Raw genomic sequence first — 71705 nt, forward strand, 5'->3', positions numbered from 1 at the left:
ATATATATATATATATATATATAATGATGAGTTTATATACTATATTGTTTATTAATAAAATATTAACTATAAAATAAAGTTCAATTAACTTAATGTGAGATAAAAAATAAATTTTTTAAGTAATATCAATCAATTGAATAAAGTGGGATAACAAAATTACATACTATTTATCTTTTAATTTAAAATTTTATATTTTTAAATGAGAAAATGATAAATTGATTTCTGATTTTTTGGTTCGCGGATATTTAAGTCATTGACGATTTTAAAATATATTTAAGTCTCTGACCTTTTTAAAATCTAGACATATTGATTCCTGAGTCTAATTTGACCAATTTTAAAAACTCTCTCACGTGTGCGTCCGTATCAACGAGGTCAGTACAACGGAAGTCACGTTTGATTTTTCCGTTGAGTCTGGCAGACCCAAGTGAAGATGAGAGATCAATATGTCTAAGTTTTAAAAAGATTAGAAACTTAAATGTATTTTCAAATCATCGAGTATTTAAATGTCTATGGATCAAATGGTCAATGACCTATTTATTCTTTTCTCTTTTTAAAATTTAAAAATATTTTTTCTAATATTTAGATTTTAATATTTGAAATTATTTTCTTAATTTAGGTTTGTATTTAAATCTGGATAAAAAATTTAAATATTTTCGTAAGATTTACGTGTGAAAGTTATTTTTTTATAGACTGCTACAACCTATCAAGGATCTTCTCCTTCACATAAACCGCTACATACATGACTAGTTTACGTGATCATGATCTTTCGGTAGAGTTATATTTTGTACTATTTTAAAATTCTTTTTAAAAATATTTTTTTTATCCTTACTTCAAATATTTACACTTCACGAGTCTTTAAAATTAACACTAAATACGAGAAAGTATAGGAAAATAATGCTAATTGTGAACAATATAAATAATGAAGTAAAAAAGAAAGGTAAATTAAAATTAAAAATTAAATCATTAATTAATTATTTAATTTCAAATTTTAAAATTTGAAAAATTAGGATTAGTATTTAAACTCATTCACATTACGTACGATTATTCATAATCTCACCATAACCTTCAATATACGTCTAAAACTCGTCGTCATCTTCTCTGGTCCTCACATTGTGCCGCTGCACTCCCCGTCGACCATACCGACACTGCCGCAACCTCTCACCGACACTGCCTCCACCTCCGCCGGTCAGCCCGACGTGCCTTACCCTCCAGTGCTTAGCCCAATGCTGCTACCGCTGTTTTTGTGCCACTCTCCCGACAGCCATCATCGCGGACGACAAGTCCTTCCCATCACGCGTCCGTTGTGCTAGGCTCGTCTCTCTCTCCTGCGCCGGAAGCCAATCTCGGAGTCATTTTCAACCACCGCCGTCTCTCTCTTTTCTTACAGTCGTACTCCTCGCCGCTGAATTCATCGGCCCTCACACTGCTACGCCATGCCACCTATCTGTCGTCGTTGACAAAGGCGTGAAAATTTTTTTGAGAAATGTAGGACCCTTTAACTAAACTCTTTCGTGTATATATATATTTACGGTAGAGGTTCAATTTGCATGCTTCCTTCATTATCATTGCATGGAGGATATTTGGACTTTGGGATACTCAAAAGGCCACAGTCACAACTGAGCATATTATAGAATGGTCATTTCAGTAGGTATGCGGATGGTTATTTTAATTGTTATGTGGATGATTATTTTGATTGGATTGGGTTTAGTTATATATAATTAAAATATGTTGGATGTTCAATTTAGTAGGTATGCGAATGATTATTTTTATCCTTAAGTAGATGGTTATTTTCACTATGGGTGAACAATGCCAACGACAGCATGTGGCAAGCCAAGCAGCGACGGTGAAGCGGGATGATTATTGATAAAGGTGGGGATGGTAGCCGATTGGGAGAGAAGAGGGTATTAGAGTGAAATGTTTTGATAAATTAAGATTTGAGATTGTTATTTTTTTTAGAATAATTGAGCGAGTTTTTTTATTTAGGTAATTTGTGGAGTATTTTTTATTTTTTATATGTATTTGGGCTAAATTTGCATCCTATTGTTTATAGTGTTTAGATTCTGACGCGAGGATAAATGTTGGTATAGAATTTACTAAAAGAATTTCATTGTAAGCATAGTCTAAACCAACAATCTATCCTCTAATCAAAGTTAGAAAGTGTGTCACAACAATAAAATCAATAACCGGGAGTGGAATCCCAGATCATTTTTTCTAGGAGTTGTCATAGTATGCACATCATTGGTTAGGGTTCCTTGGGATGTTTCGAGTTGAAGGCAAGAGAAGTAAACAACTAGAAATCAAAGTAATTAACAATTAACAATCAAACAATGTAAAAACCTTGGCTAGGAGTGAGAATTGGAATTTTTATTCTCATTATCATCATCAATTGTGACAAGAATTGTCCATTACTCCCACTTAGTTAACCTCTAACAATGAAGGAAAGTCAAGTGGTATAATTCATAGTTGTCAGAACCGAACTGGTGATCGAACCGGTCAAGCTACTGGGTTATTGAGTCATTGGTTCAACCGGTGGGTCACTGGTTGAATCGATTAACCCGATCCTATGTAAATAAAAAATAAAAAATAGTCAAAATTTAAAATTAAAATTTAAAATACATATTTTTACTAACATTTTAAGAATATCCAGTTATTCTAAAATAATATGAAACAGGAATAATAAGTATTTTGTTAATTTTACTCTATCATAAATATTTTATTTTATTTTATTTTTATATTAAAATAATAATTATTTTCAAATTTTAATAATTTATTAATAAATTTATATCTATTATACTATTATATACTACAAGTATTTATTAAAAAATAATATTAATAGATATTATATAATTATAAAAAAATAAATGAATTTATAATTATTGTTAAATAAAATTATAATTAATTTAAAAATAAGTGAGTTTATAATTAAAATTAAAATAAATTAAATAAAAATAAATTATTTGATTATTTGATAAGATATATATATATATATATATATATATATATATATATATATATATATATATATATTGTGACAGCCTGGTGGTTAGGACTTGTTACTTCCTCACTAAGGACAGGGTTCAAAACCCACCCCACACATTTTGACAAATTTTAACTTTTAGCAGTTCGATTGAACCGATTTTATCGAATTTGACCGATTTTTACCGGTTCACTCCGGGTTTGACCGATTCACACCGGTTCTCTACCTTGTTCGGTTCAATTAGCAGACTGGACCGTTTTAGGGTTCGGTTCACCGATTTTTCGATCGAGCCGGTCGATTCGGTCCGGTTTTAACAACACTGGTATAATTGACTCTAATCCACACATCTTAGTCAAATCCTAGTGAAAGACTAGCTTTGGTGGAACTCAAGTCAACTAGCAACTTCTAATTATCAACTAACAAAAGACTTTGACAATTCAAGAGTCTCCAATTGCTCAACCTCCAAGCCAAGAGTGGAAATCCACTCCATAGCCATAAGTGACATTTCCTCAAACACTTGGTGAGCAAGAATAAAAGACATTATAAAATTGAGAAAGCAATTCAAATTAAAGCTATCCACTACAAACAACTAACAATAACAAAGCAATTAACAACAATGAATATGAAATTCCTTAATGCATTAATAGAAGTCAATCTCAACAAGATCCAAATTCAAGATCCAAAATAACTAGAATAACAAGAACACTAAATGAAATTAGAGGATGGAAACTACAAATGAAAGCAATCTAAAATTGGAATTAACACAGATCTAACTAAAGGATCCAAGTAAAATTGAATTGAGAACACTAAAATCTAGAGAGTAGTGAGAGTTTCTCTCTCTAGAATTCAAACTAAAACTAAAACTAAAGTGTGTGGTGATTCATGCCATTCTCTTTCACTTCCAGCCTCTTATCCTCAAATTGGGCTTGAAAGTGGGCCAAAAATCAGCTCAGAAATCGCCCCCAGCGTTTTCTCTTTAATGAGGCACGTGACACTTGTCACACGTACGTGTCGCTTGGATAATGCACTGGCCACGAGTACGCATCAGTCATGTGTACGCGTCGGGTGGACGCTGCACTTAGTCACGCGCACGCGTTAGCCACGCATACGCGTCGTCACCAGCTTCTCAAATCTTTAATTCTTTGTGTTTCTTCCACTTTTGCACGCTTCCTTTCCATCCTCTAAGTCATTCCTGCCCTATAAATCTGAGATCACTCAACAAACACATCACGGCATCGAATGATAATAAGAGAGGATTAAGAATTAACATTTTTAAGGCCTAGGAAACATGTTTTCATTCTTAAGAACAAATTAGGAAGGAATCTCAAAACATGCAATTTACATGAATAAGTGTAAGAATAGTTGACAAAATCCACTCAATTCAATTCAAAATATACCATAAGATAGTGGTTTTTCAAGAGTTGTAATGGGGTTAGGGTTAATGTAGGATTGTATTTGGTCAAGTGGACTAAAGTTTGAATCCTTGATTAACCTAAACTTCCCATCTAACCTAAGACAATCCATGTAATCAAAATACAAAACCTAACTACCCATTGACTATTGACGTTGGGATTTTTGCTAGTAAAGAATATCATAAAAATAGTCGTGTTGTAGATATAGTCTCTAAACCAACAAAAATCCCTTCGTACAAACGTTTTGGGTGTCACAAGTAACAAACCCCTTTAGAAATTGTTAACCGAGTATTCAAACCTCGGGTCGTCTTCTCAAGGAACTGCGAGGAAGTGTGTTCTTATTATTGGCTATAAAGGTTGTAATCGGGGTTTAGAAGATGAGAAGCAAGTAATTTAAATGACAAGTAAAGTAAATGGCAATTAAAATAAATAAATACTATAAAGTAAACTTTTGGCAAGGTAAGAGAAGTCGGAGGTCCAACGTAGTTATCTCTCTCAACTATAATGAAAGTTGAATCTAAACTCCACTTGGTCAACCTTTACTAGGGCAAAGGAAAGTCAGGGGACTAATTAAATTGACCTTTGAATCCTATTTATTTCCTTAAGAAAAGGTTGGGATTGCTTAAGTTCAGCTCAATTAGCAAGATAACGATTATCAATTATGTTGAGTTTAATAACTGTTGAGTTACTAAATTCTTAACCAGAACCAAAAGGAGAAAAAGTAAAATTGCTGGAATAATAAAAATATCCTTAGATAGGAAGCAATGGTGACTTAAATAAAAGAGAACAATCATAAACTGAAAATACCTCAATTATCATTAATTCAAATAACTGTCTGTAACATGGAATAATTCGTAAATCAAATTATAATAATCAATTCAAATGTTGGAATAAATAAATAAAAGTAAAACTAAATTAAAAGAACATTAAACCTGAGATCCAGAGTTACTCTTAAAACAAGAAGAAATCCTAAATCCTAAAAGAGAGAGAGAAGATCTCCCTCTCAACTAAATCTAAATCATTGAAAGGTAAAATATGCGAGCTCTCCCTGAATGGATGCATTCCCACACTTTATAACCTCTGGTCTATGCTGTCTGTACTTGGATCTGGGCCAAAAAGGGCTTCAGAATTCGCTGGGGGCGTATTCTGTAATTTCTGGTGCGTGGCCTCTGTCACGCGTCCGCGTGGGTCACGCGTCCGCGTGGGTCACGCGGTCGCGTCATTTAGAGCTTTTCCTTTCCACGCGGTCGCGTCAGTCATGCGACCGCATCATGTGCGTTCTGCTTAAGGCGCGCGGTCGCGTCAGTCATGCGGTCGCGTCACTGCTGATTCGTGCTTGACACGCGATCGCGTCATCCATGCGATCGCGTGAATACCAGTTTCCTTCAAAGCTCCGTTTTGCTTTCTCCTTCCATTTTTGTATGTTTCCTTTTCCATCCTTTAAGTCATTCTGCCTTAGAAAATCTGAAACTACTCAACACACTAATCACGGCATTGAATGGAAACAAAAGTAATTAAAATAATTAATTTTTAAAGCTTAGGAAACATGTTTTTCACAATATGACATAATAAGGAAGGGAAGGTAAAACCATGCAATTAATGTGAATAAGTAGGTGAAGAGTTGAATAAATCACTTTAATTAAGCACAAAAGAACTCATGAAATATGGGTTTATCAACCTCCCCACACTTAAACACTAGCATGTCCTCATGCTAAATCCAAGGTAAATAATTAAGGTTAAAGTGATGGAATGTTATGAAATGCAACCTATGCTAAATGCATATACCTAATGAGTCATGCAATTCTAATTCATCCACTCATATATAAAGCCTATATGTAGTCAAATTATTTCACATTCTCAAGGAGATATATATACATATATAGCTAACCCTCAAATAATAAAGCACTTTTTGCAAATGAGATGAGAGAAAAAAACTTGCAAGACAATCAGAGATAAATGTTAATGAGCTTTTGAACCCTCACTGGATTTTGTGTTTTCTCTCTAATCACTCAGTGTTTATTGGGTTAATCACTCTATTCTTATTTTTATTCTTCCTTTCTATAACCTTGTTTTTCGTCTAACCAATCAACAATTATAGAACATAGTCATATCAAAACTCATGAGGTCTTTAATTAAGGTTGTAATGGGGTCAAGGCAAAGGGTAAGGATATATGTATAAGGCTAAGTGAGCTAATAAGTGAATCCTTAATTAGACTAAGATCTCACCTAACATACATACTTAGTAAAACAATGCTTCTTTACCTATTCTCCTTATTTTCTCGCTTTTGATGTCACATGCTCATGTTTCAATTCTTGTTTTTATCCCATGTGCATTGCTTTTTATTTTGCATTGGGGAGTTCTTTTTTTTTTTTTTTTGTATCCCTTTATTTACATGCTTGAAAACTAACTTTTTTTTAACTGAATACACATGGTAATTTTAATTAATTTGAATTTTCATGAGCCTGTTTCCCAAAATTTTGAGTTGCTTTATTCTTTTTAATTTTTCTACATTTTGTCTTTATCAACTATGTTCCCAATAAGTTTCCCACATTTTACTCTATTTATAATTTTCTATCTTAAGCTAACCAAGGATTCACTTGGGATTTTCTTTTGTTTTTCTGCTTAAGGCTAGTAATTTGGTTAAAATAGAATAAGGGGGTTTTAAAAAGCTCAAAGGGGGCTAAAAAGGTGATGTAAAAGGTAGGCTAATTTGGGATAAGTGAGCTAAAATCAAATGATGGCCTCAATCATTATTTTGAGATGTACCTATATTCTATAATCGGACATATAGACTAAAACAAAGTAAAGAATACCAGAATAAGAAAGAAGGTTGGAACACACAAGGATAAAATTATGGTTTGAATGTAGCCATACAGTTAAACTCAAAACTCACAGGCTATGTGTTCTCTAGCTGAAAAATCATTTATTACTTATGTATGTCATGCAGGTTTAGTTAAAAATTCTCATTATTCTCTTAAAAAGTAATTTAGGGTAGCCTTTGAAGTTTTAATGTTTCTCCTTGATAAAATGTTGTCAGTTTAACTACATCATGTAATGCTATATATACAAGGTTTTATGGATCTAAATCTATTATGTTCAAGTTCCTAGCTTACTCTTTTTATATTTGTCAATTTAAACTAAGCTATAATTAAGCTATCTTATGTAAAAAGGGTAAACTATACTAATTGATCCACTAATAAGTTAGAATTGCAAACTAAACTAAATAACTAAAATGAACTAAATAACTAAAATATGAACAAAAAATGAAAAATGCAGAAAATAGAGTAAAATACACAAGTAGCAATGTATAAGTACTCAGAAAATAACAATAAAAGAAAAAGAAAAAAATACAGAAAAATATCCAAAATAAAAGAAAAAGTATGTACTAGTTCACCAAAATAAACGCCAGAGATGGCGACCTCCCCACACTTAAAATGAAGCATCGTCCCCGATGCTCAATCAAGCCGGGTGTGAAGGAGTGTCATCACTGGTAGGGATGGTAGCTGGGGTCTCTGTGGCGGTAGTGGGCTGAGAGTCTGGCTGTTGTAGAGGGGGGACTGACTGGAGCGGGATCTCCGGATCTACAGCCTCAAGCTGATGTGGGGCCTCCTGCTGTGGTGTAGCGTGCTCTGTGCCTGCCTGCTGATGAGGCTCCTTCTCGTGCTCATCCTCCTCCTCCTCTGATGGCTCTGATGGTGTGTCGGGCTCGGAGGGGATGTCGGCGCCCTGTCTGATCATCAGCTTCAGATGGGAATAGCGTCGCCTGCTGCGGCGCTCCAATCTCTCATACCGGCGCCTGTTACGGTGCTCCATCTGATCAAGCTGGCGGAATAGACGGTGCACGAGGCGATAAACCGGCTCAGAGGCGGGTGGAGGTGCAGTGGTGGTAGCAGGGGCCGCTGGGGCAGCTGTGGATGAAGAGGGTCCAGCAGACGGAGGGGCTGTCTCATCAGTAGCAGTGACAGGTGGTGGTCTGTAGCCCAAAGCAAGGAAGTTCCTGCTGTGAGGGATGATCTTCCTGCAGTCCGCTGCTGGTGGTCGCTCATCGGCATCCTCCCAAGGCACATCAGCCTGATGGCCTAGCCGTGTAACCAGGTAAGGAAAGGGGAGGGTGCCTCGGACGTGGACCCTGGCCATATAATGCCGGATAAAACGAGGCAAGTACAGGTCCTTACCCTCCAGCACACACCAGAGGAGGGTGATCATGGCAACCGGGATCTCAGTCTCATGAGTACTCGGCATCACATAGTTGCTCAAGATCTGATGCCATAGCCGAGCCTCATCATTCAAGTGTACTCTCTTGATCCCTCTAGGCATAGTGGTGTCCTGACCCATCTCCCAAGGAACAGCAGGGTCGAGAGCTATCCGTGCCTTCACAGCATCCCAATCAAACCGCATCTGGCCCATGTCCTCCTCAGCCTGTGCATAACCATATGGCTGATCGGGCTTGGCTGGGAGCTGGAGAATGGTCTCTATGGCCTCCTCAGTGACCAGAATTTGCTTTCCCCTCAGGTTCACTGCATCTAGGGTAGTAAGGTAGTAGTTGCAATAGAATTCCTGGACCCAAGATGCATTGACCTCTGTCAGTGGTCTCTCCAGAAAGAACCAGCCCCTTTGCTTGATTTGCTCAGTGGTGTATTGCTGGAGGGCTTCTGGAATCTTCAAGGTACGTTCCAGGTATAGATTTCTGGAGTTTGCAAAAGTCGGGTACTTCAGCTCACAATACCGATTTGCAAATTTTATAGGATCAGTCGAAGGGAGCAGCTGGTCAGCTTTTTCCTGCTGTGTGAAGTTCTTCTCCCGCCATGAGGAATCGTGCATTAGAGCAATGATGGACTGGGAGGAATCTCTTCGCTTGCGCTTGCCAGTAGCCTTGCCTTTGCCTTTTCTTTGTGAGGCAGACATCCTGAAAAATAGAAAATCAGGAAATGGAAAAAATAGGAAAGCAAATAGGCAATTTAAATAAAGGAAACTCAAAACGGTAAGGGAGAAATAGAATAAGGAAAATGAGTAATTGAAATGTGATTGAATGAATATTAAATGGAAAGAAAAAAATCAATATGCCATAGTGAGAAAGTTAGAGGAAGTGAAAGTGATAAAAAAAAGATCAAGATGGTTAGTATGGTAAAAAGAAATTAGTAAATTAAAATTAGTGAGTTAGGAAAGTAAGTGGCATAGAAAAAATTCCATATAACAAGGATTCACAGGTAAGAATAGAAGTACTCATAATTGAATAAAGAAAACAGGGTGATGTTAATTTGAATAGAAATAAAGAAATCAGAAATTGGAATCAGTGAATCACAAATGCAGGTTATGAACCAGGAAATCAAAGAGGATAAGAAAGTGGCCCTAGCATTCATGAAATGGTTTGGAAAAAGCAGAGTAAAATAGAGTTGCCAAACCAAAACAAGAATGAAAACAATTTTCAAAAAAAAAAAAAAATTTGGGCAGCATTCCGGCTAAAATTGGATTGTCCCGGGAAATAAACAGCAATCATATCAGTTCATATGAATTAAAAAAATCAAGCTGCATGTACATAGATATAAAATAAACATACAAACTCAATGTAAACAGCAGCAACATACAAGAAAGCAGCATATGAATCATGATTATAGCAGCAACAGATTTGCACATAGGATAAAACAGAAGTAAGAACAGTGCAAGTAAACAGACCTAGATCCACTAACCACAGCCTAAGCTACCTAACAACCTAAAAATCCACTACAGCATGCATATCTATCTATCCTAATGATGAACAGAAATGGAAAAAAAAAGAGTACAGAAAAAAACGACGAACGGATAAAAGGGGGTTGCGTTTTGCGGAACCTGGTAGGCGGAAGGGGTGGAACGGGGAAGAAGGTGGCTGCGGCGGTGTCCGGCGCGGTGGCGGGGCACGGTGTCGCGGTGGCTGCTGATGGGGGCAGTGGCGGCGAGGATTTTGGGTTGGTGATAGAAGAAGGGGGGTGCGGTTGGGTGGCGGAAAGAGAGGGGGGCGCGGCTGGGTGGCCGGCGGTGGTCGCGGAGGCAGTGGTGGAGAGGGGAGGAGAGAGGAGGAAGGGAGAAGAAGGGAGGGGAGGGGGTTGGGGCGGCGGCGTACGGGGTGGCGGCGGCGTCTGGGTGGCCGGCGGTGGCGGCTGGGTGGTGCTGGGTGGTGGTTGGAGGGAGAGGGAGCAGAGAGGGAGAAGAGGGTTGGGGGTGGGAGGGCTCGCGACTGATAGGGTTCGCGGGCTGGGGGGTTATATTTTCGAATCCACGCGGCCGCGTGGGGCACGCGGTCCCGTGGTTGGGACGAAAATGGGACTGACACGATCGCGTGGGTCGCGCGATCGTGTCGCTGAAATTTGTGCTAAACGCACGACTCCAACGCCGTTTTAGCGCAACTCTCTGTCTCCTTTTGGGGTGATGTGCAATCCATGCAACGCGATCGCGTCGCTCACGCGGTCGCGTGGGATTGGTATTGTGCAAGTGACGCGGTCGCATGGGGCATGCGATCGCGTGGGCCAATTTGTGCGAAATGCACAGGGGCCGCACGATTCCAGCTTAACTTTCTGTTTGTTGGATCCTTACGCCGATATATATATATCACGCGGCCGCGTGGGTCACGCGGTCGCGCGGGTGGTGTTTTCCGCGATATGACGCGATCGCATGGGGCATGCAGTCGCGTCGTGCATCCCTTTTTTTTTGTGCATGAAAAATGCAGAATGCAATGATTAATAAGAATGTTATGCATGATTCCAGGTTTAATAAATTAAAATGAAAAAGGAAAAATGAAAGCAATTAACAAGAAATAAATTGAAAAAGAAGCGACCATACCCTGGTGGGTTGTCTCCCACCTAGCACTTTTAGTTAAAGTCCTTAAGTTGGACATTGGAGGAGTATCCTGTTATGGTGGCTTATGTTTAAATTTGTCCAAAAATCTCCACCAGTGCTTGGAATGCCAATGGCCTCCGGGGTCCCAAACTAAGCACGCAAAGCTTCCGAACAACTTTAAATATATTGTTAGGCTCCTGGGATGACAAATGTCAGAATAAACTCCAGGATTCCAAGCCTTGCTTTTAAATCCGCCTCCGTCTTGATCTACATGTCTCCATTCGGGCGGGTTAAAAAGTAGAATCTCACCTTGGTGACCAAACGTTTTCCGTGATCCATGTGATTGAGCATGATACCAATCCGTGTACTTTGAAGTGAAGCGTGGAACCTTATTGAACCTTGTGCACCAGCTCTGAGTACGAGCCATTTCCCTTTTACTCTTAAAGCCGCAGAGAGCTCTAAGCTGGCCATCTGTTTCAAGTAAACCATATTCAAGTGAATAAGTAAAGTTATAAGTTAAGGATTGTACCCACTTGAAGCTTGTATTAGGTGGTAATAGCCTTGGGACAGGTGTTTTTGGTGGTTCTACAAGTTCCGTTTCCTTGTGCTCTTCTGTGAATTCTCCCACTTCCTTGCAAAGATCTTCAATTGTATCTGTATCCTGGTCAAAATCTTCTATGTCTTCCTCATCACTCGAGTCATAGATTGGAGGTTGAGAGAAATCTACCTCCGCATCATCTTCATATTCACTTGGGAAAAATTCTTCGATCTCAGAGAATTCACTTGCGGACGCAAGTTCATCACTAGGAGAACTAGACTTGTGACTATCATCATCAAGGAAATTTGCTTCTTGGATTATTCCGTCTGATTCTTTGTAAACGACTTGCCTTGGAGATTGTACGGTATCCTCCTTAGCATCAACTGTAGCATCTTGGACGGAGTTTTCCTCAATTCTGGATTCCCAAGGAAGTTCAGAATCTCCTAGATCTTCAACCAAACTCTTCTTCTTGAACAATGACAGCTTCTTCCACTTGTTCTAGTACGAATTCATTCTCTATCTTGTCCACTGGAGTCTCTAGTATTTCTTTCATGCTACGCTCTTCATCGGGCTGTCCACATGGAGCTGTGGTTGATCCTTGTATATTTGAGCGCCTAGTGGCCCATTGAATTAGTGCTTGCTCCAGTTGTTGAATGATTGTTTGAAATTTAATTACTGTTTCTTTTAGGCGATCCTCTGCTTCGCGGTTTGCCAGACTTGGACATGATACAAAGGAAAGTGGTGATGATTGGGAACGATTGGATTGGTATTGGGGTAAGGAAGGATCATATGATGGCGAATGGTGAAGAGAAGCTTGTGAGTGTGGTGGTTCGAGGTTATGTTGAAAGGATGGTTCATATGCACGGGGTGGGGCTTGTTGGTAGTTACAAGGTTGTCCACCATGTCTTTCAGCTGGGTATGCACGGTAGAATGGTCTTTGTCCAGGATATCTCGGAGGGTGTTGCTGCCAAAAGGGTTGATTAGATCCTCTTGGTTCCATCCATCCTTGATTGGTCTGACCTTGATGCACATTCCTGCTGTAACTTCTATTTCCTTTAACAATATTAGAACCAAACTCAAAGCGAGAGGGGTGAGAGTTCATAGTAGCAAATAAAGATAAAAAGGAAAAACAAAAATAAATAAACAAGCAAAAGAAAAATATTTACAATAACCAATAATAAGGCACACGTTAGCAGTTCCTCGGCAACGGCGCCATTTTGACGTTGAGATTTTTGCCAGTAAAGAATGTCATAAAAACAGTCGCGTTGTAGATATAGTCTCTAAACCAACAAAAATCCCTTCGTACAAACGTTTTGGGTGTCACAAGTAACAAACCCCTTTAGAAATTGTTAACCGAGTATTCAAACCTCGGGTCGTCTTCTCAAGGAACTGCGAGGAAGTGTGTTCTTATTATTGGCTATAAAGGTTGTAATCGGGGTTTAGAAGATGAGAAGCAAGTAATTTAAATGATAAGTAAAGTAAATGGCAATTAAAATAAATAAATACTGTAAAGCAAACTTTTGGCAAGGTAAGAGAAGTCGGAGGTCCAACGTAGTTATCTCTCTCAACTATAATGAAAGTTGAATCTAAACTCCACTTGGTCAACCTTTACTAGGGCAAAGGAAAGTCAGGGGACTAATTAAATTGACCTTTGAATCCTATTTATTTCCTTAAGAAAAGGTTGGGATTGCTTAAGTTCAGCTCAATTAGCAAGATAACGATTATCAATTATGTTGAGTTACTAAATTCTTAACCAGAACCAAAAGGGGAAAAAGTAAAATTGCTGGAATAATAAAAATATCCTTAGATAGGAAGCAATGGTGACTTAAATCAAAGAGAACAATCATAAACTGAAAATACCTCAATTATAATTAATTCAAATAATTGTCTGTAACATGGAATAATTCGTAAATCAAATTATAATAATCAATTCAAATGTTGGAATAAATAAATAAAAGTAAAACTAAATTAAAAGAACATTAAACCTGGGATCCAGAGTTACTCTTAAAACAAGAAGAAATCCTAAATCCTAAAAGAGAGAGAGAGAAGATCTCCCTCTCAACTAAATCTAAATCATTGAAAGGTAAAATATGCGAGCTCTCCCTGAATGGATGCATTCCCACACTTTATAACCTCTGGTCTATGCTGTCTGTACTTGGATCTGGGCCAAAAAGGGCTTCAGAATTCGCTGGGGGCGTATTCTGTAATTTCTGGTGCGTGGCCTCTGTCACGCGTCCGCGTGGGTCACGCGGTCGCGTCATTTGGAGCTTTTCCTTTCCACGCGGTCGCGTCAGTCATGCGACCGCGTCATGTGCGTTCTGCTTAAGGCGCGCGGTCGCGTCAGTCATGCGGGCGCGTCGCTGCTGATTCGTGCTTGACACGCGATCGCGTCATCCATGCGATCGCGTGAATACCAGTTTCCTTCAAAGCTCCGTTTTGCTTTCTCCTTCCATTTTTGTATGTTTCCTTTTCCATCCTTTAAGTCATTCTGCCTTAGAAAATCTGAAACTACTCAACACACTAATCACGGCATCGAATGGAAACAAAAGTAATTAAAATAATTAATTTTTAAAGCTTAGGAAACATGTTTTTCACAATATGACATAATAAGGAAGGGAAGGTAAAACCATGCAATTAATGTGAATAAGTAGGTGAAGAGTTGAATAAATCACTCTAATTAAGCACAAAAGAACTCATGAAATATGGGTTTATCAACTATCTTTTGCCACATATTCATGCATCCCGAATTTGGGTACAATACATATGTATTGCTATCACCACTTACTTTGGGGCATTTTTCTCCCTTTTTTATTGCTTTTTTTTCTTTTATTTTAGTTTTTTTTCTTTTGTTTTTCTTATTTTTCTTTTTATTCTTTTTATATATGTGGTGGATAACATATATACGAGAGATCAATGCATATGATTAAGGTATTAAATGCACGAACATGTGCTCAACTATCTTTTTCACATTTTTACAAAGATATACAATACCTAATTCTCAAATCAAACGTTCCCATACCCAATTTCTCCACACTTAAATTATACACACTCTCACTAGTCTAAGCTAACCAAAGATTCAAATTAAGAAAATTTTTTCCCATTTAGAGTTAGTGATGTGCTAAAATAGAGAAAAAATGGGGTAAAATAGACTCAACATTGGGTTGCAAAGGATGATGAAAGGGTAAGGCCATTTGGGTATGTGAGCTTAGTGAAATAAAGGCCTCAATCACATAAATGCATTCATACATCAAACAATGGAAATATAGAATCAAGCAAGACAAAGATCACAGTCTTAGAGAAAACACACACCGAAACAAAATATATTAGTTGATAAAATGCAACCAATCAAATAGGTTCAAAATCTCACTAGGCTTGTCTGTTCTAGCTCTAAAATCATGTTCCAAAATAAATTTCTTCAAGCAAGTTCAACAAAAATTTTGATTCAAATTAGTGAAATGCCCTAAAACAGTTTTCTTGGAAAGGAATTCATCACTTCAACCAAGTAGTCTAAACAAGAAGGAAGTAGTAGATTATGCACAAATTCTAACTATAATGCGATCTATCATGCAAATGACTAACTATAAAAGGTAAATTATACTAACTAACAAAGAAAATTAAAGATTGGGTGTTGGAGAAAGGAATTGTTACCCACAAAAGTCGGTCCTTGACCTCCCACACTTAAAGATTACACCGTCCTTGGTGCATGTAAAGATGTGCAAGTGGATCTGAAATTGCCACTTTCAATGGTCTAAGGATGGTGTGACAGGGGCGCCTCCATGTCCACCTCTCGATTGCATTTTTTGCCAAAATTTGAAGGGGCCTCCGGGGTATCGGTCTCCGGCCTCCATGGATGGGATAGACAACTAAGGTGCATCCTCTCTCGGCGATTGTCCTGAAAATGAGGGAAATGGGGAAATTTGAAGCTTAGAGAGAAGGACAAAATATTAAGAAAGTGCTAGCAAAGAATAAAGCCAAACAAGAATAGGATCTCTCCATTACATGGTAGCTACAATATGTAAGGGAGAAAGCAATAAAAGCATTAAGGCATATCACTAGCACTTGATGCATGTGTCAAGAGGCACACAAGTATAAAACAAGAAAAGAGCAACTCAAATTGAAATTAATAAAGATAAACACGTGCAAGAATAGTGAAGACATGAGAAAAGCACTAACCCACTCTAACTCGAAAGCAATGGGCACAAAGATAAACGAATATGGAGTTAGAGAGGAATAAACCAACACTTCATGCATGATGTTACAAGAATAGCAAGATTAGAATGCACAAGGTATGCATCACCAAGCAATAAGAGCCACCAAAGCAATCTATTGGATTCACAAAAATTAAGTACGAAATAACCAACACTAAGGAGAAAAAAATAACAAGTATAGAAAATAAGGATGAAGAACTAATTACATATAGCAAAATAAAATCTCAAACAACAAGAACAAAGGTGATCAAGTATCACAAGCAAATGAAAATTAGAAAGAGAGAAGTGGAGAAGTAAATTTTTTAAAAAAAAAAGAAAGGTAAAAAAATGGAGACATGTAAGTGAGTAATGGTGAAAAATGGAAAATTGAAGAAGAAGAAAGAAAGAAAGAAGAAGAAGTAGGAAAGAAATAAAGAAGGAAGAAGTAAAGAGAAGGAAACAGGGCAGCGCGCCCTTTATTTGAATTCAGAAAGCGACGCGTACGCGTCAGTCACGCGTACGTGTGGGAGGGAGAAAACGCTTATGACGCGCGTGAGAAGCAGAAAAGAGAAGGTGACGCGTATGCGTAAGTCGTGCTTACGCGTGGAGACTTTTCGTGCTCTTTGCACAACACTCGCATGGTTTCAGCACAACTCTCTGCTTTTTGAACGATGCAGCAGCAGCATTTCAGCATAAAAAATTCACAATTCATGAAACAAGTGTAACGCATACGCGTCGGTCACACACACGCGTGGGTAGGAGAAAAAATAGATGACGCGTACGCGTCAGCCACACGTACGCGTGGCATTGGTTGTGCGCCTAGCACCCCACCCGCATGATTCCAGCACAACTCTCTGTTTTGGAACTATGCAGCAGCACCCTCCCCGCACTATTCTGGTATGGTGGTGTTTTCAGGGTCACGCGTACGCGCCAGGCACACGCACATGTGAGGTGCCCCTTTTTTTTTCATAATATAGGGGAAGTGTAATTAAGCACACTTTAGGCACCTAGATAAGCAAAATACTCCAAAAACACTTAAAAATTCAAGGCAACCACAAAATTGCCAACATATCTAATCAAATTCAAGAAACTCCTACTATATCTAATCAAACATTTCTACTAAAAAAGATGAAAATAAAGTTAAAGAAGATGCAAACTAGGAAGATCATACCATGTTGAGGTGTCTCCCACCTAACACTTTTCTTTAACGTCCTTAAGTTGGACGGTCAATGAGCTCTTGTTATGACGGTCTATGCTTCCATTCCTTCTTGAGTCTCCACCGATGTTTGGCCTTCACAAGTTCTTTGGGATCCAAAGTGAGGTCCGCTAAGTCTTCAAGAACTTCTTCTTGGTGATCCTTATGATTCCGTGTGGATGGCATAATTCTTGAATTCCTATTGAGATACCCTACTACACCTTGGAATCCCCTCATCTTTTCGTTGCACCATGCTTAGACCTCAAATGTTGATTTGGTTTCTTTGATGGACTTTGATCTCTTTGCCACTCAACATTCATTTGCTCACCATTTAGCATTCCAAGAAGGATTTGAAGTTGAGAATCTGTTTCCAAGATAGCATATTGATGTGGGCCTATGAAGCTCCTTGGTGAAATTGTCATATACTCAATTTGCTCATGCATGAGCACCTTCACTTCTTGGTGTTTTGACTCTTCTTCATCAACATGTTGTAGATTTTTCCCATCCACTGTCTTTAAATATTCCTCATTATCAATCAAATCAAATTTGGGGAGTTGGGTAAAGTCCACTTCAACATTTTGTAGTACCCTTCATCAACCTCCTCTAAGCCTTCTTCATTATAAAACACATCAAATTTAGGAGGTTGGGTGAAATATACATTAGTATTCACTTCTTCCGACTCAATTACCTCATCTTCCTCTAAGAAGGCACACTTTGATTGGAGAGCGAAAGATTGCAACTCCTCATTAGAGTCTTCTTGCAATAGTGGAGGTGGTGGGAAGTCCACATCATAGTCACAATTCTTCCCCACATTTAGACTTTTACTCATACTCATCTCATGAGGAGTCTCATGGTGGATCTCAACTACAACTTCATCAATCAAATCACACCGGAAGATAGAACGGTCCACCGGCAGATGCTTCATAGTCTCATCCAAATTAAAGCTCACGGATTTACCAGCAATCTCAAAAGAATAAGTGCCCGAAAATGCATCCAGCTTAAACCTAGAAGTCTTCAAGAAAGGCCTCCCTAATAGAATGGATGACGGCTTCCCGGAGTCATTAGGAAGCATCTCTAGGATGTAAAAATCAATTGGGAAGATTAATCCCTTGATGCTCACTAAGACATCCTCAGCAATACCGGCCACAGATATAATGCTCTTGTCGACTAAAACAAAACGAGCTGCCGATATTTTCAATGGTGAAAGGTCCAATTCATTGTAAACAAACAAAGGCATAATGCTCACACAAGCACCAAGATCACACATACAATCTACAAATTCAACATCATCTATAGTGTAAGAAACTAAGCAAGGACTGGGATCGCCACATCTCTCTGGTATAGCACCCATCAAAGTAGAAATTGAGCTACCCAAAGGAATAGTTTCTAATTCATTAATCTTTCCTTGTTCATGCACAAATCTTTTAAAAACTTAGCTTAGGAACTTGGCGAATAGCATCCAAAAGGGGAATGGTTACCTCAACCTTTTTGAAGATATCTACCATTTTGGGATCTAGCTCCACTTGCTTTTTAGTCCTCTTTGTCAAAATGGAAAATGGGATTGGCATGGCTTCTTTAAAGATATCTTCTTCCTTGGAGCCACTTTTCCTGGCTTGAGCAACTTCCTCTTCAACAATTTCTTGTACCTCTTCCTCATCTTCTACATCCTCTACCTCAACAATGTCTTCATCAATTGTAGCCTCCTTCGCCTTTGATTCCTTGGAGCTCCTCTCTTGTAGTATGGTGCCGGACCGAAATAAGATAGCATTGATACTACCCTTTGGGTTGGGCAATGGTTGAGAGGGAAGTGCACTTGAGCTTGAAGGTTGGAAGGCGCTTTGGTTATTGTTGGAGGGTAAAGGTAAGCGGGATATAAGCTCTTAGAGAGTAGAGGTGAGTGTGGTTTGAAGCTCTCTTTGCCCTTGAAGAATAATGCGAAGGGTATCATCTGTTGGAGCTTGATTGGAGGAAGAAGAATGGTAGGTGATTTGAGGAACTTGTGGTTGGGTAATTTGAGGCACTTGAGCTTGCCTTTGGTGAGGTGGTTGGTATCTTTGACCTTGGTTTTGTTGTTGGTAGGGAGGATTTTGTTGATAGCGATTTTGTTGAAAATTATTGTTTTCCCTTTGACTTGCACCATTGTCTCTCCCTCCTTGGTTGTAATTGTATTGATACCCTTGGTTTTGCCACCCTTGGTTATAATTTTTCCCTTGTTGATAGTTACCTCCTTGATTTAGACGGTTGAAGTAAGCGTTGGTGGCTGCCACGGTATTCTCCTCTTAGAGTTGTGGACATTCATCAGTATAGTGAGAGTTAAAAGCACAAACTTCACACATTTTTTGTGGGACTACCATTTGGTATTGTTGTTGTGGAGGAGGTTGTTGTTGATTTTGATGGATTTGCTTGAGGATGGTGGTCATCTCCCATAAGGTCTTGGTGAGGGCAGACTCATTAGAGGAAACTTCATTGATGGCCCTTGGATGATTGTTTCTTTGTCTTGCATGTTGGGTAGATTCGGCTAGATCGGCAATGAGTTGCCATGCTTCTTCCGCCGTTTTGTACTTCGTTAAAGAGCCGTTACTCGAAACATCCAAAAGGATCTTATCTTGAGGTTTCATGCCTTGGCAAAAGTACCTAATCAACACCAAATCGTCAATCATGTGATGAGGACATGAATCAAGGAGTTTTCTAAAGCGTTCCCAATACTCATAGAGAATTTCCGAGTCACCTTGAATGATACATGAAATCTCTTTTCTCAACCTATCCGTCACTTCCGGTGGGAATAATTTATCCAAAAACTCCCTTCTAAGCAAATTCCAATTAGTGACAACCTCCTCGGATTAAGTATAGAACCATTCTTTAGCTCTTCTCTCAAGAGAAAATGGGAAGGCATATAACCAAATGGCAACCCCATTCGCACCATACCGCCTAGTAGTTGAACAAGCTGCTTGAAAGTCTCTAAGGTGCTTGATGGGATCTTGAGCGGGTAGACCATGGAACTTAGGAAGTAGATTAATCAACCCGGTCTTTAGCTCAAAATCGGCATTCAAATTCGGATTACGCATTTGAAATGGTTGGAGGATGAAGTCCGGAGCTCTCGCCTCCTTGAGAGTGATTCTTCTAGGAGCGGCCATAGTATCGGTACCTAAATCAATGGAAGAGATATTAATAGTATCAATGGAAGAGTAGATAGTTCCTTCCTCAAATGATGCTTTTGATTCAACCTCGGATAAGGTTGGTGAATTGGTAGAAACCCCTTCACCACCTCCAAAGGCTAACCGACGCCGAGTTTGCCTAATGTGAGATAAAGTCCTTTCAATTTTGGGATCAAATGAGGCTAAGTTCAGATCCAGTAGTGAACACGTCATTCAATGATAGAAACATAGAGTTAATGACAACAAAATACACTAAGCAAAGTAACTACTAAATGCTATTAAAAATGAATCCTAACTAATAACCAAACTAGCAAACAATCAAGGAAAGTACAAATATTCACATATGAACATATTTACACCAACCAATAACATGGCACACATATGCAACTCCCCAGCAATGGTGCCAAAACTTGACGCGAAGATAAATGTCGGTATAGAATTTACTAAAAGAATTCCGTTGTAAGCATAGTATAAACCAACAATATATCCTCTAATCAAAGTTAGAAAGTGTGTCACAACAATAAAATCAATAACCAGGAGTGGAATCCCGGGTCGTTTTTCCTAGGAGTTGCCATAGTATGCACATCATTGGTTAGGGGTTCCTTGGGGATGTTTGGAGTTGAAGGCAAGAGAAGTAAACAACTAGAAATCAAAGCAATTAACAATTAACAATCAAACAACGTAAAAACCCTGGCTAGGAGTGAGAATTGGAATTCCTATCCTCATTATCATCATTAATTGTGACAAGAATTGTCCATTGCTCCCACTTAGTTAACTTCTAACAATGAAGGAAAGTCAAGTGGTATAATTGACTCTAATCCACACATCTTAGTCAAATCCTAGTGAAAGACTAGCTTTAGCTTTGGTAGAATTCAAGTCAACTAGCAACTTTTAATTATCAATCAACAAAAGACTTTGACAATTCAAGAGTCTCTAATTGCTCAACCCCCAAGCCAAGAGTGGAAATCTACTCCATAGCTATAAGTGACATTTTCTCAAACACTTGGTGAGTAAGAATAAAAGACATTATTGAGAAAGCAATTCAAATTAAAGCTATCCACTACAAACAACTAACAATAACAAAGCAATTAACAACAATGAACATGAAATTCCTCAATGCATTAATAGAAATCAATCTCAACAAGATCCAAATTCAAGATCCAAAATAACTAGAATAACAAGAACACTAAATGAAATTAGAGGATGGAAACTACAAATTAAAGCAATCTAAAATTGGAATTAGCACAGATCTAACCAAAGGATCCAAGTGAAATTGAATTGATAACACTAAAACTTAGAGAGTAGTGAGAGTTTCTCTCTCTAGAATTCAAACTAAAACTAAAACTAAAGTGTGTGGTGATTCATGCCATTCTCTTTCACTCCGAGCCTCTTATCCTCAAATTAGGCTCAAAACTGGGCAAAAAATCAGCTCAAAAATCGCCCCAAGCATTTTCTATTTAATGAGGCACGTGATGCTTGTCGCGCGTACGCGTCGCTTGGATAATGCACTGGCCACGCGTACGCGTCGGGTGGACGCTGTACTTAGTCACGCGCACGCGTCAGCCACGCATACGCGTCGTCACCAGCTTCTCAAATATTGTATTCTTTCTGTTCCTTCCACTTTTGCATGCTTCATTTCCATCCTCTAAGACATTCCTGCCCTATAAACTTGAGATCACTCAACAAACACATCATGGCATTGAATGGTAATAAGAGAAGATTAAGAATTAACATTTTTAAGGCTTAGAAAGCATGTTTTCATTCTTAAGCACAAATTAGGAAGGAATTTCAAAAACATGCAATTTACATGAATATATGTGAGAATAGTTGACAAAATCCACTCAATTCAATCCAAAATATACCATAAAATAGTGGTTTATCAGATTTCTTATTGTCTCTCTAGCAGAGTTCAAAACATAATACTTTCCATCACGCTCTAATTCACTTTTGTATAAAAAAATTATTCTGGTAGCATCTTCATTAACTTGTTGTATCAAATCACCAAACTTTTTATCTACAGCACTCATACTCTGTCATATAAAAAAATATTACGAGAAGAAGAGAGGGGGTATTTCTTATATGAGAGGAGAAGGAAATAGAGTGCAGAACATGAACATCTCAAAATACACAAAAAAATATTACAGAACATGAACCATCCCGAAATCCACAGTATAGCAGTGTTGCAAAAATATAGGTGCTTGATCAGGTGTTGTTTAAAATTGCAGTATCAATTTTGTGGCCAAAAACACAGAATTTATCTCACCCCTGTCTCACAGACACAACATCAATAATAAACCAACAACATAAATAATTTCTGTAATTTTATTCCATTATTTTTGTGTCAAATTTATCTAATGTAGTATTTTTAAAAAAAAAGTAATCTGTTAATAAAGATAACAAATAAATTAACAAAATTTTTATATTTTATTCCTTGAATAATTTTATCTAAAAAGTTATTAAAATGATTAGTATATTATTTTTTAAATTTAATTCATTAATATAAAATATCATATATATATATAAAAAAGTTTTTCTTAAAATATAAGATAAAGTGAAGAGGTTGAAATTTAAGGATGGTTAGTTAGCTGTTTAAAATAAAATAAAAAATTGAAAAAAAATCACTGCACATCTTTTTTTTTTCTCTTCCAATTTCCACTTGTTCTTATTATTATACCTAGCAAGCAAACTTAATCATTATCATCATCATCAACACGGTGTCGTATAGAGAGGGACAGTAAGAGCAAGAGAGCGAGAGCGAGAACAAGAGCAAGATGATAGAATAATCGAGAGGTTGATTAATTCTATCTGACTCTGGAATTATGCTAAGAAGGTTCTACAACTTAGCCAAAAGACTCAATTTGATTTTTTTTTTAAATATAGGTAAAAAAACAAAAATAAAAATAAGTCATGTAAATTGTTTACTTTTTTATTTTTATTTAATATAAATAAAGAAATTAAAAAAAATTTAAATGTGTAAAAAAATAAAAAAGCAACATTTTAATATCAGAGAATAATTTTGTTCACATTAAAAAATATATTATTATATAAGTAGTTAATTTTATTAAAATAATATTATATATAATATTTTGCATAAAATACATGTTTACAAATATTTGGAGAAAAATTATATTATATAATACTATATTTTTAACAAAATTAATTATTATTATATTTTTTATTTTTTAACAAATAACCTAATTATTTTTAAGCAATATAAAATAATTTAGTTATTTTATATTTTTTAATTAAAAATAACATTGTATAGTAATTAATCTTAATAAATAAAAAATATTTTATATGTATTTACATATTTTATATTTATACATTTTATATATATATGTATTAATATGTTCTATATATATAAAATCTATCAATAATTTAATATATTTTTTATAATATCTTTTAATTTTTATTTAATAAAATTTATTAATTCATAAAAGATGATGTGTCTAATACATACAAATTATAGAGCTAGTTTTAAATTCACCCCTTTTAATTTAGGATAAAATAGGAAATTATTACCATGCCCTTTTTGGTAACTTAAAAATAGGGGTCACACCTTGCTTTTTTTGGTTTAATTATTCATTATAATTTTATTAAATTTTTAATTAAATTCTTATATTTTTTAATTAAATTTTTATATTATTTTTAATTTTTTAATTAAATTTTTTATATATAAAAAATATTAAAATTAATAGAATATTTTTCTTAAAATATATACGATTAAAAATTTAATTATGTTTTTAATTATAAATATTTTTAATTTACAAAAAAATATTTAATTAACTTTAATATATTTTATATTAAAAAAATTTAATTATAAAATTAAAAATAATACAAAAATTTAATTAAAAAAATAAAAATTTAATTATAAATTTAATAAAATTATAAAAATTAACAAAAATAATTAAATGGTCGATTTTTTTAGTGACTTCCCTGATATTTTGTTTTCAGCATATATAATCAATCAATATTCTTACTACTATAGTTATATACAAAAAATATCATTTATATACTAAAATTAATTACTAAAATCAATCATTAATATATATAAATATATATGTAATTTAATTTATTTTTAATATATATTTATATTTTAAGTTTTTAACATATATTTTATATTTTTTATTTTATATTGGGTATAGAATATAAAATATAGAATATAATTAACAACGGGAAAGAAGCGCACAAGCAGCAGAAGCCTTATCCTTTTCAGCACCACACGCTTCGCCCCATCGGTCTAAAGCGCAAACCATGGCAGCTCTTCACTTCACTCCAACTCCGCTCAAACCATCCTTTGCTCTTCTGAAACAAAACCACCCTACCACCACCAAGCTCAACAGTGTGCGGCCACGCCTTGCTTCACGTTCATCATTCATTGTGCGGTCCTATAAAGTGTTGATTGAGCATCAGGGGCAGTCCACCCATCTTGAAGTGGAACCTGATGAGACCATACTCTCGAAGGCAATCGACTCTGGCTTGGATGTCCCCTATGATTGCAAGCTTGGTGTCTGCATGACTTGCCCTGCTCGTCTTCTTAGTGGCTCTGTTGATCAGAGCGATGGTATGCTCAGCGATGATGTCGTCGACCGCGGCTATGCCCTCTTGTGTGCTGCCTACCCTCGCTCCGATTGCCATATTAGGATTATCCCGGAGGATGAGCTCCTCTCCCTCCAATTGGCCACCTCAAATGACTAATCTACTTTTCACTTTTCTAGATGTAATTCCATCCTGCTAATGGGTTTTCTTCAATGCCATTGAGTTTTCTTCCTTTAATGTATATTTCAATTGTTCGGCATTTTCTTTGATGCATGAAACAGATATATCTGACTCTAGTCAAATGTTGAAACAATGTTTATGGTTTACCTAGGATCAAGACTGAAGTGCAGTTTTATTTAAATACTAAACTTTGTTCACATGTTACAAGGGTGGAATAAAAAATGGCGCTTCACAGTTTCCAAATGCTTAAAATCCATCCACCAATAGTCCAATAGATAATGCTAATAGAACTAGCATACTCCTAGGTAGAATGGGGTTTAATTGATCTCCTGAATCTTTGCTTGATCTTTACCTTCACATTAATGCCATTGTCAATGATAGACTTGAGAACAATATGAAGCTTTCCCTCGAGCTTTTCTCCTTTTCTTGGAGTGTAAATCACGTCATGAATATCATCAGCCAGTGCTCTCTGAGCCAGAATGGCACCCACAGCAGCACAGGTGGTCTTGTTCTTGGTAGAAGCCAGGTCAAACTTCATATCCTTAGAAATGGAATGTGCCACTGCAACAACCTTGCTAGTTATCCTATGAACAATGCTAGCACGAACAGAGCCTTTAGATATGTAAATGTCCAAGCAAAATGGTTCATGATAAGGACCCGTAAGCTGGTTAAAAGTGGGAGTCCTTTGCCTCTTGTTCTCAGGAGAAACATCTTTAATTTCATCCAACCGGACCATAACAATTCTGCTTCTTGTTGCGATATGATCTTTCGGAAGCTTATCTTTGGAATTGGAAGTCACATTTGGATTTGGACACTCCTTAGCTTTCTTTGCTTCCTTAGTGTTTTCCTTCTTTTCGTCTTTCTTCTTGGAAGATTTCTTGCGTTGAAAATCTAAATTATACTCTTCAAACTCCTTGGAACTGCGCTCGAGCTTATAGAACAGATTCCCACGAACCCTCATGTTATCTATATCTTCCAAATCCATGTCATCCTCAACACGAGAGGGGTTACAATCAACAGGTTCATCAATACCATGGTGTGCAAATGTAGTAGCTGCTGATCTAGCTGAATGCCTTCCTGGCCAGGCTTGTGCCACCCCAGATGAGACACCCCAAGCATCACCATCTACAAGCTCTATGTTATATCCACTTGGAGGGTGATCAAAATTGGATAAAAATGGTGAAAGATGAAGGGTAGGGGAGCTCTCAGAAGGTGGCACAGATGCAGTTCCATGGCCATCATCCTTATTGGGAATGGCGGTGAGATACTTGAACCAGAAACTGGATTTTCTCAACAGAAAACGTTGGTTGTATAAGGAAGCAGCTCTTGTTGCGAGGAAGAACACCATCATCGGAGTTTTGGATACAGAACTGGATGGCTCCGTTTACATGAGAATAGTGCGACCCAAAATGTTAAAGCTCTCAAAGAAGCAAAACACCGAACAGTTGGCGTGCAGGGACAGAAATTGCGCGAAACTGAAACTCGAGATTGTGAAACCTCAAACTTTCGCCTTCCTTTCTTTGTCTGAGATGTAGTGCAAACTCGAAAAATGGAGGCAATACCTTACACTGCTTGATTAATGTCCTCAGTCGTCTTTGATATGGCAGCACTCTGGATTAGCGATCCCCAACTTGAACCAAGGCACAAACCCATGGAGATGGTGGTTGGCCTTAACTGAAATTTTCAAACTTCAGAGACATGGAGGAAAGATGATTCTGCAAGCAGCCTACCTTTTGTGGCACATATGGAAAGCTAGAAACGCTCATATTTTTGAAGGCAAGGCTGAGCTCCCTATGAAGATTTTCGAAGAAGGGAAAGATAAGAGGAAAGTTATGTTCTGGTTCTTGTCTTGGCTGTGTGTTCATTTGGTGGGGTATCCCATAGACATTGCTGATGTATGAGGCTCATATTTGGACCCAATATTTTCATATCAATCAAATTTCCTATCTTAGTTAAAAAAAAAAACGGAGGCAGCTAAAACCTAAAAGTAGAAGAGAGATGGAAGAGGATAAGCGAGCAACAATTCTGGTGACGAACGACGACGGAATCGATGCTCCTGGCTTGCGAGCTTTGGTTCACTCTCTTGTCGCCACCAATCTCTTCAAAATTCAAGTTTGCGCTCCTGATAGGTTCGTTCAATCAATTGTTTAATTCATTTCATACTAACTTAGAATTAGAATTAGATGATGATGATGATGATGATGTTGATTTTGCAGTGAGAAGTCAGCAGTTAGCCACAGCATCACTTGGCTCCACCCGATAGCTGCAAAGCAAGTACACATTGACGGAACCACCGCCTTCGCCGTCTCCGGTTCCAATATTCCGTTCCTTTGAATCAGAATACACATCTCTCCTTTCTTCTCATAACCGTCTCTCTTTACGCAACGTGCAGGGACTCCTGCTGATTGTACTTCGCTCGGAGTTTCAAAAGCACTCTTTCCTACGGTACCTGATCTGGTTGGTTACCCTCTCCCTTCTCATTTCAGACCTTTGTTGTTGTTTATAAGCTATCATCATCGTCCATATTTTTCTTTATTGTATCCATTTGCACAGGTAGTCAGTGGCATAAACAAGGGTAGCAACTGTGGCTATCACATGTATGTAACACTCTTGTCTTCCTAAACTGCACACTTTTATTCAATCTAATGGGCTCTCAGCTGCAAATCATTCATCTTTGCCAACCAAGTGAGGATGACTCGGAGGCAGTTTTCAAATCCCTTCTTAAAATTGGCATTTTCCATTTGATAGCAATTGATCTAACTGAAAGATGCCTAGTAGATGTAATTTACTCCATATGACGATGTAATCATCATTAACTCCCTGCAATTTGAGATGCACAAAATTATAATTTGCAAAGCAACTAGAAAACAACCATTGTTGCTTAAAAACTCCGTTAAGAAAGTGTTTTTCCCATGGCTGTACTAAGTATTTCCCTTTCTAGTGTTTACTCGGGCACTGTAGCAGGAGCTCGCGAGGCTTTTTTCAATGGTATACCTGCTATCTCTGTTTCATATGACTGGTATGTACGCTTCTGTGGCTAAATTGCTTTATTTATCCTGGATATTTATTTCTGGGTGAAGTTTGCAACCATTTTGTTAGCTTATAATTGTAACGAGCTGCAGAATCAATGTCTAAACGTAATATCATTAAGGGTCAAGCATATTATGAGCTATTCCAATAATCTATGTTCTAACTTCTATGTCCTACTAAAATGAGCAACAACTTTTCATTTGATCATTTGGAGTCTGTGGTACGGGCAGGGTTAAGGGAAAGAGTAATGTACATGACTTCACTCTTGCTGCACAAGCATGCATACCTATCATAAGTGCTGTACTGGTTGAGATAAAGAACCAAAGTTTCCCTCAAAGATGTTTCTTGAATATAGATGTGCCAAACAATGCTGCTAATCATAAGGTTTGTTATGACAATCTTTGCAATATGTGTTTCATATGCGACAAATGGTTAACATGTTATACTCTGCTAGTCTTGTTTTTCTAGAAAGTTATATTTTTCCATAGTATCACAAATTTGATTTGTTGTCCCTACAATTAAGTATGGTCCTTATTATTTTAGCACTTTTAGGGTTTTAGTTATGTAGTTGCTGATAGAAATTGTCCCTATTTCATAAAGGATTGGACTCTGTAGTATAATTTATCTTGATTTTGATCCATGAATGTCAGAATCTATATGGTAAGAAATTATAGGAACCTATACTAAAATTGATATTATATGGACCAATATTTTATTAAACTTCTATCATAGAATCACTAATAACTAATTTGTGTTTTGTGCCTCTGAAAAGGGTTACAAGCTGACTAAGCAGGGTAATAGTATTGTAAGAATGGGATGGAAGCAGGTCACCTCTGAGACAGAAGAACGAAAAATGTCATCTGATATGACCAATATAGATACAGAAACACCTAAGGATACTTGCACATCATCTGTATCATCAGAACAACTTTTGTTTGCGAGAGAGGTGGGTTCTTTTCATTCTTTTCTCTCTTTTTATTTACTTCAAACTCTTGCTATTCACTTGTGGGTAGGTTATCATCAAATACCTCTTGATGAACTCCTCCCGTTGTTACAAGTTCTACACACCTTAGTGTTGTGCTTGAACATGATGTAATACTCTTAAGATTTTAACTATTTTAGGTAAGAGGTTATGTACTTGATCATGAGGATACAGATCACAAATCTCTACAGGAAGGATATGTAAGTATATAATAATAAATATAACTATATATCACATTTGTTGAATACAAAATTGTGGCTGACATAGAAAGCAATTTCATTCTTTTTAGATTACTGTGACTCCCCTTGCTGCTCTCTCACCAGCAGAGGTCGATTGTCAGGCCTATTTTAGAGAATGGCTACAAAGTGTCACTGAACTCCCCTCTTCATCAGCTTTATAATCCTGTAAGATCTGTCATGTATTTGTAGTGTATATGACAGCTTCTATTGAAATTATACCTAGCAATTGTTGCATTTACATTTTCAGCATCCTCGCTGGTTAAGAATGAAGATGATTCTTCTGATTTGAATGGAAAATTTAGTCAGTGTTATGTAATGTGTTTAATAAAATAACTGAAAGTGGCATTTGAGAATGCCGTGCCAAGCTATTAAAAGTGATAAAAACTTCTAAGCCAGCATTTACTTGATAATCTCTAATTTGCAATCCTATATTACCCTTTATATTAGTCCATGGTGTCAGTTTGATTTCTCAATATGCTGCTAAATCAATTATTTAGATGCGAAGCAGTCCGGTTGCTCCAGTATTATTTTTTGTCATTTGACAATGAAGGCATTTCATCACATTTTGTTGCATGATTGAATGAATGTGGAAGCCCATTTTCGATAAGCTAAATTAGCCCATGAATCAATCATTATTCATGAACGAATATAAAAATCCCTCAATATATTGCCTTCTCATTTATAGAGATGTCTTGTCACTGAAGATTTTGTATTTTGGCCAGTCATTGCAGTGTATTTAACCTTTTATTAGTGTTTCGTTAAGAGAGTTTATGCTAATTTTTTTCATTATGTTCGTCTTGTTCTAGATATTCCTTTCTTCCCTTACCCTGGCATAGTTTTCTATCGATCCTTATCACATTAAAAAAGGAGCTTGTTTCCATATTTTCATCTAATGTAGCATAACACATAAATTGCTAATATGGGACAATTCTTAAACTCAGTTGAACACCATTGTCAACTTATATTATATTGATATAATTGTAGATTGTGGATGACGACCTCCCCAACCTAACACTTAATAATAGGGTTGAATATATGCATGTGTGAATTCCATAATGCACGGCTGAATCCTCAAGTACATTTATGTTCTCCCCCCCTAAATCTTAAAAGTTAAGTTATGTCTGTTATGGTGCCATAGCCCTACTATTTTATTCTTGTGAACTAAATCTGCGAATCCTGTGTTAAGTATTGAAATTTTGAAAAGAACTTGTAATTTAGCGAGGTCAATTGAGAATTTTTTGTGTGCTCTACGAACAAATGAATGCTCTTATTATGCGCCATTTATTTTGTTCCATTTCAATCATGTGGAACATTTTGAGATTAATTTTCATTTTATTAATTTTTAAAATTTAAATTGAAAAAAGATAAACCTTTTAGAACAAGGATATTATCTTACTCTTTAAGCACTTAAGAATTTCGCTCGCCAATGACCTTTCATTCTTAAGCACGGGCATGCGGAATATTTCTGCTTAAAATATAAAACCAGTCCTAGATTCAGTATTGGTGTTTCCAGGTTTATCAGTGCCCACAATGGATTTGATTCAAAACAAGTGTGGGAAATAAATGTTGTCCTCCCCTTTTTTGGTTATTAAAGCTAGTTAGATGAGTTTGATCCCCATTAGTTTTCCATTCTACGTTTTATTTTAAAAAAATAAGATAAAACTTTCGTACAGATATAATTTTCTGTCTAGAAGAATATTGCATTCTACATTTAATTAATCACAACTTATTGTAGAATGAGTAGAACACTTTTCAGTATCTGCCTTCTTTTATTATCAGTTTATTCCAAGTTCAACACAACTTTGTACACTGTTGTTCTTGTAAAATATATATTTAATATTTTGGTTGAGCTATCCATTCCTTGGCTTTCATAAGTCAACTTTAATAAGGAAAAATGGGAAATGAAGGAACAAATGACCATCTCAACTGTTCCACGTAGACAGCTTACCAATAAATAAAATTAAAAAGAAAACTTATTGATGATCTTTTTCTTTTAAAGTAAAAGGAGGGGAAGAGAGAGGAATTCAATTCCTCTTACCCACCCTCAAAGTTTATGCACCATTAAAAATATGCGAGAAAAAAAAAAGTGTTGGACTGTTGATAAGCACTTAGAAATTAGAATGCTTTAAAAAAGATGGAAAAAAAAAAGTAAAAGAAAAGAAAGAAAAGAGTGTGTATGAACATTGATAAATACTTTATGTACATTATTATTACGATCCTCTTCTAAGTTCCATTTCGTTCATAGCCTTTATTTTTTGGATGGCAAAGAAGCTGAATTTGATTCCACCAGTATAGACCAGAGGACGTGCACGTCTTCATAGGGGCAAGATTTGACATCTTCATACAGAATGTATATCCCTCTTCCTGAAATAATAATAATGTTCACCAAAAATGTTTGAGGAAATGGGAATTAAGTACACATATGCAGCTGAGTGTGTTGAGATTTGAGAAACACTTTTTCCAGAATTCAGATGCATGCAGCTATGCATTTTCTTGCTGCATATCATTGAGTGTTTGAATAATAGCAACTTATTATGCAAAAAAGCACAGGTACAAAGAATGTGAAAACATGGATAATAATGCAGATATGGAAAGTGAAAATGGATAGCGTACTCTTGTTTTGAGTGGTGGAATGCATCCTGAACCAAAGCTTCTTGAGTGGAGAGAAGAGGGAGTGGAGCCACCCCATTTGGTGAAGAGGGTGTGTGGCTCATGCAAATGAGAGGAATAACCTCTATAATAATACCCTTTGCTTAAACAAGGGTGGAGATAGATAAATTGATTTACCTTTAATGTTTTGGGACAGTTTGACAATCTCATGAAACTCACATTTGTTGCTGGTACATTGTCACTTTCAAAGCTTTTAATCCTTATAGTAGAAGAAGAAAGCACTCCACCAATGAGCTCTGCCTCTCACACTTTAAAAAACAAAAAAGAAAAGAAGCTTCTCTTGGCATCCATTTTCCTCCTTTACCTAAAGAGTGGCTTCTGGCTGAAGACAATGTCTTATGTTTTCACCATCATTTGGCGCATATGTTGCACAAACTAGGAAGGTTTCCTATTTCCTAATTGACACATGGATTGGATTGGATCCTCTTCTCCCCTCTTGCATTTCAAGCAAGTACAATCTCCCTTTTTAGGAGTCTCCGAGAAGCTTCACAACCCTATTTGTCCACCTGTTCCACTAGGGTGCCTTCCAAGAGTAGACACATTTTGTGGAGCTATTCTTTGGCTGACTCAGATTTCACACGTCACTCCCATCCATGTACCTTTTTTCTCTCTTTCTTCCTCTTCACTAAATCTAAGCATGTTAAAATGGTTGGTATGCTCCAATTATCATGCTAAGGCAATGGGTGGACTTTTTGCTCTACCCGATTCCGTCCCGCCGTACAACAATCCGTATAGAACCCGCCCCGTCCTTACCCGCTCCTATAATTATTAAAATCTAATAAATAAAATTAAATTTCAAAATTTATATAACCATCATCACATACATAACATAAATTAAAGTAAAAATTTAAATATGATACAATATTATTAATCATTTACTAATTATTTTACATATATTATACATATTATATATTAAAATTATATATATTTTATATATATCGGGGACGGTAGGGGCGGGTATTACCTAAATCCGACCCCGCCCCGCCCCGAGCGGATAGAGGCGGAATGGGTATCCGCGGGTTCGAGTGGTATTACCATCCCTAAACACACAACACTCTCGTCAATATCAGATCTCATATCTTCAAATATATTTTTTTTAATTATTGAATTATATATATATATATATTTTATTATGTCATATAAAATACAACTTTATAGAATAAAACTAAACCTATATATTCGGTAATTTATAATAATTTAACTATTTCAATTTAATTAATTATATTAATATTGATGGCGTAAGAAACTATTAATCTCCGGTAATTACTAATTAGTTTGGAGTGAATCCATATAACAATTTGGGCTTACATGTATAACCATTTGGGCTCGATTATCAGTCCAAATACCCATTGACTCGAGCTTTTTGTAGTTCATTAAGAAGTGGGTTAACGTGGAAGCTTATTAAGCCCAATTATGCCTTTTTTGTTCATTAGTAAATGAACATGTTTGTCGTCACTATGTTTTCTAATTATTATTAAGAGTAAAAGTGTAAGAGTACTAGTACTAGTGGACAATGGGAAGAAAATGGTGGGTGTGTCAGGGTGGAAAGAAGAAGCGCACGGAGAAGCAATGAAGAAGGATTAAGAAATGGAGGATCGGAGGGTGAAGAGTGTAGAGCATTGAATAGGGGGTGGTCAAATGAATAAAAAGCTGCACTTTAAAGTTGCAACAAATTAAAGAAATTGTGGTACCACATACAAAACGGAACTTCGATAATAACAGCTTCCTCAGATTTCCCTTTCATGTTCTGATCTGCCTCGCAGTCCCATGATTCATTTAATTTGATTATGTAATATCTATTTGTTGTGTTCCAATTAATTGCTCTTGCAATGTCTGACTTTTTTTTATTTTTCATTCTTGTTTTATGTTCAATATTCTCTTCATCTCTTGAAAGGTAAAACTAAACCCAACAACTCCTAGGAACTGTGATTAGTGTAGGTGAATTAACTCTAGTTAGCTATCATCAAAGATAAATGAAAACTCACTCCTGTTATCTTTATATATATAAAATTGTTAGTTGAGACTGTTAAATGATTTAATATATTTAATTAAATTATTATTTAACGATTTTTAACTATCGATAACAAATATTATCATTGTTTTAATGTGTCCGTTTATGGATAAAGCAGAAAAAGAAAAAGGGAGGCGGCGGGGTCCATGGAAGGAGATCGATCACTTGCTCTCTGAAATGTGAACACATAAACACAAATTACAGTTAAAAGGGAAAAAGAGTATTGGGGTGGGATCTAATAATAGAACGAATAACGTGCTTTCTTTTCTAACGGTTGGTTTAGAACACACCTCTTTTGCCTCTGCACTTCACTTGAGTCCCCCCAAAATAAAGTCAAAAGTGTTTTCTTCTTCTTTTTTTTTTTTTTTTTTTTTGTCAATTTAAAACATTAAACTGATATCAATTTGACAATTTTGGTCATCCATCATCATCATCAGTTGTTTCATGCGCCACTTAAGTCCAATTTCCAGTTCATACATCAACCACCGTGTTACTTTATTATGCAAAACGTTTGTCATCACCCTCACAACATCTATCCCCTTTAATTTTTTTTCTTTTCTTTTTTTTTTCCCTAAAAAAAAAGCATTGCTATTAAACAAATCCATATGTGTGTGTGTGTGTGTGAGGGGGCTGTATGCCATTAAAATAATCTTGCCATATGTATGCATGCAAAATTAGAGTAAATAAGTTTCAAGAATTTAATTCTTTTCTGGAATATTGAAACTTTTTATATGAATAAAAAAGCCTATCTTTGATGGACATACATGAATTATTTCACCGTTAAAATGTGACACTTATAAATAATGCAGTTTAGCATTTTGGAAATAAAAAAGCCATCCATCACAAAGTTTAGAGTTAGTAAACCCGAGAGATGTATATGTTCATGGAGATTTTTTCTTTCTTCCAAAGGTATTATTACTTTCTTATTAATTCGTTCTTTCAGTTAACATAAACTAGTTGCATAAGAAATTATTGTAGTTAAGTTAATATCTATTCCCTTTTTTTTTTCGTGAAAAATCTTGATGGCATCGTGCTTTACATTCAAAATTGTAGGAATGGAAATGATTGACGAAGTTTTAGCTTAGACAAGACATGAACGACCTTTTAAGCTTTAATAATTAATTAGTTACCGTTTCATATATTATAACGTGCTTTACGGCTGTTCTTTGAGTTTGAAACTTCCTTTTTGGAGTTCTTAATACTCAGTTTATATATAATAGTTTTACTCTCTGTTTTTAGACATTCAACGGGAGAAGTGTCCATGTATCCCTAGAAAAAAAAAATGGTTATTTATACACTAAAATTAATCACTAAAGTTAATTATTAATATATTTATGTATAAATATATTTATAATTTAATTTATTTTTAATGTGTATTTATATTTTAATATGTATATTATACTGATGATTGATTTTGGTGATTGATTTTGATATATACATAGCATAATCAAAAAATAAAACCTTGATTATTTACATTTTATCAATTGAAAATCATCGAATAGCAATCAGACCATTATTAATGAACAGTAAATATTTAATTTGATATTTTTTTATTTTTTTAAACAATAAGGCGATTTTTATGTAAAAAGGTGAAATATTTTGGCTTCTAACAAAATTATTTTATAATAATACGATTCTTTATTAAAAATTTATTAAATAAAAATAAAAATCAACGTTGTAGAGAGTTTTATTTGTAGTTTATGAAATTTTAAATCTCATAAAATTATTTTCAACAATAAAATCAACTATTATCATTACAATCACCATCTTTTTCATCATCGTTATAATTTCTATCTCAACCACTTCAATTGTAAAATTATATCGTGTTATTATCATTATCTCATCTACTACCATCAACACTAATAACAACACCATCAACATCACCAACATCACTACTATTCTCTTTTCTCATTTTTTATGCAACATTATTTTTTCTTTTTGAAATGTTTTTGTATTGTAATTATTTTTTTGTAATATTATTTTTTATAATGTTTTTTTTCTTTAACTACCATTAATAAAGAAATTTTTTAAAAATAAATTTATTAATAGTTTATAAAAATTTAAAATTTCTATAAATTATAAATAAAATTTTCACATAATTATTTTTTATTATTATTTAATAAATTTTTTAATAGAAGAATCATATTATCTAAAAAAATAATTTTATTAAGGACCAATATATCTTTTTTTTTTTTTTACAGAAATCATTTGTCCTTAAAAAAAAGAAAAAACTGGGTTAGATGTTTACTTATAAAAGTAGTGTTCATATATTAAAAACAAAACACAAAGATATATTATTATGGTAATATTAGAAAGACAAAAAAAAATCTAAATTTATTTTATGTAATATTTATTAATTATTATAATTAATAAATATTAAATAAAATAAATTTGGGTTGTTTTGGTTTTTTTTTTTCTTTTTTTTTTGCCTCTTAAATATTATTGACGCATGGAACGGAGCTAGGTTAGAGATATTGGGGCCTAAAAGTAAATTTATTAGGTATATAAAGTTAATTTCATAAAAGATAAGGGAGAACTAAAATTAGAAGTTAGGGGAGGCTAAACTTAAAATTAGATATAACTTGAAAGATCATTGCACAAGTATCTGACAAATTATATATATACTGGCGTTATCACCTATATCTATATTATATTTTACGATGTGTTTATAATAACATTATCACGTTCAATTTCTAAATCATTGACGATTGGTTGTAACCACTTTTAGTTAAATTATACAGATTATCTATATAATAAATTTCGATAAGTTTTTCAACCAAAACCTTTCTTTCAAATATCATCGAAATATTGATTGATTTATATTTATTATCCGATGAATAGCCAAGTGAGTGTTAATTAAATTTCAAAATTTTCTTTGTTATTTGTGGGGTATGATTTATCACTTTGCAGGTGGGGGAACATGCACCATAACATGCATATGTTGTCCCAGAATGCGTCCTATAATAATATTCCTCCACCGAACATATATCAACTCTAAAATTTGTGTGTGTCGATTTCAATCTTTCAGACAATAAAAACTAGTCCTTCACCCTATACACTCATCCAGAGCATTTGGAAAGTTACTTATTATTTGTACAACTTACCATCCTCCTTCTAGCAAAATCACTATTACTATGTATGTGTGAGCCTCAGCACAAAAGCGAATTTAAAAAGTGTAATGATTCAATCATGATGTGGGTGTTCTAGCTAAAAGGGTGGCGTTAATGTAATGTTATATGCATTGGCCTAAGCCCAAGGAGGGAAGCAGAGACCGTGCATGCTCTTTCAAAATTTGAAATCATATAATATGATATATATGTAACATATTATCATTTTATTTTATTTTATTTTCCTTTAAGTTGGGGTTGTGCTTGATAGGGTGTGTAACAAGGGAAACCAAGTTTAGTACAATTGGGCCACGTGGCTGAATTTGAAGCCAAAAGTCGCCCCTTTTAGCTCAACTAAGCCAACCTGACCCAAAAGCATATTGTTGTGATAAATTTTATACTTAATCAGGACTTAAATACAAATGAGTAATAAGGTCTCAACTTGACTATTTGTTTCAACAAAACAATGATAATCTTATGAGAGACAAGAGTACAGAATCTATTTAATGTTTGAATGAGGACAAATGAAACCGCATTCACACTAAATTCCAACTCCAGCATTAATTTCTATAATTTAACCATATAAGGACGATGAATAATTAGCCTTGGGAGACCCAACTTAATTAGAACCCTAAATACCGTTTTAGCTTGGTTAATAGCTTTGCTTCAACCCTATAAAACTCACTGTTTCCTTTTATTAACCTGTTTCTAATTGGTTTTCTTTTAACTTTTTCTGCTTCTTAATTATTTAATTGACTTATATTATATATATTGACTTAGGTTCTCGAAAGTAGGAATCCGGCTTCACACTTCCAGACTTTTGCTACAGTATTAAACAAATGCAAAAGGTTGAGATGTATATAGAGAAGTGAAAGTTTAAAAGAAGAGGTTAATTAAGAAGATCGAGGTAAGAAAGATTTGTTACTCAATTTGACATGTAGAGAATGTCTTAAGCATGCATCATTTATATATTTCTCTTTCTTTAGTTGACCTCTCTTGTGGGTCGTTGCCGTAAAGACAACGGAGCTTGGACTTCTATAAATTATAAATGGACTTCAATGTGCTTCATTATTACTACTATGGGGAATTATTATGTTATTATTTTTAATATGGAATTTAACCGTTGAAACACCAGGGTTTGGGGGTTTTTATGGTGAGTTGACCATCCTGCTTGAAATAGAATAACCGAGTCCTATATAAACTGTGAATGCTAATCATCATTGTATTAATAGATTTGGAGAATATATCAAGGTTAAGATTTATACATGCAATACACAACCTTGATAGTACAAGATTTTTTTTTTTCGTTTCGCATATCATATGTATATTTTACTATTATATTATTATACGGTAAAAATTTATATGCAGTTATTTTTATGTGAAGTTGATAATTAAAAATTATTAGATAATGATTTAGTCAAATTTATCAAATTATTAAACAATTCTCAAAGATAATTACCTGTAAATTTTTATTTTATTATATTTAAAAATATTTACTAATAAACAATTCTGCCTATGTTACACTTGCGGTAGATAGCCGGTTCCAAACTAGAATAAAGGAAAAGGGTTGTGTTAGACTTTCGACTGCCAACATAAAAACTTAGTCGAATCTTCATGACATGGAACAAAGACGTTATTGCGCTAAAGCTAGATCGTTGCCCGGAAGTAGCATGCTGTATAGCTCGTGTACAGTGTCAAATGAGTAAGAGTCGCTGCATCGGTGTCCATATATAGTGTTAAATGAGCAAGGATTTCCGCATTTTCGTGAACGGACGGGAGTAAATAAGCTAGTTCACAAAAAAAAGGTAAAGGTAAAGGTCGGAGCGACAGAAAGTTGAGATTTGGGACATAAAACATAGGCACTCTAACAGAAAAATCCACGGAGGTGGTGGATACCATGAAAATGAGGAAGATTAACATCATGTGCCTACAAGAAACAAAATGGGTCGGCGCGAAGAATAGGGAGTTAGATACCTCCGAATTCAAACTTTAGTATACTTGAAAGGTGAAGAAAGGAATGGGATAGGTATTATTGTAGATAAGAAGTGGAAGAAGGATGTCAAGAGAGTAGGTGATTGGATCAGATCATTTCTTTTAAACTTGTGGTGGAAGGAGGTACTTTTCATGTGATTAACGCCTATGCACTGCAAATGGGTTCGGACGAGCAACACAATAAAAGATTTTGGGAGGATCTAGAGAGTTTGGTCCAAAACATACCTTCGAGAGATAATATTTTTTTAGGAGGAGATTTAAATTGCTATGTTGGAAGAGAAGTGACTGAGTATGGAAGTATTCACAGAGGCCATGGTTTTGGGATGGTCAATACCGATAGTAAAATTATTTTAGATTTTTCCTCAACCTTTGACCTTCTCATTGCAAATACATATTTTAAAAAGAGAGATGAACATCTTATAACCTATAGGAGTGGCATGATAAGCTCTCAAATTGACTTCTTCTTATTGAGGAGAGTCTACTGAAACTTTTGCACTAATTGTAAAATTATTTCGGGAGAGAGTTTAACACAATATAGGATGCTTGTCATGAATTTTCAGGTTGAGAAAAGTTGAGGAAAAGACATCATACAAAGAACTCAAGGACGAGGTGGTGGTGGATGAAAGGTGAGGAACAAAAAAGCTTTCTAAGACGGATAGGAAAAGAGAGCAAAGTGGAAAGGGAATGAAAGCGCGAAGGAGATGCGGAAAGAGATAGCAGAAGTTATTAGAAGAACAATAAAAGAAAGTTTTAGTGAATCTAAAGGAATATGACCAAGAGACAAGGAGTCCTAGTGGTGGAATGCAAGTGTACAAGAAAGGATAAAGGCAAAAAGAGAGTGATTTAAAGAGTGGTTTTTGGGCCGAAATGCAGATAATTAGAAAAAATATTAGGCAGCTAAAAAAGAGACAAAAGTGGCTGTAAGTGAAGCAAGAACAAGAGCACATGAGGGTCTCTACCAATCTTTAGACCCGAAGGAAGGAGAAAAATATATATATAAAATTGCAAAAAGTCGTAAAAGATGAGAAGATTAATAAAAGGTGGAAGAGCTACTTCTAGGGATGGCAAAACTCTCCGAGACGCGTGGATCCCTGCGAGAACTATCCCGAATAAGGATCCGATTGTGGAGAATTTTTTTCGTGGGAATGGGGATGGAGGACACAATTTCCTCGAGGCAGGCGTGGGGACTCGAGCGGGGATCGCCGCCCCGTTCCCGTTAATCCCCGAAATTCATAAATTTATTGAATTGCCCTTAATAGTTGAATTATCCTAATCCTCATTTGCATAACCCTTCTTCAATTCAGAGATCCCTAACGCTATTCATACTCCATCCAACCTCTCTGCAGCCACCCCCTCGCCACTCTCTCTTCTCGCCGCATTGTCACACCTCACCGTGCCATCATCCTCACCGTGCCATCATTCTCACTGCGTCGTGCTCTCTATTTGCAGTGTTCCTTTTCGTAACTCTGCCGTCGTGACCATTCTCTTCTCTATTTTCGCGTCTCCCACCTCATCCATTGCTTTGTCCTCTGACTCGCCGTTGCGTCCCCCATTGCGTCATTTCGAAAGAAGTCACCATCTTGTCGTTTAGACTTTTTGCATAAAATCTTGTTGTTTTTGTATAGGATGGATACTTGCAGCTCTATTCATATGGAAATTAATAATTAGGTAGAGCTATCAGATAGATGGGGACTGGGGTCCCGCAGAGAATGGGGCTCTGTGGGGAATAGAGATGGGAGCAATATTCCCCACGGCAGGGAACGGGAGCGGGGATGGGGAGCAAATCTGGGGGGGGGATAGGGAGCAGGGAGGCATCCCCCGTCCCCGCCCTACCCGTTGACATCCCTAGCTACTTCTACGAGTTATTTAATGAATGATAGAAGACTCTTCCAAGTCTTGGTCAGTTATGCACGAGGGAAGAAGATCAAAACTTCGGCTATTATCGAAGGATTCGAGACTTCGAGGTAAAAGAGGCTCTAAAGCGGATGAAAAATGGTAAGATAGTAGGACCCGATAATATTCCAATTGAAGTTTGGAAGGGCCATAGAGAGAAAGGAATCAGTTGGTTAACAAGAATTTTGATGAGCTTTTAAGGTCAAAGAAGATGTCAAATGAGTGGAGAAAGAGCACATTGGTACCTATCTAGAAGAATAAAAGGGATATACAGAGTTGCAGAAATTATAGAGGGATGAAGCTCATGAGCAATATCATAAAGTTATAGGAAAGGATGATAAAATGGAGGCTAAGACAAGAGATATAAGTAACAGAAAACTAATTTGGTTTTATGCTAGGCAGATCCACCACTAAAATTACATACCTGCTAAGAAGGATGATGGAGAGGTATCGTAGTAATAAAAAGGATCTACATATGGTGTTTATTGATTTGGAAAAAGTATACGATAGAGTGTCAAGGGAGGTCTTATCGAAGGTTTTAGAAAGGAAGAGAGTAAGGATCGCATATATTCGTGCAATTAAAAATATGTATGATGTGGCTATAACTAGTGTGAAGATTTAAGGTGGTGTGACAGAGAAATTTTTTATTGGTATAGGATTACACCAGGGATTATCTTTAAGTCCATATGATCTTTTCACATCAGTCTTGGAAGTACTCACAGAGCATATCCAAGAGCCTGTGCCATAGTGCATGCTTTTTGCCAATGATATCGTCCTTATGAGAGAGTCAAATGAAGACCTAAATAAGAAATTGAATTTATGGAGAAAAACTCTAAAAGTGTATAGTCTGCGCATAAGCTGTAGCATGACGGAATATATGGAATGTAAGTTCGGCTGTCGAAGGGAAAACTCTAATATAGATGTGAAGATTGGAGAAAACATCCTACCAAAAGTTAAAAGTTTTAAATATCTTAGATGCATCATACAGGATAATGGAGAGATTGAACATGATGTAAATAATAGGATCCAAACAGGTTGGTCAAAATGGCGGAGTGCGTTTGGTTTTATATGTGACAAAAAAATGCCTTTAAAACTTATAAGTAAATTTAATCGCACTACTATCAGATCGGCTATACTTTATAGTATAGAGTGTTGGGCAGCCAAAAGGGAGCACAAACATAAGTTAAATGTTATAGAGATGATAGATGGATGAGTGGTCATACGCGATTGGATAGAATAAGGAACGAAAATATAAGAGAGAGAGAGTTGGAGTAGCACCTATTATGTAAAAGATGGTAGAATTGCGTCTTAGGTGAGTTGGACATGTGAGAAGAAGACCGACAGTGCATCCAATCAGGAAGGTAGATGAGATGAAAGATGGATAAGGAATGAAAGACAAGGGAAAATCTAAGAAGATCATCCATGAGGTGGTCAAACGAAATTTACATGTAAACGGTTTCTCTATACATATGATACAAGATAAAGTTTAATATGGTCATTTGATTCATATAACCGAACCCACCTAATAGAACAAGATTTTATTGTTGTTGTTGTAATAAACAAAATTTATTAAATTAGATAAATTTTAACTGTTTTTTTTTTTTAATTTTTAACATATATATATATATATTATATATATATTGGCTCAGTTCCAATGCATGTCCCTGTGGCAAAATGGTATGGCGGTATAGAAATGAATCTTGCAACGTGTGAACAAATGTGAGCTTGGATACGGAAAAATAACTAGCTAGATATATATAAATTGTCCCACCAATAATTGATAGATGCAAGTGGACATTAATAACATTGGAGAAGTTTACCATTCATGAACGAACCTAGCTAGTTATACATAGCAAACCTCCTATTCATTATTCTTAATAATTAAAAGAATCAAATATGTGTCTCACCTCAAATTCAGAAAAAGCTAATGAAAGAAACCGGTCAAATGAATAATAATCCGAATCTCAGTTGTATGTACGTAGATAGCTCTCTCCGATCCATATATAATTGCTTATCATCTTATGCATGACTTTGGAGACAAGAGAAACTATATTAAGGAACTTGACTAACACCATATATAGATAGAGATATAAGAATAAAACAAAAACTGAGGCTGATCAAGATAATAAGCATGACATTCACACTAATACTACTGTTCAATTAGGTGTTTAAACAGTTGAATAATGCAGAAAAGCGAAGAAGGTGAAAAGTGAATATTATTTGTTTGTGGAAATTTACGAGAAACAAACAAATCAAGCAAGAGCGTACATGCATGCATGGGTGATGAAACATGAACATTGAATTTCGTAGCACGGTAAGCAAAACCAAATAGAGGGTTTGGCTGTTTTCCATTTATAAACAAACAACATTAGTCACTGTTGTTTCAGAGGCTAAGGAAAATCAAAATGTGTTTGTAAATCAAAATAGGTTAGTGGTTATCCCGCAAAATCCGTTCACGTGCTGATTATTACTGATCTCATGAGTAACATACACCTCTACATACTACGTACATACATATACATATACATATACATACCAGATGGATTCATGATATATATTTAGAAAGAAAGAAGAGAGCATGGCATGCAATGGATGTGGCCATGTCACTGTGCGCAGCATTTCCCACATGATGCATAGCAACACAGTTGACAGTTCCCCTCTTTCGTGCATAATAATTGAACTGTCAATATGAAAAGTCAATGCCACTTTGCCATACATACATTATTCATGTTTCCAAATCTTATACACCAACTTCTTATTGTGTCAACTATATATCAATTGCGCATGTTTACAGACTAAACGATTATTCAAAGTCACCCTGTATCAATTCCCTTTTAAATAATTATTGTTATAAAAACATACATGAATTAATATTATTTAATTTTTAAAAATTAAACATTAATTTAGAGTAAAAAAAAAGAGAGAATAAATTAGAAGAAAAGAAGTGTGATTAAGTAGGCGTTTTCCGTTAAGAAAAGGTGTCGGGGCATGATTGCAGTGGTGACCCATATATTTCATGAGATTGACCAAAAAAAGCAGTGTTTTTGAACAGAGAGAGAGAGAGAGAGTAGTTGGTTTCAATTTCTCGATATTTTGCATGCGGAAGCAATTAAGCCCTCTCCTTTTGCTTGATATATAACGCCGTTACATACCGTCGTTTTCCTATATATACACTACACACTCCCTCCACTTCCTTTAGCTTTGCTTTATTTATTCATTCATTCATTCAACTTTCTCTTTCTTTCTCTCTCTCTCTCTCTGCTTTAATTTGTGTTGGCGTGAAGCAGAAGTCTGGTATTTTAGCTCTCTCTCTTTCTCTGTCTCTGTTGTTGGAGATCCGTAGCTTCATTATAATCATTGTATTGTATGATCTTCTCTGGAAAAGATACATGGGGAAGAAAGAGCAGCAGCAGAAGCAGAGAGACACAGCAAAAGTTGAAGCGGTTCTTGAGCTCATCAGAAAACAAACCCAACTCACTGTTAAGCAGGTACCTATATACCAACCAACTCTAATTTATAAAATCTTCATCGAAATGCATGATTCATTTAACTAATTAATACAGGAGAAGTTCTGCAACTATGCTTGTGTGGAACGCTTTCTCAAACAAAAGGGTGATAATGTCAAACGAGCTGCCAAGCAACTCAAGTCTTGCCTTTCTTGGAGAGACTCCATAGGCACCGGTACATATATATTATTCTCTTCTTTCTGCAAATTACAAAGCTTCTTAACCATTATCATCAACAAATTAAACTAATGGACTCTTTTCTATTGTTTGAAATTTTAATATCTGTTTCCTTGAATTAAGGCTTAAAAGTAAAATGCAGGGCCATTTCTCCCAATCATTAAAGTCACCCTCTTCTTCCATACCCATCTCTTTCTTTTTCAACTTATTCATTGATTTAGTTTTTCCCTTTTTTTTTTCTGTGGCTTTTCTATTGGAAACAGAGAATTTGATAGCAGATGAATTCTCAGCTGAACTGGCTGATGGTTTGGCTTATGTGGCTGGCCATGACGACCAATCCAGGCCAGTTATGGTAATTGATTTCAGCACCGTTGTTGGTTCGGTTCGGTTAGGTTCTTTGATTTTTCTGAGTTAATGACTTGAGTTGGTATAACAGATTTTTCGGATAAAGCAAGACTACCAAAAGATACATTCTCAAAAATGGTAAGACACGAGACTTCCAAAAAACCAAGAAAAATGAGGCTCTTTTGATGAGTTAGTTTCTAACACGATTTGTTTTGAAATTTTGAAGGCTTACTCGATTGTTGGTGTTCACAATAGAGGTAGCCATTTCGGTGATGCCTAAAAACGCAGAACAATTTGTGATTTTGTTGGATGCAAGTAAGTCCAGCCAGAAATAACATATAATTGAACTAAATAATAGTATCCGGAGTGAGGATCTAGGGTCCTATTATATATCGGGAATTGCACTAATATTCTGTCTCACAATTGGTTCTCCTGAAATGTAATTAAGATTTGTCAAGTAAAAGAGTTAGTAGTTGATGGATGGTTGCGCAGGCTTTTACAGGTCCGCATCTGCTTTTATGAACTTGCTGCTGGCAGCGCTGAAAATAGTGGGCGACTACTACCCAGGCAGACTCTATAAAGCATTTGTCATAGACCCTCCTTCTCTCTTTGCTTACATCTGGAAGGTAACTAACATTCGTATCACCATTTTTCCAATTTCAAAATATATAATCTTCATGCATTATGCTTTATGCTTTATGCATACTCCTCTATTGTGTTTGACCATTTACGATCAATGTCAATGGACCACCATCCTGCTCTGTTTTTAAGGATTCCCCACACCCAATCCAAATCCACATGTCTTCCTTTTCAAACCCAATTAATAATTGAAATAGTATCCTTTTTTCAACATGACAAACATTTATTGTATGATTCCTGTGATTGCGGGTGCAGGGTGTTCGTGCCTTCGTGGAGCTATCAGCAGCGACCACGGTGGTATCATCGTTGGATTACGAAGAGTCGCTGGAATACAACGACTTCGCAGCATATCACCCGCGAGCCTCGTCCCTCCGATTCGACCATTCCACGATCCAATCAACGGCCAAGGTTGGCTCATGCTCCTCCTCGCGCTTCGCCTTCACCGTCTCCCAATCATTTGACTCGCTCAAGCCGTGGTACCTCAGCATGGCAGACACGTCAGCATCCAAAGTTGGGCCCACCAGCCCATCTCCTATGATGGGCCAGGCCCGCATCTCCCCACTCAATGCTCGCTCCTTCTCATTTGCATCTCCAGCTTCCAGGACGCCACGTGGCGACGCCACCATCAATGCCGCCAGGCTCGCCAGGAAGTCGCTGTTCCCGTCGACGCCTCTGCCGCAGCGCGTGACGCCGAGAGATCCGAGCGTGAAGGCGGCGATGCCACGAACTCCGCGGGCGTCGTTTCTGCAGTCGCCGGCGACGTTCTTCCGGAGAGAGGGACACGTGAGCAGAGGAGAGAAGTGCCGGGAATCGTTCGTGGCTTACTTGAAGTTCTACCGTAGACCCTACGACGAGATGGTGTACAGGTCAAAGATGCGACCCCCACTGGGTGGACTCATCTCCATCGTCTCTCCTCACATCAGGCGCCGCCACGTGTCACTCTCTCAACGATACTGACCTCAATCAAACAGAGTTTCACATCGTTGCTCTCTTCTTTTTCTTTTTTCTTTCGCGAAAGTAAAAAAGTATATAGTGTATTTCGATGAATTGAATTAGTAGCTAATAATTCATTAATTAAATTTGCGCAATTCCATGTGTGCGTACGTGTGTGTGTTCTTCTTCATGCATTGCATTCAATTAAATGAAACGACCAAGTGCTTAGTGGAGTGTGAAATAGTAATTAAGAGTTGGTGTGTGTATGCCTGGGAAGAAGGTAACGTGGTCGAAACGCCGAACCCTCCCTGCTTTGGAAATCTTACGGTGGGAAATGCAAGTACAACTAAGTAGGTTAAGATAATTACCGAATCGTTGAAAATGAGCAGCGTTGATGTTTGTAAATAATTTTAAATTGATGCTTTATTTGGTGTTGTGATAACGAGGGTTATTGTATTTAGAATCGTTGGAGGAGTTATTCGTTGAACAATCCAACAAAAGCAAAGAACAAATTTGAAAACTTTGATATTGTATCGTTGTGGTTGTTTTATGTTACTCGTCGACTCACACGGGAGTTGGTACTTGGTTGGAATATGTGTCTGGTTTTGCTGTCTGAGAAGTCAAAGAGAAAGAGGGTGAGGTAACTTGGAACTTCTTCGTGACTTCGTATTATTGAGAAGTGGGAAATCGCAGTGTGCAAGGAAATTTTGATGCACTTGTCGTATAGCAATCAAGGCTTGCGTTACTCCAACTGGGACTAGATTATAGTATTAGAACACTCGCCTATTCTGAGAAGGCCTTTGCAGGTTTGCTCAATAGCGCTCATCAATATGGACAAATCCTATTTTAGTCCCATTATCGGAACTTGGATTATGATGTTTTTTGCTTATGGATTTCCAAGTGATAAGTGTTTTTTTTTCCCTTTGCTTTTTTCAGAGTACGAAGTGGTGATGACTTGGAAACTGATAATAGATAAGGTGAAAGAGAAACTCAGTCTGTGGAAAGCAAAGGTTCTAAACAAAGCGGGTAAGTTTGTTCTCATCAAATCAGCGATAAATAGCCTACTGATATATTACCTTAGTCTGTACAAAATGCCAAAGGCGGTTGCGGATAAGATAATTGCATTGCAAAGGAGATTTATGTGGTGTAAGGGGATAGTAATAATGGTATCCCGTTAGTTAAGAGGGAGTTGATTCAGGCACCGAAAAAGGCTGGGGGCTTGGGGATTGGGGATGCAATACTTCGAAACACAGCGCTCTTGTTTAAGTGGTGGTGGCAGTTTTCAAAAGAGGATTGCTCCTTGTGGAAGAAGATTGTATGCTCGTGTAACAACCTGAACCCTGGTGTCATGCTAGTAAATTAGTAGCTACCGATTAAAGGAGGGTCCTAGAAAGACATCTGTCAATTAAACATAAAAGAGCATAGGATAAAAAATAAAGTGCTTACTGGCCTGGCGATGGAGGTAAGGAATGGAAGGAGCACCCTGTTTTGGGAAGATAATTGGCTGCAAGGTGGGTCTCTGAAAGTGACTTTTCCAATACTCTTTTCTGTTTCAAACCAACAAGGATATATGATAGGGGATTGTGGATTTTGGGACAGACTCGAGTGGATATAGAATTTCCAGTGAAAAAGATAGTTGTTCCAATGGGAGTTGGAACTTGTCCACCAGTTTCATGAGAGGCTAAGGCCAGTAAAGTTGTCAGATGGTAAAGAGGATAATATGGTGTGAAGGTTTAATAGTAAAAGGGTATTTTCTACCAAATCTGTTATGCAGGTCCTACAATCGAAAACTCTGTCAGATGAGATAACGAGTTACAGTTTTACAAGTTCAGTCTGGAGAGGAGTGGTACCTCCTAGAATTGAGCTTTTTGGATGATTTGTACTTGTTGGTAGAGTTAATACCAAGGAGAGGTTGAGTAGGCTAGGTGTTATTATGCCCAGTGATAATATTTGTGTATTTTGTAAGAAGGAGATAGAATCGGTCAAGCATTTATTTCTTCTATGTGAACTAACATGGCAGATGTGGTGTAGTTGGTTGAGATATTTTGGTGTAGTTTGGGCTATTCCTGGTACCATAAGAAAACTGTTTGAGAGTTGGACTGATAGACATAAGCAAAAACAAGAACAGAAGAGATGACTGACTGGGTTCTTTGCAGTGATTTAGAACATTTGGGTGGAACGTAATGCTAGGATCTTCAATAATAAGGAAGCAGGTGTTGAGTTCGTAATAAGGAGGACGTTTCTGAGCTACAAAAAATGGACGGATAGTGATTCTTTTGATTATTGATGGCAATGTTAAAAATGACAAAAATTTTATGTATTTCTATGTAATACTTATTGTTTGGTTCGTTTGTTCTACTTTACTGTGTTGAGTTTCCTTTGTTTTAAAAAAAAAAAAAAGCTATGAGAGTTCTAGATTATATATATGTAGTGCTAATAAGAACCATATGAGAAAGTGTTCCTGCTAAAATTATGTAGTCCAAACAGTAAGTAGAGGAAAAGATCGTCCAATCAAATAACTAAGTTAAAGGTCTCGAGTGCTCTACTGCTAAAATTCAGATTGGAGAATGCTGCGTCTAGCTTTTTTGTAAGAGTAGTCCACCAGAGACATCGGTAGCTTTGAAACCATTCTATATTAAAAATATAAATTACTATACTTAGTTAAAACTTACTCATTTGTTTAACAATAGAAAATATTATATATACATAAAAAATTAATCATCATATATTTTGTATTTTAATATATACACAAATAACTGATTACTGACTAATTTGTTTGGCCGATTAATTAAGGAGTTCAGAGAAGGATAAAGGAACTTGGATGAAAACTCAGCACATCACAACAGGGACTAAGACAAGGATGGCGTGTGGTCACTAAACCATGCAACTTAATTTGTATTTACATACACAACTAGGTGATCCTTATTTCCAAAGGAACCAGTCCAGAACTAAAGGCTTATATATGACACGTATTATGGGGATTATTGTTGATTTTATTTACATAACTTTTCAAGTACCAACCACATACACTATGGAGTTACATAACTTGTATCGCCTGAAACACATGAAAACAACGCAGCTAAAATGGTACAAGGATGTTTATCATTTTATGCCTTCTTCTGGATAGTAACCAAATCCAATGTAGCACCGTAGTTTCTATTCAGGGCCTCAGCACACCAACCATGTCCATCTTCCACTGTAGGCATCCTCACTTCCATAACAGGAATTGCAGGCTGGCGTGATCCAGGCATCACAACACCGGCTAAAACTCGCAGCACATTCGCCGCATCAATGTCCATGCACACATTGATTTCAGGCACTCCTTTCGGCGCAGCCGGTATTCCCATTATCTTGAAATACCCCAACAAGTGATTTTCTTCTGCCTTATTCCCCTCACCTTCATACACAAGAATCAATGCCTCAGTTTGATTGTCATGAACAGTAGTGAAAACAAGCTCCTTCCTTGCAGGCATTGTAGTATTCCTGGGGATTACAGGGACAAAATTGTTTCCATCAGCTCGAATTCCGATTGCCAGAGGTGTGGCCTGAATGGTTAACAAGTCTAAGTTCCCAAAGGGATCATTGATGCCTGAAGCAACCGCTCCTTCCACCGCTGCACCACAAACTGCAGCTTCCAAAGGATTCATATCTTTGTAAAGTTCCTTTACCTTACAGATGTTAGTAACAAGATTCTTCACCCTTGGGATATAAGAACATCCACCAACTATGATCACATCATTTACATCCTCAACTTCTACTCTTGCATCCTGCAAACACTGAATAATTAAGCTTTCGCACTTCTCGAACACGCTCCTATTTACTTCCTCAAACTCCTCCCTATCAACAACCTTGTTTATCTTCACCCCATTTCCCAAGTCTACATCAACCTGGACATTGTTGTCGGAGGAAAGCCGGTGAATTGCGTCCTGGGTTGCAACCCGAAGCAATGCCATTGATTCAATTTCTTTGACCCCGTGACTCTTGAATATGTTTTCAGAATCAGGCAAGAGATGACGCATCATATTTTGAAGCAAGTCTTCTCCACCAATTGTACTTCCAGCCAAGGCTTTTATCTGAGAAACTCCTCCAGCAGTAGCTGTCACAGCAACATCACAATAACCAGCACCCATGTTGAAAATGAGAGCAATTTTCTCACTTCCACTGCCCATATTCTCATGAGAAGCCTGCTGTTGGTGCTGCGCATATAGCAAAGCCACGGCTGTCGGTTCGGGCATCAGCCTGAGCACATGAAGGCCAGCCATTGCGCAAGCACGCTCGATGCGCGTAAGCTGAAATCGACTGAATGAAACAGGAATTGTAAGAACCACATTCCTTATTGGCCTTTTCACCTGAGCTTCAGCCAGTGCTCTTAGTTCCACCAGAAATATTGCCAGCACTTCTTCCGGAGTGGTGGATCTCCACATATCGTTCACCAATGCAGCAATAAACGGGCGAACACCAATGTCCAATGTCTGCACCAGAAATGGGAGATTCTTGCTTGCATGGACAACAGGGTCAGTGTCAACTCTGCCGATCAAGCGTTTCATGTTAAAAACTGTGGCTCCGGACAACAACTCACCCTCGTGGGAGAGTTGACTGCTGACTCCACCGGAAGGGATGTCATCTTTGAAGGTTACATATGATCTCATAATCTTCTGGTTCCTTGTGTTCTTCAAAAGCTCCACTCGGGAACCATTCCACACTGCAATACTGCATTGTGATGTGCCAATGTCAATTCCAATTGCTATTTCGGGTAAAGTATATGTTCTTTCCTCTCCGGTGGTCTCGCTGTCGGATGCGACGGTATATGCAGGTTCTGCCATCCTGCAATTAACAATGTTGATGGAGTTAGCAGACAAATTTACATAACTAACAACACTCTATGTCTCTATGACACCCTGCACTTTCTGCAGCTATCATCAATTTGATTGCATCTAAAGTTGAGCACTCCCAGTCATTCAATTAACTTGATCGATCCTTAGGGAGGAAACAACACAGAGCTATCACTATTCGTTGACATTTACTTGTGTAATTATTGACTATGTTAGCAGAGATCACTAGTTATTAGACACGAATAACTCGCCATTCTTGAGAACAATTACGGACCCGAGTTTAGTTGAATCAAGTGAAAACAAAGGCACATAGCATGCACCATGGAAATTAAATGTTGCATATGGATTTTATTAACGCAGGTCATTATCTAATTTGCTTTGTTTTGGAGCTCAGTGCCTTACATAGAAGAAAAATGAAAAGAAAACGAAAATGTACTAGAACTGGAGCCGTGAATGATAACAAATAAGAATAAGGAGTAGAGAGTACCTTGATTCAGAAAAATGATGAGAGGGAGTAGGGAGGTGAATGAAGCCAATGAAGCCAACCTGAAGCTGAGTGAAGAGAAGTATGTGTCCCAAAAAGAATTAAGCAAATGCGAGAAAGAACCAGAAGCTGCGAGAAATGGTGTCATGGCCAACACAGGTGCTCCACTTCTAGACCTTACTGGAACACTCAAGTTTCCAGTTTTGGTGCTTTATGCCATTATTATTCAAATTATTTTTAAATTCCCCTAAAATTTTTATTTATTTTGGGCTTTGTTTATCCTAAACAAAGAAGCCCATCAACACGGTAAGTAGTAATCAGGCCAGAAGCCCAGAAGTTTCCAGATAACGTGGCAACTGGCAGCTACGCAAATTTGGTGTTTCATGGTTCTGGATACTTGTCTTTCATCTCCCCAAGTAACTAACAAAACAAAGAATAACAGCGGGTTTCGACTTTCAAGTTTCAACCGCACTTCTAAGTAACACACTAATATGAATTTTTTGTTTAATTAAAATAAAACAAAAGAATTCGTGTTTTATTGGATTATCTCAATTATCAATTTATACAAATCCCTATAAATGTTCATACTTCATAAAGCTGATTTAATAAAATAATAATTATACAATCTTTTAATACGTAAAAATGGTATTAAGATAGTTTATTTTACAATAAAGATCCTGCCACAATTTACCAGATACATTGTACAAAACATATTTTTATTCTTGAATCGGTGAAGCCTCGAACGATTTATCGGTGGTTATTGTTCTGTTTTCTGAGCTGCCACAAGTTAAGCTAGTTGCATACTTGCGTCGATTAAATTGTATAATGTTAACAACTAACTAGGAGGAATTTGGGTTGCATTATTATTATTATTTTTTAAAGTATAAAGAACTCAACACAATAAAGTAGATTATTGAAAACATAAAAAATAGCACAACACTAACTGACATTTCAAAATATCTAATAATTTTTAGTTATTTTTGATATTGTCATCAATAATTAAAAGGTTCATTGTTAAACTAGTTATCGAAAAAATTAAAAGACCTGTTCATAATTTTTACTACACTTGAGACTTTATTTTTGAAGATTCTGTCATTCCGTTCTTATCAAATTGTTCAAATAACAGTAAAAAATCCAATGAACCACCGCTTTTTTTCAACCTTTTTTGTTAAAATATTTGTCTAACTTTCAAAGTGTTGCTTTAGTGAATCTGACATAGTCTAAATTTTTCCAAAAACGAACAGTCAAATACACCACGCCTGCCAAATGAGCTCACAACCAATAAACAGATGAAAAGTAGACTCTACAGTCTTATAACATAACACACACCTATTATCATTCTTGTCAATAATACCTAATTTACACATTCTATTCTTAGTATTCACTCTATCAAATAATACAAACTAAGAAAAAAAATTTAATTATTGGTAGGACTCCAAATAGCACTAGTAAAACTATAGCTTGTGATTTTTTTCTGAAAAACTTTCGCTTGCAACACCTGAATAAAAAAATTAGTTAAAAAAATACCACCTCTATCAAATTTCACTTGGGTTGCATTATGTTTATCGATTGACTTAGAATGTTGCTATTGGTTCAATTTGATGATCGCCTTTATTTCCTCTTCCCTCATTTCTTGCTAGGACCCAAACATGCATTCAAGTCTATCTCTGTTAATCTGCTTCGTTGATTTTAGTCTATTTATTCTTTTCTTTGAAAAGAAAAAATCAAAGCATTATTGAGAATGAGAATAATGATGGAGATGGGAGTGAAGACAATGATTCAGTTCTTTCAAATTGGGTGTTAAGGTGTATGTTGGTTAAAAAGCTAGGACGATTGGTGTGACATTATTCGATGAATGATTTCAAGAGGTTTGAGCAAATTATATTGGTTGGGTTGTGATGTGTTTAAGTAAGGTTGATAATAAATAAGATAAGATTTAGATTCAATCTTTAACTCTACTTAAATTAATTTTATTCTCAATCGTAATCTTATCTACATTTTAAAATTGAATTCCGCTAAGAAAACAATGAGAAATCTTGACAATGTGTATAATGAACTTTGCATTTGGTCCAATACAAGGGAAAAAAAACTTAAATAGTTATTTCAAAAAATTAACCATCTCAACCCTAATTTTCCAAAGAAATTTATCCAAATACCCTTTCCTTTCTCCAAATCGTCTGCTACCCCACCTTTATCAATCATCCCACCTCTCCGGCGTTAGAAGCTCCCTCACCGGCCATCAAACAACCATCCACGTAGTTATTAATAAAATAATCATCCAACTATCTAGTTAAATGATCATCCATCATTTGTTAATTGTATATACCTAAACTGAATCAAACAAAATAACCATCCAATTAAAAATTAAAATAACCATCTACATACATAGTGAATTAAACATCTAGTGTATGTCGCGAATGAAAACGCTGGGACGATGAAACCCACCGACTGCAGGAGGGGGCTGCACGACCGAGTCATGATTTATTAGCGTGGGTTGATGGGAGCGATTATTAGCGTGGGTCATCATCATCATCAAGATGGCTGAAGTCGGGTTCTCGAGGCTTTTGGAGGGGAAGGCTGATGCCATCCGAACTGGAAGAACGGGGCGTCTGCCCACGCAGATTAGTTGCAAACCGGGAAGCTTACATAGCCGAATCTAACCCAATAAGCCTAGTAGAAGTAGCAGCAACAGCAACGCCGCATTGGGCTGGATGGATCCGTCCCGCTACAGATGAACAAGTGCATGAGGGCTGACATCGGTGGTGTCGGCAGTCTCCTTCGGCGGCAACGGCACGGTCTGCGTGGAAGGGGTGGAATGGCAAAGGTGAGGGTGCGGTAGTACGAGAGGGAGGGGATATCTGGCGGTTATTATGATATTAGAGTTACCATATGTGTTGTGAATGAATTTAACTACTAGTCCTAATTTTTTAAATTTTAAAATTCGAATTTAAATAATTATTAAATAATTAATTAAAAATCTAATTTTTTATTTTTAAAATACTTTTCTTTTTAATCCCATTATACACATTGTACACTAAAACCATTAGCTCCCCATACTTTCTCTTTAAAATTTTTAACTCACTTTATCCAACTCTATCAACCAGTCTCACTTTACCTCTCATATTCCTTTTCACTCACCACTCTCAAATCATCGTCGCCAGTTTTTTCATATTGTTGTCCCTTTCTCTTACTCTGATAAACCATAGGCGTTCAGTTCAAGTTTTGCTGCTTCTTCTGTTCTAGTCTCTCGGATCTCGACCTGAAAATGTTTGAGATCCGACCCGAAGAAGTCGTTGTGGTTAAATCCATTTTCGAGTTGCATCTCATGCTGGCCTGCCCCGATTCCGTCGAAAAAGTTCTTGCCACAGTTAAGAAGATCAAGTCGAAGATCTTCACGATGGTGGAGTAGGAAGCTTCTTCTTCTCTTCTTCTTTACAAAATTAAAACCCTAAGCCCCAATTAACAAATTTAATATCATTCTACAATAAACTTCACAAAAATAAAATACCATGAATAGAGGAATCTGTTTGAACTTTGAAAATGATAGAAACCATAACAAACATTAAAGAAATCAATCAACCACACAAAAATCTATCAAACTACCTGCACAACGGCAATGGTCATAGAAGGGGTGGGAAGATTGGAAAATTTATTTTTTGAGGGTGTAGAGAGGTGCCATGACGTTGGTCTTATCACTGAGCAAAAGGGTGCACCAAAGTGGGTTGTTCTGAAAGACGTACTTCTCGATCTTCGCACACTCTCAGAAATGATCTGACGTTGTCGCGGAAGGCGGTGGAGGGAGCGATGGGGCAGCCGGGATCGGCAAAGGATTGGAAGCTGAAGATCTTTGGGCGCCACCTTCTCTTCTTGCATGTTTCCATCAGAGAGAAAGACATTGTTAACGACCTCTTTCCCTCTCCCTCTCCCTCTCCCTCTCCCTGTCTCTGCTGTGAATGTGAGTGGAGTGGCGAGTGAGGGCATAGACCTGGTGGAACGGCACGAGACACTGACGCAGTGGCAGTCCAGGATGGGTTCGGCTGGGTTCGAGGCGATCCATTTCGGGTTGAACACATTCAAGCAGGCGAGCATATTGCATTTTGAGTGATTGTAAAAGGGAGAGAAGGGGGCAATGATCTGGGAAAATTGGTGGGGATGGTGGTTAGTGAAGAAGAATGAGGGAGGTGAAGTGGAGCTAGTTGATTCTGTTAGGGTAAAAGTCGGCATAGGATTCGACGATTCCAGAACGTTTAGGCCATTAAATAGTCCCATAATAAACATATTTTTTAAAATTTTTTAATAATTGCTAAATAGTTTTTGTTTAATTTTAACTTCAACTTAATCCTTTATAAATTATTTAATTATTAAATCTACCCTCTATTTTATAAATTATTATTTCATTATTCATCTATTAGACCTATGCCTCCTTACTCCTTTTCCTCTTCAACTCTATTCCTTCTCCCACAGTCAGTCCTTTTTCGTCCTCCTTCTACTCCGCTCCTCCACCATGGCCGCCGTCTGATAGAACCAACCCGGTTGCGTGTGACTAAAACTTGACAATTTGTCACTAGCCCACTGTCAACACCACCATGAACACTTAAAAACAAAAAGGGAAGAAAAACGGTGAATTGAAACCTGAAAACAGGTTCTTCTCTCCATTTATTTTAGAAGATGTTATAGTAAATCTTATTTGCTATTATAAAGAAGTTTAGAACTAAATTGATATTTTGTATTGTTTTTGTTTTTCAATATAAATAATGGATTGTTTTAGTATTGCATCTTTTTTCTTGAAATGTTATAATCATGCAAAAATAATGTATCCAATTTGTATATATAAAATTTTGTTTTATTAGTTATGTAGTCTTCGTCATATATTAAAAATGAATTTGGATCCTCTAAATTTTGAATTTTCACTTTAGAATGTAAAGTGTGATCTCTCACCCTTGAATGGTTTCTCTCTCATATTTTCTCTTGATCCCACTTATAAAATAAATTATGAGAGATCACATTTTTTTCTCTAAAGTAAAATTCAAAATTTAGAGGATCCAAATCTATTAAAAGTATATAGATATTATTTGAAGTATAATTTTTAATATATTAAAACTGTTCAATTAGCCACGATTAAATAATAGTAAAAGTTACAAATTTCTTAAACAAAAATTAAAAAATTTCATGTTAGCCATGGCAAGAAGACATTCAAATAGTGCTTGTTTGCTCTTCTTTCTTGTTGGCTCATTGTTCACTCCGCTGTGAATTCTCCTCCTCTGTTTTATTCTCTGTTCTTGTTTTTCCTCCAATTTTTTTAAAGAATTCCCTTTTCTTTTTTTATTTTGTTAAAGTATGGGTGCTTGAAATAGAATTTTATTTCTCTAGAGAATTTTATTCTAAGGGTTAATCAATACAAAATACGTTACTCTAAAGAATGGTAAAAAATTAAAAAAAAAAATCTAAGTAAAGATTAAAAAATTATCAATTTATGTCACAAACATCTAAAAAATAGAAATAACATTAATATAGATAAACATATAAATAGAATGCAAACAAATAAAAAAATATTTTTTATAAACAAATTAATTGTATAAAATAAAATATAATTAACAAGACATAGTATTTGTATAACATGGTTATCGAAATAATAAATGAAAATGACATTACTTTATCATAAAAATATGAGTTTTTTTAAACTAATATATATATATATATATATATATATATATATATATATATATATATATCATACCAATTGTAAACCTCGCTAAATTAGCAAATAATTAGTCAATAAATTAATTTTAATAAAAAAAATTATAAATGCGAATTTAATAGTAAAATAGTATAGAGCTAATTAAAACGAGAATTTTGACACCAATTTTAAAGAATTTGACCCAAGATTGGGCCGAATGGGCCAAACCGGTCAAACCAGACCCATAATGGGTTCAAGTCAAACCCAACGGCCCAAATTCACTTTAGAAGAAGCATTCTTCTTCCTTCCATTCAGCATAAACGCTGAAGCAACACCAAGGAAGGGGAAGAACACATGCAAACTCACAAACCCTCACCACAAATTCATATCTACATAACTTTTGATCCGGAACTCTGATTGCTGTACCGTTTGCGGCCACGCGACCGCAGTGACGAGCTCTACAAAGTCCAGTACCATTCAAGGTGAAAAAAAAATTAAAATTCTAGCTTCTATTCTCTCTTCTTCAATTCGAGAATAGTAAGATTTTTGGGTGTTAAGATTTTGAATAAATTGATGTTATAGGATCAAATTGAGTTGAGGAATGAGTGAGATTTGGTTCGATTGAGACACATACAAAGTAAGGTTCATAAATCCTAGCCAATTTCAGTTCTAGTATGTTAAATGTGAATTTTGAGTATGTATGGTGATATATGTGAAATTAGGTGTATAAGTGTATATGTTGGAGGCTTAGTGGTGATTGGAGCTAAGATTTTGGTGGGTTTCTCTAAGCTTGAGGGGTTGTGTGGTGACTGGGGGGCTGCCTTGGACTAAATATAGTAATCGGCTAAGGTATGGTTTAGATTTCGCATGTTTAATATGTAAGGTTTTGCGAAAACTTGGACTAGAGCACTATAGGATAAGTTGAAATAATTAATTGTGTTAAATTATTAGTCTTTATGGTATTGATGGACAAGTTGATGTGAGCATGTGTTGAGTAATTGATAATGTGGGTTGAATGCAAATATATATATATATTGTATGTATGTTAGTATAATGATGATGGATGAAGGATTGATGATTATGGAAATTTAATGATATGGTTGAGATTGAGTGGTGTTTATGTGGAATTGTTGGTATGGTTATTTTGATTAATATTGTGGTGATGAGTTAATAAGATTGTTGTTGTTGCTGAAATTCTGTTGATTGGTTGGTTTATTATTATTAAAAGAAGTGCAGAATTTTAATGCTTTAAAGTGAGCTTGTATGATATAAATCATGGTGATTTCTGATAGGTACATGGAACTGAGGTTTCGGGGTAGGGTTGTGATATAATTTAAGTAGATAAGGTGATGAATAAGAGGAATGGTGGATTAGCATAAGTTGGAAGCCTAGAGGACTAAATTTGGTTAGTGAAATTGAGAAGTCTTGCTGCAGAAATTTCTAAACTGTTTGGATAGCAACTTAAAATTAAAACTGGGAATAATCTGGGCATGATTTTCAAACCAATCCATTTTTCTAACAAATTTCTATAAGTCAAGATTACCCCATAAGAATTTCATGGAATTTAGCCAAGTGGTTTGGAAGATATGTATTTTTGAAGTTTAATGGTTGCTGCAGAATTTTCTGATTTTCTGGTTCTGCAGTACCAACTTCCAGACGCTATAACTTTTGATTTAAATAGAATTTTGAGTTGCTTTCAAATGTATTTTGAATCTCTGTGAGTTTACTTTAATTGAGTACCAATTTCATGTCCATAGCTACTTTGTAGAGTTAGTTATGTCCCTTGGAAGCTGGGCTGTTCACAGAAAATTCAGAACCAATTACTAGAAGCAGGGCAGCAATTCCAATTGACATTTAATTAACCAAACAAAGTGATATGAACCTGAAACTTATTTTTCCTAAAACTTAGGGGTGTAAAATATATCCTCACAAAAATCTAGGAGTAACGAATTAGAATTGAATTTGTTATAGATTTTGCAAAATAGAGCTGCTTGCTGTATTTTTCTGAATCTTCTTAAGTGCAGCAGCAGATTTTTATTGAATTTGTTATAAAATTCAATTCTAATCCAAAGGCGGTAAAACTTTGATTTAGATCCAAAGGGTATGTCCAAATTTGACTGTATGCATGAACGTAGGTAAGTAAAACTGTGTAAGTTATTGGTGCGGAAATTCTAACCACAAACTAACCGGCAAGTGCACCGGGTCGTACCAAGTAATACCTCAGGTGAGTGAGGGTCGATCCCATGAGGATTGAAGGACTAAGCAATAATGGTTACTTGATTCACTTAGTTAGGCAAACAGAAAGTAATGTTTGAGAGTTCAAAGACGTTAAACAATATAAAGAATATTAAAGAAATGCAAGTAAATAAGTTGGGAATAAAATATGAAGAAACAGTTAAGGCTTCAGAGTTATCTATTTTTCAGATTGATTTTTCTTATTAATTTATTTTAATCATGCAAGATTTAATTCATGGCAAACTATATGTGACTAGACCCTAATTCCTTAGACTTTCCTAGTCTCCTCTAAAATTCATCAACTGCCAATTCCTTGGTCACTTAATTCCAATTAGAGGGTGAAGTTCAATTCTAGTTTATATGCCACAGAAACTCTAACTACCCAAATATAAAAGGATTATATATCACGTATCCCGTTAAATCCAGATAATTAAAATTTAGGAGAATTTATTTTCAAGTTGTTGTTCAAGTAAAGAGCTTTTCCAAGTTATACAAGAACTCGATTAAAACATGGGTCATACTTTCGTTCCACCCAAGTTCATAGAATAAAGAACAAAAACAATTCTTGAAATATAAATCAATACATGAATTAAAATAGAAAAGTAATAAAATCAATCCATACAATAGACAGAGCTCCTAACCTTAACAGTGGAGGTTTAGTTGCTCATGGTTCAAAGAGAAAATAAGGATTCTGATGAAATGTATTTTGGTAGTCTGGAATGGAATCCTCTCCTCTGGAATAATTTCAATCTCCTTTTATATCTAATCCTAATTAATTTAAAAATCTATCTTCTAAAACTAAAATAATATCTTTTCCTATTTTAAAATAAAAATTAAAGTTTAAATCAGAATTAATTAAAGCAATCAGCATGTCTTCAATTGATAGATGGGGACCACTTGCTTCGTAGGGTCCACGCCGAACTTGGAGTGGGCATAACCATTCTTGTGTGAATCTCCATTGAGTCTCTGCTATCCCCTGGCTCTAGTCTATGTTTCTGGGCCGAAAACTGGGTCGAAACTTGGCCTGAAATCACCCCCAGCATTTTCTGCGAATTCTGCACGTGACGCATGTCACGCGTACGCGTCAGGTACGCGCACGCGTTGCTGTGCGACTTTCGCTTTTCACGCGTACGCATCAGGTACGTACACGCGTTGCCATGGACAGCTCCGAATCACGCGTACGCGTTAGGCACGCGCACGCGTCGCTCCTCGCTGGTCAGCTCCTTGGTTTCTTCTCTTTCTCTGCTAAAACTCCATCAAATCCAACCAAATCCTACGTAAAATAAACAGAATTGCACAAGACTCAAAGTAGCATCCATAGTGGCTAAAAGATAATTAATTCTTGATAAAACTTAACAAATTAAATGCAAATTTACTAGGAAAAGGTAAGAAAGATGCTCACGCATCACAACACCAAAATTGAATTGTTGCTTGTTCTCAAGCAACCAAACTGATATAACCTTAGGATGTGAATTTGCATGAGAATGAGAGTTCGATTAAGCTCGTGTCTCTTCTTATAGTGGGGTTTATAACTGCAATCTTGAATAGTTTTGGCATCTCACTCTCCTTTGAATCAAAAGGATGTCAGTGTCATTCGGAATTAGAATCTGGATAATATTATGAATTCTCTGATCTTTTGTAACTCAATTTAACCCTTGAACACAGCGATTTTTCTTTTCTTTGGTGCTTTGCACCTTGAGCCTAGCTGTGACTTTAAATGTTTTGTCTCAAACTTCACTTGACACAAAAATATCACAAGCACTTAACTGGAGAACTCTCTTTAAGTTCTGATTTTCCTTTCAGTTACTCCCAGACAGTGGTGCTCAACGCCTTTGGTATACTCTGCTAATTGCAATTGATCTCGACTCTAAATGTTTTGTCTCAAGGATTACTTGACACAAGAACACCACAAGCATGTGACTAGAAAAACAACTCTTTGAGCTTTTAATCATGTCTGACCTCCCTAGTCATTAATGCTCACAGCCTTGGACCTTGCTTCTCTTTTTTTTCTTTTTTTTTGGATATCTCTTTTGCTTCAAGGATTAAATTTTTGTTTATTTCAGAAGTCATAATAATTTTCTAAATTCCTGTTTCTTGTACATCAACATTCTTTGATTCAAATTTAAATATGCATTGTTCATGTCATTCATTCAGAGTTACAGAAAATACCACCACATGTAAGTGAATAAGACTACTCTTCAATATAAACTCAATTCTCATGCAATACATCACTTCTTTTTCTTTTTATTTTTAAATTCAAGTTCAATGAGCGGTACATGAGACAAATAATAGAATGAAACTAATTCTAAAAACTAAAAGTACTAAAGACCATGTAGGCAATCAAAGCAACATAAAACAGAAAACAACCAAATAAGAACGGAAGAGAAATAGAATGAAAGGAACTCAACCACATCAGTTATGATAGTGGCCATCTCATTCCTCGATGAAGAACATTCATCTCCCTTTGGTGCTATTAAAATAAACCGAAAAGCCATAACCGAAGCGAAAACACCAAACTTAAAGGTTTGCTTGTCCTCAAGCAAAGAAGACTGAAAACAAAGAAAAACAATTATTATGATGAAAGAAGAATAAAAGGATAAAAGAACAAGAGAGAATTAGGATTGGGGGGTAGAGGATTTGAAATCAGGCGGTGAGGGGTTTAATTTGGGCGTCGCATGCGACGCGTACGCGTGGATCGCGCTAATTTCAAGCGAGGATGCGTACGCGTGGATTTGGTTTGTGCAAATCGCGCAAAGGTGGCCACGCGCATACACAACTCTCTGCTCGTGTGGCCTGGGAATCAAAATTTTCAGATGACGCGTGCATGTCATGCACGCGCACGCGTGGATGGCCATTTGGCGAAAGGGCGCACACGCATCAGGGACGCGTACGCGTGATCAACTTTGTGCGTCTAGTACACTTCCAGCCCCAAGCCATCACAACTCTCTGCCCAAACAATCATTGACTCCGATTTTTAGGGTCACGCATACGCGTCAGGGACGCGGATGCGTGGGTGGCCATTTGCGCAAACGACGCGCACGCATGGGGTACGCGTACACGTGATGCGGCTTATGCGCCCAGCACAGTTCCAGCCCCACTCCTGCTCAACTCTCTGTCCAATTTTATTTTTCACGCACACATATATGACGCGTACGCGTCAGTGACGCTTGCGCGTCGTGTGCTCTTTTTTTTTTGCTGAAATATTCGGTTCATGTTCTAAAGTAGCTGCATGATCAGAAAACAGTAAAAACTCAATAAAAGGTAAATAAGTAAGAAAATTACTACTACGAAAAATAACTAAGGATACGAAATCATCGGGTTGCCTCCTGACAAGCGCTTCTTTACCGTCACTAGCTTGACGGTCAGCTCCTCTAAGGAGGAGGATCATAGGGGCTCAGCTCTTCACCCCTTACTTTGAACTTCTTTCCTGTGTCTCCATAAATTAGCTCAATATGCTCCAGAGAAAGGATTCTGTTTACTGTGTAAATCCATACTGGATTTCTAGTCAACGCCACCTTCATTTTTGGGGAGAAACCTTCAGTGGAGATCTTTTTGTTTCTCCATCCCCTGGGTAATTTCTTCTTTTTTGGGACCTCCTCCTTGGTGGATAATGCATTCCCGACACCAAACTTAGGTTTGATGTCAGGAAGAATTTTATTGGTTGTCACTAAAGGAGGTTTGAATTGCAGATTCTGCTGTCCGTCATCAGGGGGTTTTTGAAGGTTTGGAGTAATAAGCTCAGTCTGCATGCATCTTTCTTCTCTATCTGCTGAATGTATATCTTTGAAGACATGAAAGACCAGTTGCTCATTATGCACTCTGAGCACTAACTCACCCACTTCCACATCAATTAGAGCTCTTCCAGTGCCTAGGAATGGTCTTCCTAGAATTATAGAGGCATTCTCATCCTCCTCCGTGTCAAAAATCACAAAATCTGCTGGGAGGAAGAACTTACCCACTTTGACCAAGATATTCTCCACTAATCCATATGCAGGCTTCATAGATTTGTCTGCCATCTATAATGCTACCCCTGTGGGTTGTGCCTCTTGGATTTGCAACTTCTTCGTCACAGACAAGGGCGTTAAATTGATGCTTGCTCCCAGATCACATAATGCTTTCTCAAAGGTTGTGCTCCCAATGGTGCATGGAATTTGGAAGCTCCCTGGATCTGGCATCTTTCTTGGTTAGTTATTCTGAATGATGGCACTATATTCCTTAGTCAGGACCACTGTCTCATCTCCCTTTAAAGGCTTCTTCTTTGACAACAACTCCTTCATGAATTTGACATAAAGAGACATTTGCTCCAAAACTTCAGCAAAAGGAATATTAATTTGCAACTTTCTAAACACTTCCAAGAACTTTGAAAACTGCTTGTCCTTGGTCTCCTTTTGAAGTCTCTGAGGATATGGCATTTTAGGCTTGTACTCAGGAGCTTTTGGCAATGTAGGATAAGTGTCAAGAGAGTATGGGAATGGGTTGTCCGCACGCTTTGGAGGGACGTGCTCTACTTCTTCCTTCTTCTCATCTGAAGCTTCTTTTTCAACTAACTCTCCATTGACCTTGGTCTCAGAGCCAGCTACTTTACCAATTCTCAATTGAATAACCTTGCAATCTTCTTTTTCAACTGGCTCCTCATTAACTTGTGCTTCTGTACTTGCCACTTGTCCACTTATCAAGGTGATAGCCTTGCATTCCTCTCTTGGATTTGGAATTGTGTTACCAGGAAGGCTATTAGTGGTCCTCTGATCAATTTCATTAACTTTTGTGGCTAGTTGACCCATCTGAATCTCCAAGTTCTTGATGAATGCTCTGGTTTCCTGTCTAAAGCTTGCCAATATTGCTTCTAAATCATTGTTCTGCTTGGGTTGAGAAGTTGCTTGTTGAGATGACTGGAACTGGTGGTTATTAAAATTTTTCTGTTGAAAACCACTGAAGATTGATGGTTTAGAAGTTATAGTAAACTCTCGTTGCAAGTATAGTTACTAAACCAAGCAATCAACCTTTCTTACAAATGTTTTGGCTGTCACAAGTAACAAACCCCTTAAAAATTGATAACCGAAGTATTTAAACCTCGGGTCGTCTTCTCAAGGAACTGCAGAGAAGTATGTTCTTATTATTGGTTATGAAGATTGTAAATTGGGGTTTTAAAGATGGGGAACAAGTAATTTAAATGGCAAGTAAAATAAATAAATAACTGTAAAATAAACTTTTGGCAAGGTATGAGAAATTGGAAGTCCTATCCTAGTTATCCTTATCAATGATGATGAAAATTGAATCTTAATTCTACTTAGTTAACCTTTACTTAAAGCAAAGGAAGGTCAAGTGACTAATTAGTTTGATCTTCAGATCCTAGTTACTTCCAAAGAAAAGATTGGGATTATTGAAGTTCAATTCAATTAGCAAAGGTAACAATTATCAATCATGTTGAGTTTGATAACTCCTGAGTTACTGATTTCTTAACCAAGACCGAAAGGGAAAAAGTAGATCTATTCGAATAAAAATGTCTTCAGATTGGAAGCAACGGTAACATAAATAAAAGAGAGCAATAATAAATTGAAATACCTCAAATAACATTAATTAAAAGAATCATCTGTAACATAGAAAAGTTCATAAGTCAAATTGAGAAAATAAGTAATTAAAAAGGAATATTGAACCTGATAAAAAGGGGCAATCATGAAAGCAAGAAAAATCCTAAATCCTAATCCTAAGAGAGAGAGGAGAGAACCTCTCCCTAAAAACTACATCTAAATCATGAATAGTGAATAATTGGAGACTTTCCTCGAATGGATGCATTCTCCCACTTCATAACCTCTGATCTGTGCCTTCTGGACTTGGATTTGGGCCAAAAAGGGCTTCAGAAATTGCTAGGAGTGTTTTCTGTAATTTTTGGTGCGTGGCCTCTGTCACGCGTCCGCGTGGGTCACGTGTCCGCGTGGGTCACGCGGTCGCGTCATCTGGAGTTTTCCTTATCACGCGGTCGCTTCAGTCATGCGTCCGCGTCATATGCGTTTCGCTTAAGGCGCGCGATCGCGTCAATCACGCAGTCGCGTCACTGCCATTTCGCGCTGGCATGCGGCCGCGTCGTCCATGCGATCGCGTCACTGTCAGTTTCTCCAAAAACTCCATTTTGTGCTTTCCTTTCATTTTTGTATGTTTCCTTTCCATCTTTTAAGTCATTCCTGCCTTAGAAAATCTGAAACTACTCAACACACGAATCACGGCATCGAATGGAAATAAAGGGTAATTAAAATAATTATTTTTAAAGCATAGGAAACATGTTTTTTTCACATACATCACATAATAAGGAAGGGAAAGTAAAACCATGCAATTTTCATGAATAAGTGAGTGAAGGATTGAATAAATCACCTAAATTGAGCACAAAATATATCATAAAATATGGGTTTATCAACCTCCCCACACTTAAACAATAGCATGTCCTCATGCTAAATCCAAGATAAAGAGTAAGGTAAGGTTGAAGTGGTAGAATCTCATGCAATGCAATCTATTCTAAATGTAACTACCTAAATGAATCATGCAATTCTAATTGTTATTCACTTGTATATAAAATTTACATGTAGTTAAATTAATTCACATTCTCAGGGAATCATATATGCATAGCCAAACCTTAGATAATGATAAATCACTTTTACAATTGAGATGGGAAAGAAAAATATTTTACAAACTTTCAAGACAATTAACAATTTAAGCAGAGATATATGTTGATGAGCTATTGAACCCTCACTGGATTTTGTATTTACTCTCTAGTCACTTAGTGTTTATTGGGTTAATCACTCTATTCTTCTTTTTATCCTTACTTTCTATAACTTTGTTCTTCATCTAATCAATCAACAATTATAGAATATAGGCATACAAAAATTATGAGGTCTTTAATTAAGGTTGTAATGGGGCCAAGGTAAAGGTAAGGGTATATGTATAAGGCTAAGTGAGCTAATAAGTGAATCCTTAATTAGTCTAAGATCTCACCTAACATACATACTTTGTAAGGCAAGAATTTCTTTACCTATTCACCCAAATTTTCCCACTTTTGATGTTACATGCTCATGCATTAGTTTTAATTTTGTCCCATGTGCATTGCTTTATTTTGCATTTGGGAAATTCTTTTGTATCCCCTTTATTCAAATACTGAAAAATAATTTTTTTTAATGCACATGGTAATTCAATTATTTTGATTTCACATGAGCATGTTTCCCAAAAATTTTTATTTTGAATTATTTTATTCTTTTTAACTTTCTACCCTTTGTTTTTATCATCCATGTTCCCAATAGGTTTCCCACACTTAAACAATACACACTTTCTATCTTAATCTAACCAAGGATTCAACTTGGAATTTTTATTTTGTTTTTCTGCTTAAGGCTAGTATTGTGGTTTATAGAATAAGAGGGGATTTAAAGGCTCAAGGGGGCTAACAAGGGTGATGTAAAAGGTAGGCTAATTTGGGATAAGTGAGCTAGAATCAAACAGTGGCCTCAATCACTTTCTTGGTATGTATCTATATTCTATAATCGGACATATAGATTAAAACAAAGTAAAGAACACCAGAATAAAAAAGAAGGGCGGAACACACAGGAATAAAAATTATGGTTTGAATGTAACCATACAATTAAGCTCAAAACTCACAGGCTGTGTGTTCTCTAACTCAAAAATCATATATCAGTTATATATGTCATACAAGTAAAAATTAAGAGTTCCCATTATTCTCAATGTAAATCTTAAGGTGGCTTTAAAGTTTTAGTGTTTCTCCTTGATGAAATGTTGTTAACTAACTAACATGTAATGCTATATACAAGGTGTGTGGATTGTTTTTATTATGTTAAAGTCTCTAGTTTACTTCCTTTTTATATTTTCAATTTAAACTAAGTTATCTTATGCTAAAAAGGGTAAACTATACTAATTAATCCACATTTTCTATAACTAATAAGTTAGAATTGCAACTAAACTAAATGGCTAAAATATGAACTAAAGTGAAACATGCAGAAATATAGTAAAAATACATGAAAATAGTAATGTATAAGTACTGAAAAAATAAAAAATAAAAAGAAAAATACAGAAAAGTAGCAAAATAAAGTAAAAGATTCTGTAGTGGTTCACCAAAAAATACGCCAGAGATGGTGACCTCCCCACACTTAAAATGAAGCATCGTCCCTGATGTTCACTCAAGCAGAGTGTGAAGGGGTGTCATCACTGGAAGGATGGGTAGCTGGAGTCTCTGTGGGGGTGGTCTGAGGATCTGCCTGCTGCAGAGGGGGTGCTGACTGAATAGGGATCTCTAGGTCTGCAGCCTGAATCTGAGGCGGGACCTCCTGCTGTGATGTAGCCTGCTCCATGCCTGCTTGTGCAGCCTCTTTCTGTGGATGGGTCTCCGCCTCGTGATCATCCGCCTCCTCCTCAGATGGCTCTGATGGTATGTCAGGCTCGGAGGGGATGTCGCTGCCAGAACGGATCATCAGCTTCAGGTGCTCATAGCGTCGCTTGCTGCGACGCTCAGATCTCTCATATCAGCGTCGGTTGCGGCGCTTCATCTGGTCTAGCTGCTGAAACAGGCAGTGTACTAGGTGATAAACTGGCTCTGAGGTAGGTGGAGGTGCAATGGTGGTAGCAGGGGTAGCTGGGGTAGCTGTAGAGGAAGAGGGGCCAGCAGACGGTGTGGCTGTCTCACCAGGAACTGTGAGGAATGGAGGTCTGTAGCCCAAAGCCAGAAAGTTTCTGCTGTGAGGGATAATTTTCTTGCATTCTGCAGCAGGTGGCTTCTCATCAGCATCCTCCCAAGGCACGTCAGCTCGACGGCCTAGCTGTGTAATCAGATATGGAAAGGGGAAAGTGCCTCGGATGTGGACCCTGGCCATGTAGTACCGGATGAAGCGTGACAGGTACAGGTCCTTACCCTCCATCACACACCATAGGAGGGTGATCATAGCGGCAGGTAGCTCCGTCTCATGGGTACTCGGCATAACAAAGTTGCTCAGGATCTGATGCCATAGCCGAGCCTCATCATTTAAGTAAATCCGCTTGATTCCCTTAGGCATGGTGGTGTTCTGACCCATGACCCATGGAAAAGTCGGGTCAAGGGCTATCCTTGCCTTGACGGCATCCCAGTCAAACCTCATGAAGCGCATGTCCTCCTCAGCCTTTTGATAACCATCTGGCTGATCAGATTTAGGCAGAAGCTTCAGAATATCCTCAATGGCCTCTTCAGTGACCAGTATCTACTTCCCTCTTAGGGTCACTGCATCTAGGGAAGTTTTGAAGTAATTGTAGTAAAACTCTCTTACCCAAGAAGCATTGACCTTAGTCAGGTTTCTCTCCAGGAAGAACCAGCCTCTTTGTTTGATCTGATCACAGGTGTATTGCTGGAGTTCTTCCAGAATTTTCAGAGTCCGCTCCAGGTACAGGTTTCTGGAGGTTGTAAACACCGGATACTTTAACTCGCAGTATTTGTTTGCAAACTTGATAGGATCAGTAGCAGGGAGTAGCTGGTCAGCCTTCTCCTGCGGGGTAAAGTGTTTCTCCTGCCAGGAGTCATCATGCATGATGTCCAGGATGGACATAGAGGATTCTCCTCTTTTACATTTACCAGTTGTTGCCTTACCTTTTCCTTTTCTTTGGGTGTCAGACATCTTGAAAAACAGAAATCAAGGATATAATATAAATAGGAAGACAAGGAGGCAAATAACAAAAGAAACACATAATGGCAAAGGATCAGTAGAATGATGAAAATGAGTTAAGTAAATGTGCATTAAGGATTGTATAGGAGTTAGAAAACTGAGAAGAAAAATTCGCAATCCAAAATGTAAGATCCATAGAATTCATGTTAATTAGGAAAACCACAAACATGCCTTGAGTTAAAATAAAAGTAAAGAGTGAGTCAAAAAGCAGAGGGGGTTGTTAGAAAGTTAAAAGTGGTGTAAAATTGAAAAAGAGGTTAGAAAAAAAAATCAGTGAGTTAGTAAAAAGAAAGTTAAGGTAGGTGGCATGATGATTGGTATCTAAGTAACAAGGATTCACAATTATAAGCTACAGGCAACTCATATTCAAACAAGGAAGTTGATGATGATTCATATGGATATAGAAATAGCATAAATTGGAATCTAAACATCATAAATGCAGATTATTATCCAGGAAATTAAAAAGAGTAAGAAAGCTTGCCCTGGCATTCATGCAATGGTTTGGTAAAAGCAGAGTAAAGCAGAGTGCAAATTGCCAAAACCAAGACATGAATGAAAATCAAAACGGTTTACAGGAATTTGGGCAGCATTCCGGCTAAAATTGGATGTTCTCAGAAAATAAACAGCAACAGAATAGTTCATATAAGTTAAAATAAACTGCAAATAGATATAAATAAGATGAACATGAAGGAACATTCGCAGTAGCATCATGAAAAGTAAGAACATCATATGAACAATACGTAGAGCACAGCAACAGCAGAATTACGAAAAGTATAAAGCAAGTAGCATGAACAGCGCAATTAATCAGGCCTAAATTCACTAACCACATCCTAGGCTACCTAACCACCTAGAATCCACTACAACATGCATATCTAACTAGCCTAATTATGAACATAAACAAAAAATTATGGCATTAACTATGAATTGAAAGAAGGGTGGCGTTCGGCGGAACCTGGTAGGTGTATGAATGAAAGTGGGGCAGAGAAATGGTAGGGGGTGGCTGCGGTGGTGGCTGACGCGGCGGTTGAGGGTGGTTGGCGCGGCAGTGGTGGCTGTTCGGAGGCAGGGGGTTTCAGGTAGGGTAATCGGGGTAGGGTTTAAGGGGGAAGGAAGGGAAGGGAGGCGTGGGTGGTGGGTGGAGGCGCGGCGGTGACGGCGCAGTGGGCAGTGGTTGTTGCGGAGGGGGTAGCGGTGGTGGAGGGAAGAAGAGGAAAGAAGAAGAAGAAAGAGAGGGAAGGAAGAAGGGGGTGGCGTTGCGGTGGGGTCTGGGTGGTCGACGGTGGGGCGGTGGTCGGTGGTGGTGGCTGGAAGTTGGTGGTGGTTGGTTGCATAGAAGAGAGGAAGGAGAAGGGGGTTAGGGGGCGTGAATGGGTAGGGTTTCGCGTGTCTGGGTGTTATCGAATTTGAATCCACGCAATCGCGTGGGGCACGCGGTCGCGTGGCTGGGGTGGAATGGGGGTTGACGCGATCGCGTGAGTGATGCGATCAGCGCAACTCTTTGTCTCCTTTGGGGTGTTGTGCAATCCACGCGACGCGATCGCATCACTCACGCTTTCGCGTGGGAGGGTGTTGTGCAAGTGACGCGATCGCGTCAGGGACGCGACCGCGTGGGTCGTTTTGTGCGGAACGCACAACAGCCGCACAATTCCAGCCCAACTTTCTGGGCGTTGGATCCTTACGCCGATTTCCAGATCACGCGGCCGCGTGAATGACGCGGACGCGTGGGAAGTGTTTTTCACAACTGACGCGATCGCATGAGTGATGCGATCGCGTCGCACGCCCTTTCTTCTTTTTTTTTTTATGCAGGTATGCAATTATGCAGTATGCAATGCGAGTGAATAATATTCAGGTTCAATTGAAAAGGAAATAAAAATAAATAACACGAAATAAAACTGAAAAAGGAACGACTATACCATGGTGGGTTGTCTCCCACCTAGCACTTTTAGTTAAAGTCCTTAAGTTGGACATTGGATGAGCTTCCTGTTATGGCGGCTTATGCTTAAATTCATCCAGAAATTTTCACCAATGTTTGGAATGCCAATGGCCTCCGGGGTCCCAAACTAGGCATGTAAAGCTTCTGAGCAGCTTCAAACATATTCTCAGGTTCCCGGGGTGGCGAATGTCAGAATAGATTCCAGGATCCCAAATTTTGCTTTTAAATCCACCTCCGTCTTGATCTATATTTTTCCATCCGGGCGGTTTAGAAAGTAGATTCTCACCATGGTGACCAAACGTTTTCCGAGATCCATTTGATTGATCACGATGCCAATCCGTGC

The 71705-nt window shown here is 36.9% G+C and overlaps 7 protein-coding genes and 1 non-coding gene across 8 annotated transcripts; 4 read left to right on the top strand and 4 right to left on the bottom strand.

Annotated features, from left to right (window-relative positions):
* Nucleotides 1–17655: 17655 nt before the first annotated feature.
* On the bottom strand, nt 17656–18471 carry LOC107640313 (uncharacterized). The gene has a single exon (XM_016343844.1). It carries the CDS (start codon nt 18469–18471, stop codon nt 17656–17658), a length of 816 nt encoding a protein of 271 aa, XP_016199330.1.
* Nucleotides 18472–19778: 1307 nt separating this feature from the next.
* On the top strand, nt 19779–19882 carry LOC148563543 (small nucleolar RNA R71). The gene has a single exon (XR_015885226.1). It is a non-coding gene; the product is annotated as a small nucleolar RNA R71 (small nucleolar RNA).
* Nucleotides 19883–24529: 4647 nt separating this feature from the next.
* Nucleotides 24530–25151, top strand: FDC1 (2Fe-2S ferredoxin-like superfamily protein). Its single transcript, XM_016346844.3, has one exon. It carries the CDS (start codon nt 24530–24532, stop codon nt 24971–24973), a length of 444 nt encoding a protein of 147 aa, XP_016202330.1. The 3' UTR covers nt 24974–25151.
* LOC107643248 (uncharacterized) lies at nt 25130–26345 on the bottom strand. The gene has a single exon (XM_016346843.3). The coding sequence runs from the start codon at nt 26343–26345 to the stop codon at nt 25296–25298; it is 1050 nt and encodes a 349-aa protein (XP_016202329.1). The 3' UTR covers nt 25130–25295.
* Nucleotides 26346–26989: 644 nt separating this feature from the next.
* Nucleotides 26990–29655, top strand: LOC107640314 (Survival protein SurE-like phosphatase/nucleotidase). The gene is made up of 9 exons (XM_088486582.1): nt 26990–27123; nt 27211–27305; nt 27387–27451; nt 27548–27591; nt 27936–28013; nt 28255–28408; nt 28797–28970; nt 29147–29206; nt 29296–29655. Exons 1-9 carry the CDS (start codon nt 26993–26995, stop codon nt 29404–29406), a joined length of 912 nt encoding a protein of 303 aa, XP_088342708.1. The 5' UTR covers nt 26990–26992; the 3' UTR covers nt 29407–29655.
* A 1510-nt stretch (nt 29656–31165) lies between these two features.
* Nucleotides 31166–32178, bottom strand: LOC148563544 (uncharacterized). Its single transcript, XM_088486586.1, has 2 exons — nt 31859–32178; nt 31166–31609 (listed from the first exon to the last, which is right to left on the bottom strand). The coding sequence occupies exons 1-2, from the start codon at nt 31932–31934 to the stop codon at nt 31494–31496; spliced, it is 192 nt and encodes a 63-aa protein (XP_088342712.1). The 5' UTR covers nt 31935–32178; the 3' UTR covers nt 31166–31493.
* Nucleotides 32179–44090: 11912 nt separating this feature from the next.
* Nucleotides 44091–46673, top strand: LOC107643250 (uncharacterized). Its single transcript, XM_021123290.2, has 8 exons — nt 44091–44212; nt 44304–44406; nt 44482–44599; nt 44865–44953; nt 45038–45084; nt 45173–45261; nt 45439–45572; nt 45841–46673. Exons 2-8 carry the CDS (start codon nt 44308–44310, stop codon nt 46540–46542), a joined length of 1278 nt encoding a protein of 425 aa, XP_020978949.1. The 5' UTR covers nt 44091–44212; nt 44304–44307; the 3' UTR covers nt 46543–46673.
* Nucleotides 46674–49370: 2697 nt separating this feature from the next.
* On the bottom strand, nt 49371–52026 carry LOC107643252 (heat shock 70 kDa protein 8). The gene is made up of 2 exons (XM_016346846.3): nt 51838–52026; nt 49371–51342 (listed from the first exon to the last, which is right to left on the bottom strand). The coding sequence occupies exon 2, from the start codon at nt 51339–51341 to the stop codon at nt 49626–49628; it is 1716 nt and encodes a 571-aa protein (XP_016202332.1). The 5' UTR covers nt 51342; nt 51838–52026; the 3' UTR covers nt 49371–49625.
* Nucleotides 52027–71705: the final 19679 nt, after the last annotated feature.

This window comes from Arachis ipaensis, chromosome B5, assembly GCF_059453495.1.
Source record: "Arachis ipaensis isolate K30076 ecotype BB chromosome B5, ASM5945349v1, whole genome shotgun sequence".
Taxonomy (NCBI): Eukaryota; Viridiplantae; Streptophyta; class Magnoliopsida; order Fabales; family Fabaceae; genus Arachis; species Arachis ipaensis.

Bases quoted from the DNA above. Each gene is read 5' to 3' on its own strand.
- LOC107640313 (XM_016343844.1), bottom strand. From the start codon at position 18,471: ATGGGTGCTATACCAGAGAGATGTGGCGATCCCAGTCCTTGCTTAGTT.
- FDC1 (XM_016346844.3), top strand. From the start codon at position 24,530: ATGGCAGCTCTTCACTTCACTCCAACTCCGCTCAAACCATCCTTTGCT.
- LOC107643248 (XM_016346843.3), bottom strand. From the start codon at position 26,345: ATGATGGTGTTCTTCCTCGCAACAAGAGCTGCTTCCTTATACAACCAA.
- LOC107640314 (XM_088486582.1), top strand. From the start codon at position 26,993: ATGGAAGAGGATAAGCGAGCAACAATTCTGGTGACGAACGACGACGGA. The intron at 27,306-27,386 runs GTTCCAATATTC...CGCAACGTGCAG, and splicing joins CACCGCCTTCGCCGTCTCCG to GGACTCCTGCTGATTGTACT. The intron at 27,592-27,935 runs GTATGTAACACT...TTCCCTTTCTAG, and splicing joins AGCAACTGTGGCTATCACAT to TGTTTACTCGGGCACTGTAG.
- LOC148563544 (XM_088486586.1), bottom strand. From the start codon at position 31,934: ATGGGGTGGCTCCACTCCCTCTTCTCTCCACTCAAGAAGCTTTGGTTC. The intron at 31,610-31,858 runs GTACGCTATCCA...TTATTATTTCAG, and splicing joins TTCCACCACTCAAAACAAGA to GAAGAGGGATATACATTCTG.
- LOC107643252 (XM_016346846.3), bottom strand. From the start codon at position 51,341: ATGGCAGAACCTGCATATACCGTCGCATCCGACAGCGAGACCACCGGA.
- LOC107643250 (XM_021123290.2), top strand. From the start codon at position 44,308: ATGGGGAAGAAAGAGCAGCAGCAGAAGCAGAGAGACACAGCAAAAGTT. The intron at 44,407-44,481 runs GTACCTATATAC...TAATTAATACAG, and splicing joins CCCAACTCACTGTTAAGCAG to GAGAAGTTCTGCAACTATGC. The intron at 45,262-45,438 runs GTAAGTCCAGCC...ATGGTTGCGCAG, and splicing joins TGTGATTTTGTTGGATGCAA to GCTTTTACAGGTCCGCATCT.